The sequence below is a fragment of the Vulpes vulpes genome, chromosome 3, assembly GCF_048418805.1.
Source record: "Vulpes vulpes isolate BD-2025 chromosome 3, VulVul3, whole genome shotgun sequence".
In the NCBI taxonomy this organism is placed as follows: Eukaryota; Metazoa; Chordata; class Mammalia; order Carnivora; family Canidae; genus Vulpes; species Vulpes vulpes.
The window spans coordinates 112,701,072-112,756,119 of NC_132782.1; the positions used below are offsets into that span (position 1 = coordinate 112,701,072).

Below are 55,048 nucleotides of genomic sequence, written 5' to 3' on the forward strand. Positions count from 1 at the left end.
TATTTGAGAATAGTTGACACACAGTGTTACATTAGTTTCAGGTCTACAACATGATTCAGCCTCTCTATACCTAGGCTTTGCTCACTGCAAGTGTAACTACCATGTGTCATAACACTTCTTATTACAGTATCATTGATAATAGTCCCTATGCTATGCCTTTTATTTCCATGATTTAGTCATTCCATAACTGGAAGCCTGAATCTCCCACTCCCCTTCATGCATTTTACCCACTCTCCCACCCCCCTTCCATCTGGCAGCCATTATTTCTGTGTATTTAAAGGTCTGATTCTGCTTTCTGTATGTTAATTCATTTGTTTTCTTAGGTTCCACAAGAGTGAAATCATACAGCGTTTATCTTTCTCAATCTGACTTACTTCATTTACCATAATACCCTCCTAGTCCATCCATGTTGTGTCAGTTGACAAGAGCTAATCCTTTATTATGGTGGAGTAATATTTCATTGCATATGTTACCGTATCTTCCTTATCCATTTGTCTATCAATGGACATGTTGATTCCATATCTTGGCTACTGTAAATAATGCGTCAATAAATGGGCGCATGTATCTTTTCAGATTAGTGTTTAATTTTCTTTAGATAAATTCCTAATAGTGGAATTATTGGATCAAATGGGATTCCTATTTTTACTTTTTTTAAATAATAAATTTATTTTTTATTGGTGTTCAATTTGCCAACATACAGAATAACACCCAGTGCTCATCCCGTCAAGTGCCCCCCTCAGTGCCCGTCACTCATTCACCCCACCGCCCGCCCTCCTCCCCTTCCACCACCCCTAGTTCGTTTCCCAGAGTTAGGAGTCTTTATGTTCTGTCTCCCTTTCTGATATTTCCCACACATTTCTTCTCCCTTCCCTTATATTCCCTTTCACTATTTTTTATATTCCCCAAATGAATGAGAACATACAATGTTTGTCCTTCTCTGATTGACTTACTTCACTCAGCATAATACCCTCCAGTTCCATCCACGTTGAAGCAAATGGTGGGTATTTGTCATTTCTAATGGCTGAGTAGTATTCCGTTGTATACATAAACCACATCTTCTTTATCCATTCATCTTTCTTTTTTTAAATTTTTATTTATTTATGATAGTCACAGAGAGAGAGAGAGAGGGGGGCAGAAACATAGGCAGAGGGAGAAGCAGGCTCCATGCAGGAAGCCCGATGTGGGATTCGATCCCAGGTCTCCAGGATCGCGCCCTGGGACAAAGGCAGGCGCCAAACCGCTGCGCCACCCAGGGATCCCTATCCATTCATCTTTCGATAGTCACTGAGGCTCCTTCCACAGTTTGTCTATTGTGGACATTGCTGCTAGAAACATCGGGGTGCAGGTGTCCCGGCGTTTCATTGCATCTGTATCTTTGGGGTAAATCCCCAGCAGTGCAATTGCTGGGTCGTAGAGCAGGTCTATTTTTAACTCTTTGAGGAACCTCCACACAGTTTTCCAGAGTGGCTACACCATTTCACATTCCTACCAACAGTGCCAGAGGGTTCCCTTTTCTCTGCATCCTCTCCAACATTTGTGGTTTCCTGCCTTGTTAATTTTCCCCATTCTCACTGGTGTGAGGTGGTATCTCATTGTGGTTTGGATTCGTATTTCCCTGATGGCAAGTGATGCAGAGCATTTTCTCATGTGCGTGTTGGCCATGTCTATGTCTTCCTCTGTGAGATTTCTGTTCATGTCTTTTGCCCATTTCATGATTGGACTGTTTGTTTCCTTGGTGTTGAGTTTAATAAGTTCTTTATAGATCTTGGAAACGAGCCCTTTATCTGATACGTCGTTTGCAAATATCTTCTCCCATTCTGTAGGTTGTCTTTTAGTTTTGTTGACTGTATCCTTTGCTGTGCAAAAGCTTCTTATCTTGATGAAGTCCCAATAGTTCATTTTGTTTCTTTTGCCTCCGTGGATGTATCTTGCAAGAAGTTACTGTGGCCGAGTTCAAAAAGGGTGTCGTCTGTGTTCTCCTCTAGGATTTTGATGGACTCTTGTCTCACATTTAGATCTTTCATCCATTTTGAGTTTATCTTTGTGTATGGTGCAAGAGAGTGGTCTAGTTTCATTCTCTGCATGTGGATGTCCAATTTTCCCAGCACCATTTATTGAAGAGACTGTCTTTCTTCCAGTGGGTAGTCTTTCCTCCTCTATCGAATATTAGTTGACCATAAACTTGAGGGTCCACTTCTGGATTCTCTATTTTGTTCCATTGATCTATGTGTCTGTTTTTGTGCCAGCACCACACTGTCTTGATGACCACAGCTTTGTAGTAAAACCTGAAATCTGGCATTGTGATGCCCCCAGCTCTGGTTTTCTTTTTTAAAATTCCCCTGGCTATTCGGGGTCTTTTCTGATTCCACACAAATCTTAAAATAATTTGTTCTAACTCTGAAGAAAGTCCATGGTATTTTGATAGGGATTGCATTAAATGTGTAAATTGCCCTGGGTAACATTGACATTTTCACAATATTAATTCTGCCAATCCATGAGCATGGAATATTTTTCCATCTCTTTGTGTCTTCCTCAATTTCTTTCAGAAGTGTTCTATAGTTTTTAGGGTATAGATCCTTTACCTCTTTGGTTAGGTTTATTCCTGGGTATCTTATGCTTTTGGGTGCAATTGTAAATGGGATTGACTCCTTAATTTCTCTTTCTTCAGTCTCATTGTTAGTGTATAGAAATGCCACTGACTTCTGGGCATTGATTTTGTATCCTTCCATGCTACCAAACTGCTGTATGAGCTCTAGCAATCTTGGGGTGGAGGCTTTTGGGTTTTCTATGTAGAGTATCATGTCATCGGCAAAAAGGGAGAGTTTGACTTCTTTGCCAATTCGAATGCCTTTAATGTCTTTTTGTTGTCTGTCTGATTGCTGAGGCTAGGACGTCCAGTACTATGTTGAATAGCAGTGGTGAGAGTGGACATCCCTGTCTTGTTCCTGATCTTAGGGGAAAGGCTCCCAGTGCTTCCCCATTGAGAATGATATTTGCTGTGGGTTTTTTGTAGATGGCTTATAAGATGTTGAGGAATGTTCCCTCTATCCCTACACTCTGAAGAGTTTTGATCAGGAATGGATGCTTTCAGCATTTTGTCAAATGCTTTCTCTGCATCTATTGAGAGGATCATATGGTTCTTGGTTTTTCTCTTGCTGATATGATGAATCACATTGATTGTTTTATGAGTGTTGAACCAGCCTTGTGTCCCGGGAACAAATCCTATTTGGTCATAGTGAATAATTTTCTTAATGTACTGTTGGATCCTATTGGCTAGTATCTTCTTGAGAATTTTTGCATCTATGTTCATCAGGGATATTGGTCTATAATTCTCCTTTTTGGTGGGGTCTTTGTCTGGTTTTGGAATCAAGGTGATGCTGGCCTCATAGAACGAATTTGGAAGTACTCCATCTCTTTCTGTCTTTCCAAACAGCTTTAGTAGAATAGGTATGGTTTTTTCTTTAAACGTTTGATAGAATTCCCCTGGGAAGCCAACTGGCCCTGGACTTTTGTGTCTTGGGAGGTTTTTGATGACTGCTTCAATTTCCTCCCTGGTTATTGGCCTGTTCAGGTTTTCTATTTCTTCCTGTTCCAGTGTTGGTAGTTTGTGGCTTTCCAGAAGTGCGTCCATTTCTTCTAGATTGCCTAATTTATTGGTGTATAGCTGTTCATAATACGTTTTTAAAATCGTTTGTATTTCCTTGGTGTTGGTAGTGATCTCTCCTTTCTCATTCATGATTTTATTAATTTGAGTCTTCTTTCTCTTCTTTTTAATAAGGTTGGCTAATGGTTTATCTATCTTAATAATTCTTTCAAAGAACCAACTCCTGGTTTTGTTGATCTGTTCCACAGTTCTTCTGGTCTCGATTTCATTGAGTTCTGCTCGAATCTTTATTAACTCTCTTCTTCTGCTGGGTGTAGGATCTATTTGCTGTTTTTTCTCTAGCTCCTTTAGGTGTAAGGTTAGCTTTTGTATTTGAGTTCTTTCCAGTTTTTGGATGGATGCTTGTATTGCAATGTATTTCCCCCTCAGACTGCTTTTGCTGCATCCCAAAGATTTTGAACGGTTGTACCTTCATTCTCATTAGTTTCCATGAATCTTTTTAATTCTTCCTTAATTTCCTGGTTGACCCTTTCATCTTTTAGCAGGATGGTCCTTAACCTCCACGTGTTTGTGGTCCTTCCAAACTTCTTGTTGTGATTAAGTTCTAATTTCAAGGCATTATGGTCTGAGAATATTCAGGGGATGATCCCAATCTTCTGGTATTGGTTCAGACCCGATTTGTGACCCAGTATGTGGTCTATTCTGGAGAAAGTTCTATGTGCACTTGAGAAGAATGTGTATTCCGTTGAGTTTGGATGTAAAGTTCTGTAGATATCTGTGAAATCCATCTGGTCCAGTGTATCATTTAAAGCTCTCGCTTCTTTGTGTTTAGAAGACCTATGGAGTGTAGAAAGCGCTAGATTGAAGTCACCAAGTATAAGTGTATTATTATCTAAGTATGCCTTAGCTTTGGTTATTAATTGATTGATATATTTGGCAGCTCCCACTCGGGGCATATATATTGATGATTGGTAAGTCCTCTTGTTGGATAGATCCTTTAAGTATGATATAGTGTCCCTCTTCATCTCTCACTACAGTCTTTGGGGTAAATTTTAGTTTATCCGATATAAGGATGGCTACCCCTGCTTTCTTTTGAGGACCATTTGAATGGTAAAAGGTTCTCCAACCTTTTATTTTCAGGCTGTAGGTGTCCTTCTGTCTAAAATGAATCTCTTGTAGACAGCAAATAGATGGGTCCTGCTTTTTTATCCAGCCTGAACCCCTGCGCCTTTTGATGGGGTCATTAAGCCCATTCACGTTCAGAGTTACTATTGAAAGATATGTGTTTAGTGTCATCATGATACCTATTCAGTCCCTGCTTTTGTGGATTGTTCCATTGGACTTCTTCTTAAAGGGGAATTTTGAGAGTTCCCCTTAAAATTTCTTGCAGAGCTTGTTTGGAGGTCACATATTCTTTCAGTTCCTGCCTGTCTTGCAAGCTCTTTTTCTGTCCTTCCATTCTGAATGAGAGCCTTGCTAGATAAAGTATTCTTGGTTGCATGTTTTTCTCATTTAGGACCCTGAATATATCCTGCCAGCCCTTTCTGGCCATCCAGGTCTCTGTGGAGAGGTCTGCTGTTACCCTTATACTTCTCCCCAGAAAAGTCAGGGATTTCTCGTCTCTTGCTGCTTTAAGGATCTTCTCTTTATCTTTGGAATTGCAAGCTTAACTATTAAATGCCGAGGTGTTGAACAGTTTTTTCGATTTTAGGGAGGGGATCTCTCTATTTCCTGGTTCTGAATGCCTGTTTCCCTTCCCAGATTAGGAAAGTTTTCAGCTATGATTTGTTCAAATACATATTCTGGCCCTCTGTCCCTTTTGCCGCCCTCGGGAACCCCAATTAAACGTAGGTTTTTCTTCTTCAGGCTGTCATTTATTTCCCTTAATCTATCCTCATGGTCTTTTAATTGTTTGTCTCTTTTTTCCTCAGTTTCCCTCTTTGCCATAAACTTGTCTTCAATGTCACTCACTCGTTTTTCCACCTCGTTAACCCTTGTCATTAGGACTTCTAGTTTGGATTGCATCTCATTCAATTGATTTTTAATTTCTGCCTGATTAGATCTAAATTCTGTAGTCATAAAGTCTCTTGAGTCCTTTATGCTTTTTTCTAGAGCCACCAGTAGCTTTATAATAGCGCTTCTGAATTGGCTTTCTGACATTGAATTGTAATTCAGATTTTGTAACTCTGTGGGAGAGAGGACTGTTTCTGATTCTTTCTTTTGAGGTGAGGTTTTCCTTCTAGTCATTTTGCTCAGTGTAGAGTAGGCCTTGATGTTTTAAATGATGCATCCAGGTCACTGGGCTGGAGAATGACACAGCCAGGTGCAAAGTCATGCCTGTCTTAGCCTGGCACGAAGTCGACTCTTCCAGTTTAATGAGCTGCCTCAGATCTCACTACGGCCAAATCACTCCCAAGACAAGGTAGGTTCTTGGGGTTTGTCTAGCTGGCTCTGCCCTTATCTTGTCCAAGACAAATTTCTAGAGCCATTCTAGAGAGTGACATTTGGAGAGGGTTGTCTCATACTTCTGTTTCACTGGCAACTCAGGAATTGTGACCATACTGGCCACTTTTGTATATTGGCAGGTGACAGCTGCATTAAAAGATGGATTGCAACTGCACAAAAATATACAAAAGGAGAGAAAATATTTGCAAGTCTTATATATGATAAGGACTTGATTCCAGGATCTATAAAGGACTCTTACAATTTAACAATGAAAAAACAACCCAATTTTAAAAAGCAGAGGTTTTGAATAGCCATTTCTCTAAAGAAGATACACAAATGGCCAGTAAACATATGAAAAGATGCCCAATATCAACAAATGCAAACCAAGGGATGCCTGAGTGGCTCAGTGGTTGAGCATCTGCCTGTGGCTCAGGTCATGATCCTGGGATCCAGGATTGAGTCCCACACCGGGCTCCCCGCAGGTAGCCTGCTTCTCCCTCTGCCCGTGTCTCTGCCTCTGTCTCTGTGTCTCTCAGGAATAAATAAATACAATCTTAAAAAAAAACACAAACACCACAGTGAGACAGCACTTCATACAGACTAGCGTGGTTATAACCAGTTGATGATAGCAAGTGCTAACAAGGACGTGGAGAAACTGAGACCCTCATACAGTACAGGTGGGGAACTGGGGTGCAGACCCTGGCAGCTCCTCAGAAACGGCTCAACATAAAGTTACCATATGACCCAGCAATTCTACTCCTGGTATTTACCCAAGAGAAATGAAAATACATATTCAGGGAAAAACTCAAAATTTTTATTTTATTTGAGAGAGAGCAAGAGCAGGGAGGAGAGACGCAGGGAGAGGAAAAAGCAGACTCCCCATTGAGCAGGGAGGCCAATGCAGGGCTCAATCCCAGAACCCTGGGATCATGAGCCGAAGGCAGCTGCCTAACTGACTGACCCACACGGGTGCCCATTCACAGAAAAACTTGTAGACGCATTCATAGCAGCACTATTCACAGGAGCCCCAAAGTGGAAACAACCAAATGTCTATGGGATGAATAGATAAACAAAAGTGGTCCATCCACACAGTGGAATATTACTCAGTCACGGAAAGGATAGGGTACTAACACCTGCTACGACACAACAGAACCTTGAAGACATTGTGCTGAGTGAAGAGGGGGTTCAAGGGGGCACAGGGATGAGGAGTGATGCTAAGCATCATGGGGTTTCTTTTTTAGCTGTGAAAATGTTCTCAAATTAGATTGTGGTGACGGCTGCATAATTCTGTGACTATAATGTAATTACTGAACTATATAAAGGGATGAAGGTTACATGGGGAATGGACCTCAGTAAAGCTGTAAAAGTAGCATTTTTCTTTTGGAAACTTTGGAGATAATTTCAACAGCATGTATTAGATGGTATTTGGGAGTTGTTGTCAGAAGCAGTAAAGGTACTATGGGAAAGTTTTACAAGTCCTTATCTGCTGTAGATGGAAAATGCTTTTCAGGGATATCTGCAAGGTCCAGATTCCCCACTGTGCACAGATGCTTCCTTCTCCCCGTCTTGATGGAGGCTACCAGGAGACCAAATAACTTAGGTGGGAGTCATCCCCCTCCATGGTTAAACACAGACCAAACTCAGAAAATATGGTAACCTTACAGGTTGCTCATGGGTGAACAGAAAGTACTTTTTTTTAAATATATTTTTTAATTTATTTATGATAGTCACACAGAGAGCGAGGCAGAGACACAGGCAGAGGGAGAAGCAGGCTCCATGCACCGGGAGCCCGATGTGGGATTCGATCCCGGGTCTCCAGGATCGCGCCCTGGGCCAAAGGCAGGCGCCAAACCGCTGTGCCACCCAGGGATCCCCAGAAAGTACTTCTTATATGGAGTAGGTAATTGCAAGCCTGCAAGTAAGTAGTCTATGCTCAAGTTCTCTGGTGGAACCATGAGGGCAATGGGGACAGGGAGGATACTACATCTGAGGAACTGAGTACACCCTCAAATATGGCTGGGTGCCTTTCTCCAGCCTTCAGACTCTACTCACCTGGAGTTGAGCCTAATCTGCCAGAGGAAAACCAGCCTGGAAGAGCCAATGTAGCATCAGAGGCTTGAAAACTTTTTGGAATGAGTGATATTCATATTGGTAATTTTGTCATTTATTCAAGGACCACAGTTGAACAAATACCCAAAGACTTTAAGATTCAGCTGTTATTTTGTTCAGAAGAGCAAAAACACATACAGGTTCTTCAAAACATAGCAAACAAACAAAGCTTTCCTTTAAGGAAGAGGTCCTATTGCAACCCTCTTAATTAAGAGTGGAAATCTAAGTTCCTTTGCTTTTAGGTGAGATCATTGACCAACAAAGTTGATTTAACAGACAGGTGTGGTGGGCTGAATCTGGCCCCCCAAGTATGTCTACATCCTAATCCCTAAAACCTGTAAATGTTACCTTATATGGCAAAAGGGACTGTGCAGATGTGATTATGAAACTTGAGATGGGGGGGTTATCTTGGATTATCTGGGTGGGCCCAATATAATCATGATGGCCCTTTCAAGAGGGTGCTGGTGGGTCAGAGCAAGAGGACAAGGTGATGTGGTGACAGGTGGAGGCGTGCACTTTGAAGATGGAGGCCACAAGCCACAAAACACAAGCAGCCACTAGCTGAGAAAGTTGAGGAAACAGATTCAGCCTTGGACACCTGAATTTTGATTCTGTGAAACTGATTTTGGACTTCAAGATTTGCAACTCTAAGAGATTATATTTGTGTTGTTTGAAGCCACTAAGTTTGTGGTCATGTTATAGCGCCAACAGGAAACTGACACATGTAAACTATGATTAGGAGGGCCTTGTGACAGCAAAACTGTGCTGCAAAAAGATGGATGAGGTGGGAGCCAGTGAGGAATCAAGAGGCTCTACTGGTGAGAGGCTAGAGATGGGGGCAAGGTAAGGCGCAGGTGTAGTAATGAAGACAAGCTCCTCTAATATTTAACATGGTTGCCAGGAAGGGGACTGCAGCATAGTCTAAAAGCCACTGAGCTTCCATTAAGTCTCTCTCTGCCCAAAAGGCAAGAGGCTTTGTCAACTGCATTCAACACACTGTCACCAGGATCTCTGATTCAGGCAGGACAGGGCCCTGCTGAACAGCTATTTCTCTTGGCTGGGTGTGGGCTTAGTCTAAAACTAAAATGATAGAAAAATAAGGTTCTTGTCCTTAAAGAGCTTTTACTGTGTACGGTACAGTTCCCCAACTTTGGCACTACTGGGCCAGGAGACTGGACTGTGTTGTGGGGCTGTCCTGTCCACTGTGGGACATTTAGCTGCATCCCCGGTCTCTACCTATGAGAGGCCAGGAACTAGAACTACCCTCCCTCTCCCCGAGTCATAACAACCAACATTTCCACACATGACCAAATGTCCTCAGGGGGCGGGGGGCAAAACTGCTCCCAGGTTGACCACCACTGGTGTGCACAGTAGAGCAGGGAGTAACACAATAAAATCTGCCTGGAACCAGTCAGAGAAGGTTTTGCTGAGCAGGATGTTCCTGTGAGATGGGAGGTGGAGGAAGTAGTGGAGGGAGGTGCCAGGTCCTAAAATCAAAGGAGAAGCATGTGCAGAGGCCTAGGGGGTAAGGATGTAGCAAAGGACACAGCCCGGATGTGACTGAGAGTGACTAGAAGATACAGATGCTTTTACAAGAATGTCATCTACCTGTTTCCTGCTTGAGGCAGTGCACCACTCTACCACAGTCTTCTCTGAACTCAGAGGTCAGCTGGCTTGCTCTGGGTGACTAAACACTATACTGATTGGGTTTGGATTCTTTGGATTCTTACTTTGAGAGAATGAAAGGATGGAATTAGATCAATTCTCTGGCCTCATTCCAGAACTTTTACATTCCATACAAATATATTTTGTGTTTTTAGAAAATTCATTTAGATACAATATATCAAAAAAGTAATCAATTTTAATGGGTTTTAGTAAATGTGCTGAGATAATCCACTTATTTATAAATAACACTTCCTCACTCCAATCATTTTGTTATTCTTAAGGCTGCTGGCCTAAGTGAGGAAGGAGAACAGTAAGGGTTCCCTTTGGTATGTCCTTAGCTGTCTACACGCACTACGTGCTTCTTTCCTGTTGTAGCTTTCCCCTGTCACCTGGGTGGGGGCTATGGCAGCTGTGTAGATTTTTCCCAATCAAAGGTGCTTTCATATAAATGTGTGCGTGCACGTGTAAAAGCACTATTTACTTGGAAATCCTCTCCTCATACAAACGTGTTCAAAGTCTCACTCCATGTGCCCTTTGTTAAGAATAGCCAGGAATTTCAGTAAGAATATTAGGGGATTTATATTCCAATGAACTTTTGCCTTGAAATTCTAGTGGGTCACTAATCTTTATTAAAGAAGTGTGTATGTGATAAAGATTGTCTGGTATGACAGTACATTAACTATATGTGTGATTTACCCTTGAACGTATTTAGAGAATAAATAAAGGGACAGGGGCACCTGCAGGATCAGCCAGATTGTCTTAGCAGTTACTTTCTGCTGGAAAGCAGAGACCTCAGTTCTCTCTCACCTAACACCCAGACCTGACATCTCTTCACTCTGTCACTGACAGGGTCACATCCCCCTTGATGTCTTCTGGGACTCCTCAGCAGCCAAATACGCACTGGCATTCCTTGAGGACTTCTTGCTTTCCCTGTAAGTCACACACACAGTCTGTGATTTACATGCAAGTCAGGGGAAGGAGAAACACAGAAGCCTTATAGATGCTTTCCTTCTGAACAGGGAGAATGAGGCTTGCTCTCAGTCCCCGTGGTGGAGTCTGTGGTGCTGGTGGAGGTTTGAGCTCTGGCGAAAACTTTTCCCACACTGGCTGCACTGGTATGGCTTCTCTCCGGTGTGGATCCTCTGGTGCAGCTTTAGAGTAGACTGGCGCCCAAAGCAGTTCCCACACTCTCCGCATGTGTAGGGCCTCTCCCCTGTGTGTACGCGCTTGTGTCTTTTCAGCTCCGAATTCCATGTGAAGCTTTTCCCACAGTCATCACATTTGTACGGCTTCTTTGCTGAATGGGTTGGCTGGTGACCAAGACGTTGCAAACGACTGCTCAGGCTCCTTTTGCTTCCTTTGCTTTTCTTCAGCTCTCTCAGTGGGTGGCTTTTCAGTGGGCTGCTGATGTATTCCAGTTCCCTGCAATGTCTCTGGTAGTGAGCGAATGGCTTCTGAGCATTCGGGGGACTGACCTGCCTCCGTGACAACCGGGATTCATTCATATTCGCCCCTCTCGGTTCAGGACTCTGCAGACTATTCCCTTTGGATCTGCCAGGGGACACTGCACATGGCTTTCCTCCTTTAGCCCCTTCTGGCTGTGGATTTTCCTTGTTGTCACTTTTCATTCTGGGAGTCTCTATAATTAGAAAGAATATGTTTCATTTTCTGGGCTTTGAAGAAATCTCAGCAAAAGAGCTAATAAATATTCTCAAAGTGTGGTCCTCCACTGGCGACTTCCATTCAACTCATATGTGGCACTCGTTACACAAACAGGCTGCCCCTGCATCCCCGTGGCTGCTGAGTCAGAATCTCTGGGGGGTAGAGTGGGGGTTGGGACCTGGAAATCTACAGGAATAACAGGCTCCTGGGGTGATTGTTATTTATACCAAAGTTAAGAACGAAGTTCTCCAACCCCATCTCTCTTTCCTACCTTTAGGGAAACGTTAGGGAAAGAAGAAATATGGAAAAGCAAACCAATCAGACTTGAGCACCAATTAACAAATGAGAGAGTTGAACTTTCAAAACTGCAAATATACTCACGTGGACACTGAATGATCACCACTATCTCTTGAAATAATGGAAATCCAGCAAATGTGGAGTGTTTCTTCATTACAAAGTGACAGCATTAGGGTTAAGAACTGCAATACGGGTTAGACATGTATCCTAACTTCAGAAACTCTGCAATTTCTGACCATCAGGATTGAGGATCAGGATGGAACAAGCTGGAATGTCTGTGGGCAAGTTGGAGGATCTACAGCTGTGTTATCCCACAGAATTTCTGACAGATGGGAAGTATCTGTGTATGTGCACATGTGCACATGCTATTCAATATGGCAGCCACTAGCTACATGAGGCTACTGAGTCCTTGAAATGTAGCTAGCATGACTGAGAAACAGAATTTTTAATTTTAATCTAATTTTACCTAATTTTAATTCAAACTTAAATAAGCACCCTAAGCACCCTATGCAATTATGGTCAACTGCTTTTCTTTTCTTTTTTTTTTAAAAGATTTTATTTAAAAAAAAAAAAAAAGATTTTATTTATTCATGAGAGACAGAGAGAGAGAGAGAGAGAGAGAGAGAGAGAGAGAGAGGCAGAGACACAGGCAGAGGGAGAAGCAGGTTCCATGCAGGAAGCCCGACTGGGACTGGATCCCAGGTCTCCAGGATCCCACCCTGGACCAAAGGCGGCGCTAAACTGCAGAGCCACCGGGGCTGCCCCTCAACTGCTTTTCAACAAGGTTGTCATGGCAATTAATTGGGGAAAGAATAGTCTCTCAGTAAAGGGTGCTGGGGGGCAGCCCTGGTGGCGGTGGCGCAGCGGTTTAGCACCGCCTGCAGCCTGGGGCGTGATCCTGGAGATCCCGGATAGAGTCCCAAGTCAGGTTCCCTGCATGGAGCCCGCTTCTCCCTCTGCCTGTGTCCAAGCCATTCTCTCTCTCTCTCAATAAATAAAATCTAAATAAAAAAGAGAGAGGAAAGTTTAAAGGGGATCCCTGGGTGGCTCAGCGGTTTGGCGCCTGCCTTTGGCCCAGGGTGTGATCCTGGAGTCCTGGGATCGAGTCCCACGTCGGGCTCTGTGTGTGGAGCCTGCTTCTCCCTCTGCTTGTGTCTTTGCCTCTCTGCCTCTCTCTCTCTCTCTCTCATGAATAAATAAATAAAATCTTTAAAAAAAGGGGGGGGGTGCTGGGACAACTGGATTTTTCACATGCAAAAGAATGAGGTTGGACCCCTGCCTCACAACACACAAATAATAACTCAAAATGAATGAAAGACCTAAATAGAAGAGCTAACCAATGTTTCTTTGAGCAAAACATAGGTTTAAATCTTTGTAATTTCAGATTAGGCAATGGTATTTTAGATATGTCACCAAAAACACAAGCAAAGAAGAGAAAAACAGATAAATTGAAGTTGATCAAAATTAGAAACATCTGTGCTTCAAAGGATACTATCAAGGAAGTGAAATAACAACTCACATGGAGAGAAAACAGGTGTTGAGTATCCAGGGTATATAAAGATTTTTTTTTAAGATTATTTTTTTATTCACAAGAGACACAGACAAAGAGAGGCAGAGACATAGGCAGAGGGAGAAGCAGGCTCCCTGCGAGAAGCCCAATGCGGGACTCAATCCTGGACCCCAGATTACACCCTGAGCTGAAGAAGATGTTCAACCACTGAGCCACCCAAGCGCCCCTATAAAGAACTCTTACAACAACAAAATACTGACCCAATTAACAGATGGGCAAAGGGTCTGAATGGATATTTCTCCAAAGAAGATATACAATTGACCAATAAGCACATGAAAAGATGTTCAACATCATTTGCCATCAGGGAAGTAAAGCCTCCATGAGATACCGGTTTTTACCTAACAAGACTGCTGTAACAGAAACACGACAAGTGTTGACAAGGATGTGGAGAAATTAGAATTCTTACAGGGACTGCTGGCGGAAATGTAATATGGCACAGCTGCTTTGGAAAAGAGTCTGGCGTTTCCTCAAAAGATTAAACATAGAGCTACTATCTGACCCAGCAATTCCACTCCTAGGTACAAGAGAAATGAAAACAATGTCCACACAAAAACTCATCCACAAAAGTTCATAGCAGCACTATTCATGATAGCCAAAAAGTGAAAACACCTCCCAAATGACCATCAACTGATGAATAAACAAAACGTCCATATAATGGAATATTAGCCATAAAAACAAATGAAGTGGTGATGCATGTTACAACATGGATAACTTTGAAAACGTGCTCAGTGAAAGAAGCCAGTCACAGAAGAGCACAACATATATCATCCTGAAATATCCACAATAAGCAAATCCAGAGACAAAGGAGATGGTGGTTGCCAGGGGCTGGAGAGTGGGTGCTAGAAAGTGCCGAGGAGTCTGGGTTTCTTTTTGAGGTCATGAAAATTTTCAAGAATTGGATAAATGGGGATGGTCGCAAACGTGTATGAATGTACTAAACAACACTGAAATGCATACTTCAAAGGGGTGAATTTTATACTGTATCTTCTTAATAAAATTTACATAGTCACATATGGCTAGAGGCAACTTACTGAGCAGTGCAGCTCTGAAGGGAGGCATTACTGGATCTTGGAGGTGAGGAACATGATAATCCACCTTCGGGGATCAAATAAAAGGAGACAGGGCCCACAAGCGCACTGAGATGCCTGCAATGAGGCAGGAGAAGGCAATGTGTGCGCTCAGGGGCATGAAGCCCATAGGTTATAGGGCAGGACCTCAGCCAGGGTCACAGTTCTTTTCTGTTGGATGCCCCAGGTCTTCTTTATTCCTATGTTCCAAGAATAACCAATCCAAGGTGTCACTGCATGTAGCAAATCTTAGGGAACCAAGGTGATCCAACCTTTTGGAAACCTTCTTTAACCTGCTGACTGTCCCCTCTATTCACATCACTAAGACTGACCAAAGTGTCTCCGTAACTCAGTCTGAGATCACAGTACTGAGTACAGCAGGGCCAGCAATCACTGGCATTGTACCATGGACAGATAGGGAAATGGACACAAGGATTTAAAGCACAGACAATGTCACAGGAGGAGGAAGAGGCAGAAAATAATACGGACCAGGTCTTTTCCTCTAATGAGCACAACATTCTTTAGACCCCTTCTCAACATGGGACCATTTTAAGGGATGGAACTCGGCCACATTTGTATAGATGTTCATCAACGGTCATATGTGGATCTGTCTTCATTATAAGCAGCTCTGAAGGGGACAGAGTAGATAACCCTGTTGTGCACTGGACTGTCAAAGACTCATTAATAGAAAATAACAGAACCACACTTCTTATATATACTATCACTGCCATTCTCATCAATGAAATTCATTAGGGAATAAAGACCTACAGTAACATAAAACATTTGAAGAACCAAGGTGCGGTCTATGGGGTTTCAGAACCACAAGATGTTCTGATGGAGGTAAAGAATTTAGGAGAGGGAGAGAAGAAGCATGGAGTGTTTACCTGTCCCAGCCAATTTGGGGTCTGGTTCCTGAAGGGGCGGGGATTTTTCCCAATGATGAGAGCTCAGCTGATCCTGAGATGCCGCCTGGGAAGGCTCCTCCACAGAACTCTCTCTGGGATACCTCCTAGGAGTTTGCAGTTGAAAGTCTGGGAGTTCCTGTTCTCCAAGCTGAGATCCAGTCTTCTCCAAGAGCACCTTCTGCCCTTGCATACAAACGGCCACCTAGGAACAAGCCCTATGCATTAGAGCACAGCTCAAGGACTGACTGGGGGCAGCTTGACCTCTCACTGCTCTGTAATGATCCCTTTGCCCTGGGAATTCCCCATAACAGCCTGGAGGCCAACTTTGAGAGACTATGGAAACTCTCAAAGGTAGCAAAAGGAAAGACATGCAGAATGACTTGGGAGATTAATCCTAACCTGTGGAGGCTGCTTCAAACCAGCTGAGACTTCCTGAGTGGGTGCCCCTAAACGAGGGTCTTTCTTAGAGCCTCAAAGTCATAAGAGAAAGCACAGATAACAAGGTCAGTCATGACACTGGCACAGCAGTATCTCACCCTTTGTCCATCCGCCTCCTTACTTCTATTGAAAATAGGCCCCACTGGATCAGGAAGGAATATGATCAGGCCATTAAAAAAACTATCTAATAGGGATCCCTGGGTGGCGCAGCGGTTTGGCACCTGCCTTTGGCCCAGGGCGCGGTCCTGGAGACCTGGGATCAAATCCCACATCGGGCTCCTGGTGCATGGAGCCTGCTTCTCCCTCTGCCTCTCTCTCCTTCTCTTTCTGTGACTATCATAAATAAATAAAAATTAAAAAAAAAAAACTATCTAATAAATCGTCCTGCCCAAGGCTTCTCTAGTAAGGAGATCCCAGTAGTAGCAGGGCTCTGAGAGGACTACCCACCCTGTTTCTGACTGCCTCCATTCCTCAAAGCACGTGGTTGTTTGCTTTCTGCCTAGGCCCTGACTGGGGTCTGACTTGTAGATGGGGGTTGGAAGAAATACCCACCAAGTGAGCTGCAGCTTCCTGATCGGAAGGGAAGACACTTCACCAAAGCAAGGTCTACCATGAAGTTCCACCCAAGTCAAATTCCTACCCTACATGACCCTGCTGCTAAGAATCCTGACCCTAGGAAAACTTCAGAAGGAATGGGTGTGGGGAAATGTGTGGGCAACAATGCAAGGACCTTACTTGACCCCCTGCTTCCTCATTGGAGTGCCAGTGCCTGGGTTTTCTGAAAACCTGTTATTTTTCCCAGGGGGTGTTCCCAAATAGAGGTCAGAAGCCACATCTGAAGCCATTTCTGGACTCTGACTAGGGAGGGATCCAGAGAGCAGATACTATCCAGGTGACAAAGAAATCCTGGGACCATGAGAGAGGGCCCTCCTTACCCACTGCTTTGGTCTCTTGGCTGCTCTTTGAAAATCTTCCACGAGGGTCACAATCTCCTTGCTGCTCATTGGACATCGATGCCTGACCCGAGCCTGGATCTCTGGAGGCAGGATGTTCAGGAACTGCTCCAGCACCAGCAGCTCCAGAATCTGCTCCTTGGTGTGCAGCTCGGGCTGCAGCCACTGACGGCAGAGCTGCTGGAGCCTGGAGAGGGCCTCCTGGGGTCCGGACACCTCTTGGTAACAGAACCGTCGGAAGCTCTGGCGGGAGAGCTCAGGATCCGGGCGGTCTTTTTGCAGAGTGGGTTTCCGTTTGTCTTCCAGCTTTGCTATTATGTGTCTTTCTGGCTTGGAGGAAGTCTGAATGTGGGACTGCGAGCTGAGAGTGATCTCCATCTTGGCCGCCATCTTGGGGCGCCGGCGCCAGGCTCTCTCTCCTTGAAGCGGTTCAGGCCTTCGGGCTCATGGTTCCGTACAAATCTGCCCTAGTGTTAGCCAGGTGCTGGGGAGGGCGTGACAAGGCCAGGCCCCAAGCTCCTGAGTGCACCACAGGGCCTGAGGGTGGGGACAGTCTGTCCCCCTGGCACTTTCCTCAACTGCCTTGAAATAGAGGAAAGTCATAACGTCCTGCAGGGAACTGGGGGGAAATCCTTCTTTTATTTCATCGACAAGCGCGCAAGGTCTCAGAGGAATTGCGCAACGTGCCGTTACTGGCGGTCGGGAACCCCCAGGAAAAGTTGGGAGTTGTCACACAGGTGGCCTGCGCCACCTAACCGGCAGCCGGGCGGCGCGGGCCTCGAGCATCTCGCCGGGAGCTGGGGGGCAGGGGCGCGGAGGGCGCGGAGGGCGCCGCTCGCGGCAGGGCAGGCGGAGCGCCGCGTCTGCTGGCTCCCGACGGCCGGCAGGCCCTCCGCGCCGGCCTCCGAGGGCGCCCGGGCAGCCCCCGAGATGGGAGACGCTACGGCTCAACTTCGTGGCTGCGTGCGAGCCCGGGGTGGCGCCTGAGGCGACAGCGTCCCTGACTGCCTGCACCCCACGCCCACCCGCCGCGGACTCACCTCTCGGGGGACCAGGGATGCGAAACCCAGGAGCCAGGGCTGGGGCGGGGCCGAGGCCGCTCGACGCGGACACTCCCACTGGCTGAGGAGGAATGACGCGAGAAGTACTACGAAGGAGGGCCCGCCCCCTCCCCTGGGGGATTGGCTCCCAGAGGGCGACCTTTCGCGTCTATTTGCTGCTGAGTCTCTTCGAGCTAGCAAGGAACGGCGAACGGCCTTCGTAGGGCACGCCGGGAGCTGTAGTCCAATGGCTCTGCTCACGAACATGCGCAGCGGGTGGACGGGCGCCGGGGGATCCATGCATTGACTTTCGGACCCGCGGCTGAGCGACTTGGTGAGTGATTTGCTTGCTCGTGGCCGCGGGCTCAAAACGAGGTCCGACGTCAGCCTGCCAGCTGACGAGTGGCAGCTCGAGTGGCAGCCCCTCGCCACTGCGAGTCTTTTCAGGGCTGTGGGCACAGGCCCGGACAGCACCCCTCCCTCGAGCCGGCCAGCGGGACTCCCTGCGGGCTGTGACCTGAGGTGGCTTCTTCACGCCGCCTGTGAAGGCGTCTCCCGACCTCGCGCCCGGGACGATCAGGGCATTAACGCCGAGCGAGACGCGCACCAGGCGGCTCCCACCTCGTCCTGCTTTCCACCGAGGGCCCGGGTCTTCGCCAGAATGAAACACCAGAGCAGCGTTCTCAAACGAACTACAGACGACACGTTAGGGGTCAAGAGGAGCACAGGCTCCGTCTTCGCAGGGAATTACGATAGCATTTACTGAGTTAGTCATCAGGATAGGGTGCGGGACGGAGAAAATCTGCGGCATGGCAACATCTTCGGGGGCTGGGCTTGGCTGCCGAGGCGCTGTGCCTTGTGAGGCTCCTAAATGCTACTAGTAGCGCCTTCCATTTCTCTTATCTACAGCCTCTTGGGGCGCAGTATGTGTAAAAAAGATTATAAGTGAAGGCAGTTCAAGTTCTTTGGAAGAAGAGCAACCTTGATCCAGTTTTTTTAAAGTTTTTTTTTTTTTTTTCTTCCTGTGAACAGGTTCACTCCTTTGGTGGAGTACTGAAGTATTGAGTCACACAATTACATCGTCCAGATTCAGCAATTCCTAGGAAATTTGGAACTTCTCCCACTCCACCTGTAGGTAAAACCTCAGAGACTTTTGACAGGCTCAGTTGATGTCAGATGCCACTCCTGGGGTGGGGGTTGTGGGGGGAGGGGGGGGTCTTGTAATGAATAGTTGCACCGGAGCCACAGGAGTTTAGAGGGGCTAGATCACCAAGGAAGAAGATGCATTCAGAAGAAATACTGGAAACTAAAAGCATACATCAAGCCAGTCAATTCTCCTCCACACTATGTATCCTGGTGGTGGTAGGGAGGAGGGTGTAAATGATGAAGGGGTTAATCCAGAGGTACCTACCGGGAAGGTGGCTCCTGATTCTTGAGGGGAGGGAGGGCGAGGAACAAGACCCTGGCATATGGTGAACACGAGAAAGAACAGCTGGACTACACTATGAAAGTAGTTTGGGAAATTCATGAGCACACACCAGTCCGGGTATAGAGAAAGCTGTTTGGATATTTCCAGTGCTTTAGATCCTCAGATTGTAGAGGGAGCAAAGGAAGAGGACAGAAGGTACATCATGAGAAGCAGAGGGAAGGAATGGGAGATAACTTTATGCTTTTTCCATTTCCTGCAGCCTCCCTTCCAAGTCGAGTCTTTTCCAACTGTGATTGTGCACCACTAAGCTATTCTTATGTCTTTCTGATTCTAGAAAGACTTTCACCGGTGTCCAGGAGACTGGCTTCTCCATGATGTGAGAAGAAATGGAATCTGATCTCCAGGGTAGAAGTGGCTACCAGTCAGCCAGTTTGCTGAAGCAAATCATGGCTGCACCAAGGAGTCCCCAGGCATACTCATTCCCATGCAAGAACTGCTCACAAGGACAGAAATCAACCTTTCACGGCAACAACCCCGACCCTGAAGCTTCCCGCCAGCACTTCAGGCAGTTCTGCTACCAGGAGGGAGCTGGCCCCCATGAAGCTTTCAGCAAGCTCTGGGAACTCTGTTGTCAGTGGCTAAGGCCTAAGATACATTCAAAAGAGCAAATGCTGGAGCTGCTGGTTTTGGAGCAGTTTCTGACCATCTTGCCGGAGGAGATCGAGACCCGGGTAAAGGAGCAACATCCAGAAAATGGTGAATAAGCTGTGGCTCTGGTTGAGGATATACAGACTGGGTCTGGACAACAAGTGAAAAGAGACATTCAGAACCTGGTGAGTTCAGTAATGAAGAATTGAGTGAGAAACACAGGAATCTGGTTAGTGGAGAGAGCCCAGTGGAGAAATGCACAGTAGCCCTCCACCGCCCACCAGAAACTTTGCGTTACCTAGGGTGGTCCTGTGTTCTCTATCTATGGGGAGAATTTCTCATTCGCTGCAATAATGTAGACACTGATAAATTCAGTGAATGTTTAGGGTCCCTAATACAGATGTAAAAGCTCAGATAGCTCCAACAGAAGGCCAGGGAATGGCCAACTATCCCTCACTCAGGAGTAGGGGAATGAGTTGGTGAATTAAAACCCAGAGTCTCCTGCTGAGAGGTTCCATGAGTGCAGATGCCATGTGTTCAACAGTTAAGAAGTTGTATCAGAGCTGCTCCTGCTGCTGGGTTTCAGGGGTCAGTATGGGGCAGGTGATGCTTTCACAAAGTATGCACTTGTCAAAAAGAGACTAGGTCTGACATCCAGTCAGTGTAACCATATTGTCCTTTTAGGAGAAGGGAGGTGAGAAAGGCACAGAAGGACAAAAGGAACATGGCTTTGGTTGTGGGATTTGTGGGCAGAAGACAAGTGAGATCCCAGAGTCTGAGAGAGGCACAGAGTAATGAGGAGTGTGGGTCAGAGGGACTGTACAGGCTGTAGCCTGAGAGCCTCTGGTCACCAGGAAGCAGCTCGCTGGGTGCAGAGACTGCATGGCTGCAACGGGAGGTGCTGGCTTCCATCCTCAGGGACGAGGGAGACCTGTCCTTGGGCTGTGGGAGGAAGAGTCGTGCTGACATAATGTGGAGAAGGCAGAGCCGTGTGGTGGGGACACATTAGGGTCCGAACTGAGGAAGTTCATGAAGGATCCATGGGATTGGGATAGTTAGTAACACCTGGGAGGGAGGGGAGCCGGGCAAGCAGTAGCACATGTGTGGAGGCAGAGTTTGGAGAGGAGTGGGAGCCCCTGCATGCTGATAGTCATCCTGCTCCAGATCCCCTCGCCCTCTCTCTGTGGTGACGGTCTCTCCTGTGACACCCACATTTCACAGCCAAGCTGTTCATGGGAGCAAACGGTATAGGAATGTAAGGGTTAAAGAGTGACCTGAAATCTATCTGGGATGTGAAAGGCAGAGCATGAAACAGGTGAGCAAGAAGTGGAGGTGAGAGGGAGCAGGGGAGGTTGGCAGCAGTTGCCAGGACGCCAGCTGCCGCTGTGTACCACCCCTCAGTCACTTGAAGGACAGTTGTAAGCTTGGGACGTAAGGGATGCAGGTAGCTCTGAGGGACCCAGGGAGCGTTGAGGTACCTGCAGTGTGTCACGTATTGGGGATTTCCCAGTGAACAGGGCAGGCGTGGTCCCTGGCCCGCAGGAGCCCACACTCCATGGGGGAAAGGGACAACAAGCAAAGGAAGGCAGATACTTTCAGAGAAGTGCTCTATGGGACCGAGCCAGCTGCTGTGCTGGAGAATGACTGGGGGGGGGGGGGGGGGGTACGGCAGACAGGAGTGGGCGTGGCATCTCCGAGGGAACACTGGAGCTGAGCTGAGGGAAGGAGCAGCTGTCTCAGGAGCCTCAGGGGGCAGAGCATTTGGCACGCTTGGCAGGGAAGTGAGGGTTGGCTTTGGGATCCAGGAGAAGAGGTGTAGGGCAGAAGGCAATGTCAACAGGGACAGTATGAGCTGAGCTTTAACAAGACCTATTAGATTCTGTGTAGGCAGAGGGTGGATGACAGTCTAGCAGCAGAGTCCTGGAGCAGGCTGTGGGGTTCAGACAGGGCCCAGGGGAGGGCTTTCTCTTCTGCTGAGCCAACTGAGCAGATTTAGTGAGGCCCCGCATGTCGGGGGAGAGGCCCCACACGCAGTGGTGGCAGCAGTGTGCCATACAGGAGGCTGACGTGCTCACCTGCAGCAGATGTGCTCCCTGGTCAGCTCTTGGCCATGCCACTATTCTGCTTGGTGCTTTCAGGTAATGGTCTTAGTCACTAGAGACCAGGTGAATGAGACCAAATTCTATTCTTTATTATTATTCTTTTTTAAGTTACAAGGGCCCTGAGAGTATTTCTCTTCTGCTTCCTTATGTCCCATGTCATTTCCTAATGCCACTCATAAGGGCTTTACAGTCCATGAGGCAGGGATTTATAGTGACAGGTGATGGGTTCTGTTCTCAGGTCTTAGATTCTGAGGACTGGAAAGTGCTTAACGAAGAGACAACCCTGTTGGGAGCAGCTAGAGAGTCCCCGAGATCCCACCTGAAACAGGTTCATCCAGAGGAAAGCACCTTGGAAGGGTCATGGAGCTCACAACAAAGAGCAGGGGAACAGTCAGAAGGTAAGCAGAAGTCTCTGCCCTCATTGGGGGCTAGGGAGGAATGCAGGTCTAAGCTTGAGTAAGGTGCGGGGTTCTAGATTCAATGCTTTTAAAATAGTCACAAAACAAAATTTGAAATGCTACCTGAGGGTAATAGCACTTAGGGTGATTTCTTATGTGTCACCCTATTTCTCCTTCACTACAATTTAATTCTATTACTTCTAAACCAGGTATATTCACATCTGTACAATTACCCTCACACACACACACCAGCTTTTCATGTACTTGAGACAAAACCCCTTTCTCATCCAGCTTAATTTTTGGTGAGTCAGAGGGAGAAAGAGAATCGCAAGCGGTTTCCCAGCAAACACGGATGTGGGGCTTGATCCCAGGACCTTCAGATCATGACCAGAGCCAAAGACAGATACTTAACGGACGAAGCTACCCAGGCTCCTAGAAAAAAATTCAAAACATTTTTTAACTGGAGTGAAATTCATATAACAAAATTAACCATTTTCAAGTGAACAGTCCAGGAGCATTCAGCACACACGTTCACAAGGTGATACAATCACCACCTCTATCCAGTTCCAAAACATTTTCAGCCCCCCAAAAGGAAACCCTGGACCCATTGGGGAAGTTATTCTTTATTCTGTGGATTTTCTCGTTCTGAGATTTCTAAAAAGAGTATCCTACAACAAGTGACCTTCCCTGCCTGCTCTCCCTCACTGAGCAGATGTCAAGCCTGCATCACTACTTTGCTCATTTCAAGGCTGAATAATACTCCATTAGGGGGTCAGACCAAGGTTCTGTCTTTCTACATCTCTTCCAGTGAAGCACTGTGGTTGTACACGTTTCAAGACCATCCACAACCACTGCTGCCTTGTAAGCTTCCATTATAGGGTGATCAGTAACTTATTTTTAAAATTTTACTTATCTAAGTAATCTCTACACCCAACCTGGGGCTCAAACTCCAACTTCAAGATAGTCATATGCTCTTCTGACTGAGTCAGTCAGGCGGTATGCCTATTCAGTAAGTTTTCTTTACTTAATCCAAATCCTAGAGGAAAACATTACATATTCACACTGTTTGTGTTGCCTACCTTCTGTTTGTGAATTATCTACTTTCCGCTTATGAAATGGAAAAGTCTCTAACAGGTCTATTTGTTATAGTGTTTTCTAAGCAGATGAAACAATGAATATCAGTATAAATCCTAGCATTTTTTTTTTTTTTTAATTCTTGGAAACATTGCCACCCTCTGGTGTGTGGCTTCTGAGACTTTGGGGTTGAGTGTGAAGGGGGGCAGGACTAACAATGTGCCTGATTCCATTTCTGCTGCTCACCCTGCCTTCAGGCTGCTCAGATCCCAAGTATTGTAACCTCCTCAGGATCACATCTTGTGGTGTCCTCTGAGGCTCCATTAATAAGTCAACAAAAGAACCATTTCCTTACTAGATTCTTAAAGAGGGATTTCAAGAACAGAATATATATGCTAGCGTGAAAAAAATAAAAGGTTTGAGTTATTGTGCTATTTTGAGTACTATGGTCATCTCTGGGTGGTAGGGCTCAGAGCTCAAGCCCTTCATTTATTTTTTTTTCCTATAACCTGTATACACTGCTTTTTTTTTTTTTTTTTTACTGCTTTATTTTTTTAAAGATTTTATTTATTTATGAGAGACACCGACAGAGAGAGACAAAGACTTAAGCAGAGGAAGAGGCAGGCTCCATGCAGGAAGCCCAAGGTGGGACTCGAATCCCCGAACTCCAGGGTGATGCCTTGAGGCAAGGCAAACTCTCAACCACTGAGCCACCCAGGCATCCCATATACTGCTTTAGAATGAAAAACAAAAAATCTTTTTAAATAAACAGCTATTATACCAATGATCTGTTGAAAGGAGCCTTTCAACAGAGGGCACTGGCACTGGCAGTGGTCCTCAGACTTCATTATCCTCGTACTCACTTGGGGGGCATGCCTCCCGCCCCCTTGCCCAGAGCTTCAGATTCAGCGGGGGGAGGTGGAGCCAAGGAAGATGCCTTGTGACGGGTTCCCAGTGCTGCTGGACTGTGACTGCACTCAGAGCCCCTGCTCGTGGCAGTTGCCCTCCACCAGACGCTGTTTTCTCCCTAGCCTGGCTACTGGCACAGGCTCCCAGGAACCTGGCCCAGAAGAAGGGTTTTGAGACCAGGAGACAGGCACTGGCTTTGGGCAGCTGGGGGCCCAGGTGAGCTGTTCATGATGCATGATGTCTCCTGAGGTTCCCACTTCACTCTAAGCCAAAGCCCCTTCCTCCCCAAGATGTTAGAAAGATCATGAGGTCCACACACTGGCACACCTTTGCTTGCTGTCTATCCATCTGATGTCTCCACGTGGCCCTTTGCTCCCCAGGGAGGAAGCCTGTGGACCCATCTCTGCCCCATGCCAGGCTACAGCAGTGCTGTTTTATGGGTAGCAGCGGCCCCCCATGTTGTTACAGGGACCGGTCCCATGTGAGGACAGAGCGGGATCCCTCTGTCAGGAAGGACAGACGCACGTGGGCCTTGCACAGAGGGCCCTCTACAAGGGGGTGACATGGAAGAAGGACAGAAAGAACTCTCTGGGTAAGGAGGTCCCGTCCCACAGGTCCAGGCTGGCTGTGTTCATTTGCTAAGAGAGAGACATAGACCAGAAGATGCAAGAAAGAAGGCCACAGACAGGAGTGTGGAGACTGTTGGGGCGAGGGAAGCAGGAGACAAACAGGGAGAGTCTGAGCATAGGAAGGACACGCAGACTGTAAAGCTAGGCGCCAGAGGGGTGAGGACAGGGCGGACAGCACCTGTGACAGCGAGCGGGAACAAGGCGGGGGCAGGACGCAGGAAGCAATGGGGACTGAGTGCGGAGGTAAAGCCTGGGCCGTGTGTAGCTGGGAAGAATGAAGCACCATCTGAGGGACACCACAGCAACGCGAGTGAACGTGCGCTCACACACCTCGGAGAGCATTCCCGATGGGCAGGGGTGAGCCTGGCATGCACCTGAGCTGTGCTGCTGTGCTACTAGGCCCAGACCTTCAGGAGGCAGCCAGTCCTTGCAGGGTGTCACACCAGGAGAGCCACACGCCCTCAGGAATTACCCCAACTGTGGACATGGGCGAGCATCACAGGTCACACAGGTCACCTCATGAGAAATGGGGGGGGGGGGGGGATTCAGGAGAAAGAGAAACAAAAGGGCGGCTCTGGTAAATACTCCACAACCCCTTATCATCAGAGGATGGCCTTTCCATTCTGCTGAACGTCTGTGTTTCAGGAGAGGAGCCCACTGTGGTGGCTTCCCAGGGATGTCAGCGCACAGTCGTGGCAGAGCTGCACAAACCACGTGTCACCTCCTGGGCTGCTAACCTTACTTACCGTGTGGGATGCAGGCCCCTGTATGTCATCGTGTCCCCTGTCCTTGTACAGCAGGCGGGCCCTGTGGCGATGCACCCAAGCCAGTCTTGGCCATCGTCTGGAATGCTCAACATCATGAGGAACTCCAGACTCCTCAGCACAGCCAGCCCGACAGGGTGGTGACAGAACGACTCGGGGAGCACGGCCTTCTGCGGGCCCCAGGGCAGTCTCACACCAAGTTCAGTGGCCTGGGGTCGAGATACTGCAAGGGGAGGGGAGGCTGTGTGCCCGAGCCCTGTGTCCTTTCTGAGAAGTGCATGCCCTCTCAAGCTCCTGGGCCTCTGCACCCAAGGAGGCAAGCTGTGCTGTTCCTGGCCGGGAGGGAAGGGCAACGGAGGCTGGAGAGCTGAGCCAGCAGGAGGGCGAGCCCATGGAGGCTGGAGAAGGGGCCTGGACAGATGGTGCGGCCAGGGATGGAAAGACTTCCAGGATCCTGACCGGGAAGGAGGCCCCACCTGCCAGTCCTGTTCCCACACACATGGGTAGCACTGCTGGCTCTGACCGCCAAGGCACAGCTGGGAAGTCCACCCAGAGTCCCTCAGGCCAGCACTCGAGAGGGAGCTGCCTCTGCTGCTGCCATGCTCAGTGCCCTGCTGGCCGGCCCTTGTTCCTTTGCCCTCCAGTGACAGTTCACCTCCACCACATCTTCCACGGAGTACGTGGTGTTTTTCCTGTGCAGCTCCTTTCCTCGGTTTTCTCAGACTGCCACAGGCCTCCAGCCTGGACTCTGTCCCCTTCTCCTCCAGCATCACCCTCCTTTCTTGAGCTGAGTGTGGGCTGGCCGTGTCCTGGCAACACACTTTCTGCTCGATTCACCTGATCTCAGGCAGCCTGTTGTTACTGTGGTGCAGCTGTAAGGATTCCAGGTGGAGCCTGGCTGGCAGGCTGACAGACTGGCAGGTGACAGAGCTGACCTCTCTGCCTTGCATGTGTCACTGTGTTCGAACATCCAAAAAGACCACAGTGTGGGACAGTAGGTGGAATCTAGGGGTGTTTCCCCATGACCACAGGGTTTGGAGCTTGAAAATACTGCAGCTGGAAAAGAAACTAGGCTATCCCTTAGCAGAAGGCTGAATACTGTGAAGAATTCCATCTCGGGGGCCCCTGGGTGGCTCCATTGGTAAAGCACCTGCCTTCGTCAAAGGTCATGATCTCTGGGTCTTCAGATTGATCCCCGCTTCAAGTTTCCTCCATGGGGAGTCAGCTCCCTCCTCTCCTTCTTCCTCTCCTAGTCCCCACCTCGCCCTGCTCATACTGCCTCTCTCTTTCTCTCTCAAATAAACCAATAAAATCTTTGTATTAAAAAAAAAAAAGACTCAGGATCCCTGAATGGCTCAGCGCCTGCCTTTGTCCCAGGGCATGATTCTGGAGTCCTGGGATCGAGTCCCATGTCAGGCTCCCTGCATGGAGCCTGCTTCTCCCTCTGCCTATGACTCTGCCTATCTCTCTCTCTAATGAATGAATGAATGAATAAATAAATAAATAAAATCTTTTAAAAAAGACTCCTTTTAGGTATTTCCTTTATGCTGCTTTAACTCTAACTTTCCTCATTGCTCTGTTCCTTCTCCACAGTCCAGTGTCTTTTTTCCCTCAGGTCTTGAGATCAAGAACAAAACTAAAAAGGAGAACTGGAAATGGGATGATTTGGGGCAAGCAGAAGCGAAGAAGACCCTATGGAGAAAGTCTAGTGAGATGTTTTGGCGCCCTGAGCCCAAGAGAGGCCAGAAAGGCGAGCCTCTGCTAAGAGGGCATTGGAGACGCCCATCCCAGGAGAGGTGGAGTCAGCAGATACTCCGTGCTGGGGAGAAGGCCTGTGCCCATGTCCTGAGCCTGGGAGATGGCTCTCGGGGCTCTCCCTGTCTCCACCAGCCAGTCGCCCAAGTGGAGAAACCATCAAAGTGCCAGCAGTGTGGGAAAAGCTTTAGTCGAGGTTCTTACCTCATCCGGCACCAGAGAATCCACACAGGAGAGAAGTCTCACAGGTGCAGGGAATGTGGGAAAGGCTTCAGTGAGCACTCCAACCTCACTGCCCACCTAAGGATACACACAGGGGAGCGACCCTACCACTGTGGGGAGTGTGGGAAAAGCTTCAACCAGAGCTACAGTTTCATCGTACACCAGAGGACCCACACTGGGGAGAAGCCTTACCAGTGTACCACCTGTGGGAAGAGATTCAACAACAGCTCCCATTTCAGTGCTCACCAGCGAGGCCACACAGGGCAGGGCCCCCACCCATGTGCACAGTGTGGGAAAAGCTTCAAGAGCAGCTCCCGCGCCAGTGCCCAGCAGAAGACACACGCTGGGGAGAAGCCCTCCACGTGCTCTGGGTGTGAGAACAGCTTCCCCAAGAACCCTGTCCTCACCCGCCAGCAGGGGACACACAGAGAAGACACACTCACACCCCAAGAAGGGACACGGCTACGAGTGTGTAGGAAAGCCAACATATCAGTTCTGTAGTTTGAGTCTCTCCTGGAACTTCCATTGGTTTCTGGAGGCTTCTACGGACCAGTCTCTGACTCAGCAGGAGACTCACAAGTGGATCTCAAGAACCACAGCAGGAAAAGGAAATCAGGCAGAAGAGTGCTGAGCTCTCTCTAGGTCTGCCTGGGACCCACAGGTCTGTGTCATCGTGGACTAACATCTGTTTTGAGCCAAGATGGCTACAGGATCCAAGGTCCTGCCAGGAATGTAGAGTAAAATGTTCTGAAGAGACAATGGGTGCCTGGTGGCCTGGGAAGGGTTTCTGGGGCAGGTCAGAGAAGATGTGTGCCCTCTCGTGGGAAGCACACCTAGAAGTGGATGGGGCCTAGAAGCATCCTAAACCAAGGGTAGTGTGGGTGGCTCAGCGGTTTAGTGCCGCTTTCAGCTCAGGTTGTGATCCTGGGGTCCTGGGATCGAGTCCCGCGTTGGGCTCCTGGCATGGAGCCTGCTTTTCCCTCTACCTTCATCTCTGCCTCTCATGAATAAAGAAATAAAACCTTAAAAAAAAAAAAAAGAAGTATCCTAAGCCAATACAGACAACTAGCACCTGCCCTAGGTCCTTCTACCTCAGAAGAGGTCCTGCTTTGTATCCCAGCCACTCACAGAAGAGGAAAGCAGGAAGGATGGGTTAAGCCACAGAGGACGGCTACTCTAAGTGACTTACTCTCAGAGCAAGCATGGTATCTGGGTTCCTCTTTCTAAGATTTCTCATCTACATCACCCCCACCCAGGTTCCTGCTTCCTTGTCAGTTACATTTAATGGTTTCTACAGGTTTATATGCATTACTCTTTGTAATGAAAATAAAGGTGTTTCCTTCCCCCTCCACTCTCTTACCCTTTGGTGCTAATTTTCTCTGTTAGTAACTTTATCCTCAGGGCGCCTCAGTGGCTCAGTCAGTTGACTGACTTCAACTCAGGTTATCACCCCGGGGTCCTGGGATCGAGCCCTGCAACGGGCTCCCTGCTCAGCCAGGAGTCTGCTTCTCCCTCTCACTCTGCCTCTCCCACCACTTGTTCCCTTGAGCTCACTCCGAAATGAATTAAAAAAAAAAATTTTTTTTAATCCTCACATAGGGGCACAGAAGTCTTGAAAGGATCCAAGGGTAGAGTGTTCCTCAGCACAGTAGGATATGCAGAGAAGCAGCAGCTTTTTGGGGGTCGGTGGCTGTCCCATGCTGAGAGGGGACACCACAAGTGTAAGAAGACCCAAGAGAAAGGAAGGGGGTTGATGAGTACTAAGAAACAATCTATAACTCACTGATTCTGAAGAGACTTAGATATTTCCTTCTCTGAAATTCAGTGGATAAAACCTGGTAAAAGGTGGGCACATTGTTCTGGTTCCTGGCCTGTGCACCCCAGGTGTCAGTACCTTTTCCAGGTATGATGAGAGCAAGTGTCATGGTCTCTGCCTCAGTCTTTTTTTTGTTTGTTTGTTCAATTTGCCAACATATAGCATATCACCCAGTGCTCATCCCTTTAGGTGCCCCCCTCAGTGCCCATCAGTCACCCCAACCCCCCACCCACCTGCCTTGTTTCCACCCCTTGTTTCCCAGAGTTAGTAAGAGTCTCTCATGTCCTGTCTCCCTCTCTGATTATTTCCCACTCATTTTCTCTCCTTTCCCCTTTGTTCCCTTTCACTACTTTTTATATTCCCCAAATGAATGAGACCATATAATGTTTGTCCTTCTCCGATTGACTTATTTCACTCAGCATAATACCCTCCAGGTCCATCCATGTTGAAGCAAATGGTGGGTATTTGCCGTTTCTAATGGCTGAGTAATATTGCGTAGGGCAGTTCTATTTTTAACTCTTTGAGGAACCTCCTCACAGTTTTCCAGAATGGCCATACCAGTTCACATTCCAAACAGTGCAAGAGGGTTCCCCTTTCTCCACATCTCTTCAACATTTGTTGTTTCCTGTCTTGTTAATTTTTACCATTCTCATTGGTGTGAGGTGGTATCTCATTGTGGTTTTGGTTTGTATTTCTGTGCGTGTTGGCCATGTGTATGTCTTCCTCTGTGAAATTTCTGTTCATGTCTTTTTCCCATTTCATGATTGGATTGTTTCTTTCTTTGCTGTTGAGTTTAATAAGTTTTTTTTTTTTTTTTATAGATCTTGGAAACTAGCACTTTATCTGATACGTCATATGCAAATATCTTCTCCCATTCTGTAGGTTGTCTTTTAGTTTTGTTGACTCTTTCTTTTGGTGCGCAGAAGCTTTTTATCTTAAGTCCCAATAATTCATTTTTGCTCATTTCCCTTGCCTTCATGGATGTATTTTGCAAGAAGTTGCTGTGGCCAGGTTCAAAAAGGGTGTTGCCTGTGTTCTCGTCTAGGATTTTGATGGGTTCTTGTCTCACATTTAGATCTTTCATCCATTTTGAGTTTATCTTTGTGTATCGTGTAAGAGAATGGTCTAGTTTCATTCTTCTGCATGTGGCTGTCCAGTTTTCCCAGCACCGTTTATTGAAGACACTGTCCTTTTTCCAGTGGATAGTCTTTCCTCCTTTGTCGAATATTAGTTGACCATAGAGTTGGGCGCCCATTTCTGGATTCTCCATTTTGTTCCATTGATCTATGTTTCTGTTTTTGTCCCAGTACCACACTGTGTTGATGATCACAGCTTTGTAGTACAACCTGAAATCTGGCATTCTGATGCTCGCAGCTCTGGTTTACCTTTTTCTTTAAAAAATTTTATTTTTTTACTCATGAGAATAGACAGAAAGGAGAGAGAGAGAGAGAGAGAGAGAGAAAGAAAGAGAGACAGGCAGAGGGAGAAGCAGGCTCCATGCAGGGAGCCTGTACCTGGGTCTCCAGGATCAGGCCCTGGGCTGAAGGCGACCTAAACTGCTGAACCACCCAGGCTGTCGTGGTTTTCTTTTTTAATATTCCCCTGGCTATTTGGGGTCTTTTCTGATTCCACACAAATCTTAAGATGATTTGTTCCAACTCTCTGAAGAAAGTCCATGGTATTTTGACAGGGATTGCATTAAATGTGTAAATTGTCCTGGGTAGCATTGACAGTTTCGCAATATTAATTCTTCCAAACCATGAGCATGGAATATTTTTCCAGCCCTTTGTGTCTTCCTCAATTTCTTTCAGAAGTGTTCTGTAGTTTTTTGGATATAGATCCTTTACCTCTTTGGTTAGGTTTATTCCTAGGTATCTTATGCTTTTGGGTGCAATTGTAAATGGGATTGACTTCTTAATTTCTCTTTCTTCAGTCTCATTGTTAGTGTATAGAAATGCCACTGATTTCTGCCTCAGTCTTTTTGAGGATTTAATAAGAGCAAAGAACAATATTCTACTTCAATAGCCCCTTCCTCCCCCTCAAAAAATTTAATTTGGGGAAGGAAAGAGAAGAAAGCCAAGTCCTAGGAATGTATGTCAGTGTTTCCTACAGTAGAGCCTTGCCTGGGCCCCCCACATTTCCCTGCACATACTGTCCCCAGCACGGCCTTCACGACAGCCTCTTCAGCTCAGTTCCCAGAATCCCAGGCTTCATTCTGCTCTACACAGAGTGCTAAAAAGAGTATCTTTCCAGAGCCTGGGGGAAGGCAAACAGATGGGCTTCACTGAACATCATGGTGGGGAACAGAGAGACAGCCCAGAATGGATCAATTAGGGAAGGCTTTGGAGGCCTCCTCCAAGAGCTAGTTTTAGTTAATAACGGAACCACTGGAAGTCAATGGAAAGAACAAGGAATGCAGATGCCAATGAGGCTGCTCTAGAAGGCTCCTCCCACTCCCAGGGTATTGTGGGCAGGGAGTTGAGGGCAACTGCTGCCTGCCAACCTGTCGAAGGAGGGGGCTGCCCCCTCCACTCATTTCATGCTCCAGTCAGCTGTGCAGACAAGAGAAATCAGTACCAGAGATCCTAGCCCCTGCCTGTCAGCTGCCCCAAACAGTCTAGAGGAGACAGGTAGGAACTGGAGAACACATTCATTTACTCCCTCCTTCAGGAGGTATTTTTTTTTTTATTCCTGAGAGACACACAGAGAGAGGCAGAGACACAGGCAGAGGGAGAAGCAGGCTCCATGCAGGGAGCCCGACATGGGACTCGATCCTGGGTCTCCAGGATCATGCCCTGGGCCCAAGGCGGTGCTAAACCCCGGAGCCATGTGGGCTGCCCTCCTTCAGGAGGTATTTGATTGCACATAACATAACAGATTCTTTAGTAGCCAGTTATGAAGCTGTCAACGAAGCAGACACTCTCTATCTTGCAGAATCAGCTCATCAGACCACTTGAAGTACCAGCACCAGTCTGGCAGCATCACCAGCTCCAACACCCCCAAGATGTGACAGCTCTGCAGGGCCTCTCTCCCAAGTGACGATTAATCCAGCCTTTCCCTATGTTCCCCCAACCCCATGTGGAGTAGGTGCTTCCTCCACTTACTACATCTGATACCTTACTGCCTACCTCCCACTGACCCATACGGCCTGATCACTAGCCACTGGAGAATGAGACTGAAGTAGGTGTATAAAAGGTAACACCTCCAAAGCTTTAGATCTCATCTCAGGTGTAGATGACCCGCCTGGTTTGGTTCAGCCCTTCCCATGTAATCAAGTGTCTCCTGAAGGAGGGAGTAAATGAATGTGTTCTCCAGTTCCTACCTGTCTCCTGCAGACTGTTTGGGGCAGCTGACAGGAAAGGGTTGGGAGCTCTGGTACTGATTTCTCTTGTCTGCACAGCAGACTACAGCATGAAGCCATCTGGAGTGTGGGGACAGCCCCCACCTGGCAGCAGAGTAAGAGGTAGGTATTAGATATTAGATGTGGCACCTAAGTACCTTTCAGGGCCTCCAAGTGGAAAAGGCAAAAGGAGAGATCTCGTTTGTTCCAAGCATGCTCACACACTCCCCCTTACCATCGAGGTATTCTCCACTGGAGGGCATCCATGCTTAGCAACAAGCATTGTCTACTAAGCCCTAGTTGGATTGCGGTTAGAGTCAAGACTTTATCATCAGATACAGGACACAGAAGCAGTAAGCAGACAGTACGTACTGGATGTGGGCATCTAGGCTCAATGTGGTTTCTGGTGTTGGCGAAACATGATGGGACCTGATGCATTCACCCCAGTCTCTCTCTCACCTTGGCTTCCTAGCCTCTGCTGAAAGGTGAGGTCTGTATTGTTTCACCTGTATTTTCATGCTTTTCCACTGAGAGCCATCTGACAAGTCCATGGGGTCTTCTAAGTAGAGATGTCCCCCCACCGTGGGGGGAGTGTCTTCCGACAGATCACTCTGCCCAGGCCGAACTAGCTACCATATTCCTGCTCAGAGAACGTTCTTATCAGTCTAAAGTAAGGTCAGGCTCTCTTCCCTGGGTGACAGGTGGACACCACAAATGCCCCAAGACACAGACTGATTCATATGGGACCCTGCTCAGAGCTGTCCTGGAACCAGTCTACTCGAGAGCACCAGAGAGGACTGTGAAGCCCGCATGTGGAACTGAGCTGTTGCAACCTGACACCGGTACCCCGATTCCCTAGCTCTCTGTTCCCAATTCAGGTCATGACAATTACAAGGTCACATCTGCAACATCCCAGACACTGACAGCTCTCTTCCCAGATAATTCCCGCCTCCCAGCTTCAGCCTGAGATTCTGTATTTCACCATTTTCTTAAAATAGCTGGGTCCCCTTTGAAGGCCTTGTGGTCTGAATGTCAGTTCTGCCGCTTCTGGGAAAATCCCCGAGCAGGAGCTTTGTGGGCTCCACAGAAGCTTTGCAAGTCCTCACAGTACTGCAGAGTTGCTGGCTCTTCTTAGAGCACACACACCATCCCCTGGAAAGAACCCCTTTCCTGACACCTCTCCTCCTGCAGTGATATCATCCTGTGGGCCCAGGGAGGAAAGGCATAAGTATAGACAGTCCTGGAGAACTAGAGCTGAAAATGTAAATGAGGAGTGCAGCATGTGTAGCTGGGCAGAACAGAAGAGTTGGGACCCCACAGCAGAGAGAATTCTGGGTCCTGTCTGCACAGGGCAGGGCAGGGGGTCTGTGGCAGCCCCCACGCAGAGCCCTGAAACTCTGACACCTGGCAGCACTGCTCTCCACTCCCAGCGGGTCTCACTCTGCCCCTCTCCTGAGCAGAAAATCTGTTATATTTGACTGTTTCGGGGATGGGTGTGACCCAGACACCGAAGACACAGCCAAAGTTCTCCCAGCTGAGTGAGGAAAGCAATCCCTGCATCTCAGAGCAAGCATGTTTACAGGCAGAAGGTTCTCCTCACAGAGCTTGTTCAGGGGAATACACCTGCAGAGCAGACATGTAGGTTCAATTACAGGGGACAACTAGTACCCTTCCTTCATCCTTGGGAACAGGGACCTCCTGAGAACTCAGTGCCTCGATGGTGCCATCTCACTCTCCGCTGACCATCTTTCCTGCACAGGGAGAGACAGCCTGACCTCGTGGGAAAGCTAGCACCTCCATCCATCAGGAAAATAAACAAGCCCTTAAGAAGCAGCAGCAAACTCAGGTTTCTTCATCTACTTTAGCTGCCTGTATCCCCATCCAGGCCCTCCACAACCTGGTCTCACTTTCCCTTTACATACTCCCTTTCTCATCATACCTTGGTCTCCCAGGTTCTCACTCCAAATCCCTCAGAGAAGCTATTGCCTTCTTGGGGCTTTCTGGAGGACACGTCCTCACCCAAGCTTGGGTCTCCCTGTGCAGAATGGTCAGGAATTGCTTCAGCTCCAGATCTTCTCCTTCGATACACCTTAGGCTGCTGTCATCCACAGCAGGGCTCCCAGAGGTGACTGAAGGCCTCGTAAGGCCGAGCACTTGCTGCTAACTGTGGTCTGAAGAGCTGGCAGGACAGCTCCACCTGGCCAACCCCTGAGAGGCCAGATCTGCTATCAGCCGCCTGAGAGAATGTGAGCAACAAGGAGGTATTCACCCCCAGCACATGCTGAACAGTTCCTACAACTCTGAAGAATCACCTCCAGAAAAAAAAAAAATCACCTCCAGATAGATCTCTCTGATCAAAACTGCGCTCTGGAAAGAGAAAGGGATGAATGTGAGACTTCACGTCTACATAATTTTCCTAAGTGTAGGAGAAAAAGTACAAGTTTCTTCCCCAGTCCAAATCAGCTGTCATATGACCGAGTGTCACTTAATGAAAATAGCACTGCTTTTGACCACAGGTGGATCTCCTTTCCAGTCTCTGTATCACTCCACAGTAACCGATTAGGGGCAAATTACACATCTCTGAGCCTCTTTTTTGCATGTGAGGATGACAATACCTAAGCTCCAGGAATGAGAAAAGGATTAGAAATGCTCTTGGCAGAGGATCTACCTCTGTGCTTGGCAATTAGATGGTCCAGAAGAAATGATGTGTGGTAGTGAGGGAAACTTCATCTTACAGGAATTTCTCCATGGCGAATGTCACCAATTGAGTGTATTTAAAGAATCAACATCTGGCGTTTCCCTGCAGGAATGTAAGGCTCTTGGAGAGCAGGAATTGGTTTGGTCATGATGGAATCGTAGCGCCTTCAATACTGTTCGGTGCATATAACTATTTGCTAATTTAATGAATGGATGACAAAATGCAAGGAAAACGGGGAAATCAGACTTGATTGCCTGTCAGGTACTGAGGCATTGTGAAGAATACAAATAAGACAAAACTGGTCCGTTTGAGGTACGTCTGACATTTGTCTCCCCTCCATTTGCACTAAAGACATTGTAACAGGATTGCTGAACCTCAGCACTACTCACATCTTGGGCTAGACAGGTATTTATTGTGATGGGGGACATGTTCTTGCATTACAGGAGGCATAGCTGCATCCCTGGCCTCCACCCACTAGATGTCAGGAGCACTCCTGGGGTGCGACCACAAAATTGACTCCCTGGTTAGGGAAATCATTTTGGGGGGCAAAATTGTCCTTGGATGGGAACCCCTGTTGAGAACATGTCATTAGACCACCCTGGTGTAAGAGTCTTCATCTGCCCACCTGGTCTTCCTACAGAACATGTCTGGACTTTGACTTTTCAAGTACCAAGTCCAATCGTAGAACTAGTCTGTTCCAAAACCCTGGAGACATCCTGTTGCCACTGAAATAGCCAAGATCTCCAAGCTTAAGAAGGCTGTCCTCGGCATTCAAGGCCCAACTACACCTCCAGCGCACTCCCCTATGCATTCTCCTGCCAGAACAGGGGATCGTCCCAGGTCCTGGAACGAACAGGTCCTGAGCTTCCAAGCCTTAGTGCCTTGGCCAACTAAAGTTTCCCGGCCTGCACTACTCCTGTCATGCTCCGATTCACCAAAGACAACGAGGCTGCAGGTCTCCGTCCCCCCAACCAGGGGACGGAAAAGGAAGGAAACTTTCATGTCCTCAAAGGCAAGCACCACCACTGCCTTCTTGAAGCCTCCGAATGCTCAGAACTCCCCGGCCCCGCCTCTAACTCTCTCCCAAGGCGCCTGATCGAATCCACCTAATATCGGGATGTCCTGGCGGTTTTGTCTTTTCCACCCGCTGGGAGCTCTCTGAGGGTAAGGCGTGAGTCTGAGCGCTCTTCCGAGGCGACGGGGCCTCAGCGGACGAGTTCTTTATCGGCAAATATAAGGCGCAAGGGCAGAAGGCTGGGGCCTTTCACGGTCCCTCCAGGGGGAAATGCTGGACCGGTGCCCCGAGGGGAGACCGGGTGGTGCGCCGGCCACCTACTCCCTCTGGCTCCCCAGAGGGGCGAGGCCTGGCTTGCGGCCACTCGTGGTCTTTGAGTTCGGGACGGGAGGCCACAGTTGCAGGGGAGAAGGAGGAGCCACAGCGCTCGGGGCCTTCCCAACAGAAGTCAGCTTCACACAGTCCACTCACCAGCCGCGCCATCTTAGCCACCGCGCTGCACCGGAAGCGGCTGCGCGGCAGGCCGGAACGCTCGGAAAGCCCGGCGCATGCGCAGCAGAAAGGCCTCAAGGAGCTGAGCGGAGGACGCAGGCGCGAGCTAAGGAGCGTCAAGGTCGTCTGGTTCCCGCCCTTCCACTAACCAACCGCCATTCTTCCCGAGGAATCGGCGCGTGGTAGCCGCTGGCGTCCTGTCCTCAGCCAGTCAGACTGCGGGGGGAACTCGGGCGGCGCCCTTGGCGTTTGTCCGCTCCCTGTTGCTCACTGCTCTTCTGTTGGCCGGCGCTTCCGCTGCTTGGCTTCGGCGGGTTTTCCTTCACCTCAGGTACAGGCATCGCAGCGAACGATGTCCAAGGCCCTCACGCGTTGTTGGTGTCCGGGCGCAGTGCTAGCACAGTGGGGGCACGTTCACTCTACGTAATCCTCACCACGGTCCTGTGAAGTCAGTAGTATTGCCGTTTTCATCCTCCAGAAGAGGAAACGAAGACTTTCTCCGTGACTACCGTGACGAAAGTAAGCTTTCCAACCCGGCGTTTTCTTCCTCGTGTCGTTCTTAATACTCGTGAGTACTGCAAGCCCTTCTTAGGTGAAAAAGTCTCCCCATTCCTGATTTCCGAACCACAGTCTCTTGCCAGAGAAAATAACTGTTACTTGTCTGTATATCTTTCTGTACCTTCCTGTGCAGTTTTGCCAAATCTTGAAGGTTTTCTTTCTTTCTTTCTTTTTTTTTTTTTAAGGTTTTCTTTATTTATTCCTGAGAGATAGGGAGACAGAGAGAGGCAGAGACACAGGCAGAGGGAGAAGCAGGCCCCACGCAGGGAGCCCAACGTGGGACTCTCTCCGGGGTCTCCAGGACCACGCCCTGGGCTGAAGGCAGCGCTAAACCGCTGAGCCACCCGGGCTGCCCTCTTGAAGTTTTTCTATTTCAATATTACGACCACACCTTTTAACCTGAGGTTGTTTTGTGTAGTCATGTACCACAATATATCCAATCAATCATTTCCATTTTGGTGGACATTGAAATACTTTTCTAATTTTATGTGTCTGTCTCATCGTTGATTTGGGATATTCTGAATATATTTTGAAGAGGGAGCTGATAGATTGGGATGTGGAATTTGAGGGGCGTAAAAGTGGAGACTTCTCCGTGGTCTCTCTGCCCTTATCCTGGATTGTTCATTCATCCATCATTTATGAAGACACTGGTTGCCCAGTGAAGGAGTATACTGGATCAGGGTATAAATAGAGGGAGGTGGGAAGTGAAATAGACTAATTAACCTCCCTCCAAAAGCCTCCACTTTGATTATTATTATTTTTAAAAATTTTGGTTATTTATTCATGAGAGACGCAGAGAGAGAGGCAGAGACACAGTCAGATGGAGAAGCCGACTCCATGCAGGGAGCTCTATGGGGGACTCTATCCGGGAACTCGATCCCAGGACTCCAGGATCATGCCCTTGGTGGAGGCAGGCGCTAAACCTTGGAGCCACCCAGAGATCCCTTTCATCTTGGTTATATATAACACGGGAATAGTTTCCACAAAGCACTCCCCCACACATAACCTATGTGATTTTACAGTGTTCCTGCCTGGTATTCTGTTCACTTTACAAGTAATGAAAAGGAGGGCTGAAGAGCTCAGATCCACTAGTTACCATATCCCATTTTCTTCCAGAGTACTCAGAATGCCTCTTAGCTCCTCGTGCCATAAATTGTCTAAGTTCTCTGCTGTCTCCCTAGTCAGAGACCAGTGTAACCAGACAGCTACATGGACAGCTACATGGTTAGGGAAGAGAGAGAGTGTGTACGGGAGTGAGCAGAGAGTGATTGTAGAAGAAGTCCAGTATGTTTTACTGTGCCCCTAATGCCAAGTTAGATTTAAAGTATTCTGTGTTTCAATAGGGAGATCTTCATTACTGCAAAGTGTTTAAAGATTCCCTATTTTCCTCTTATTTCCTCCCCAGTTATTTATTAATGTAACTGGTTTGGCGAGATGATATGACTGGTCAGTCTCCTTGGTAGTTATATTTCTCATCAATGAATCCAGTGTCGTTCTCGTTTTATTTATTTGTATATTTTAAAAAGTTTTTATTAATTTATTCATGAGAGACAGACAGACAGGCAGAGACACAGGCAGAGGGAGAAGCAGGCTCCATGCAGGGAGCCTGATGTGGGACTCCACCCAGGTCTCCAGGACCATGCCCTGGAATGAAGGCGGTGCTAAACCGCTGAGCCACCAGGGCTGCCCTTGTTCTGGTTTCATATATTAACTTAGGAGCTTATTAGTCTTTGCAATCCTGCTGTCTGAGAACTTCATCTACTCTAAGTGTGCTGACCAATAAAAATTCTGAACCAGCAAGTCCATGGACTTTGATAAATGCACCAAGATAATGCCAGTACTTGGGTAGTCCTGGAAACACACTTGAAATATTACTGAGTGGAAAACTGAGAAAATAGGTCATGGCTCTGGTAGTAGGTGTGTATTCATTCCCATGGCAAGTCTAGTAACATGCTGTATCGCATATGGGCGTTCTGATTCCAATACCGGAGTTCCTCAAAGTGACTCATGGTGTGCTGGCTTACTTCCAGGAATGTTAAGCCTGAGAAAATAGATCTGGAGGCAGGGGACATCCTTTATGGATAGCTTATATGCTCTTAAACTTGCTTAAGGAATCTCAGAGCATCCCATAATTCAGTAATCATACTAATAATATATTCAAATGCTGGTAACAAATTTCATGGGTGGGACTTTGGAGGAGGTAAGTTAAATAAATAGTTTTGATTGAAAGGAAAATAAAATTCTTTTTTCTCGTTAAATAGTGGATGAAGCAGGAAGTGGCATGTAGACATAAAGGACAGGGTAAACAAGATGATAGAGGATAGGAAGTATGGGTAGACAGGCTGAAATACTGAGAAGAGACTGAGATGGAGAAAGGGAATGGAAAGGGTACAGAGATGAATTGTGTGATTTTCATTGGGGATTAATCATACCTGGTTTGATTTTCTGGAATAATAGCATCACTATATAAAGTTATTGCACACGGAACTGCTTTTTATTTTATCTTTTTTGTAATTATTTTTTAAATATTTTATCTATTTAATCACGATAGAGAGAGAGAGGCAGAGACACAGGCAGAGGGAGAAGCAGGGTCCGCACAGGGAGCCCAACGCAGGATTCGATCCTGGGTCTTCAGGATCACACCCTGGGCCAAAGGCAGGCGCCAAACCGCTGCGCCACGCAGGGATCCACAAGAACTGCTTTTTAAAGTACAGAATTCTCTAGAAATACGAAGACATGTAATACTTATTACACTAAATAAATAACGTGGACGACAAACGGTGCGTTGAATTAGGTTTGTACTAAGTCAACAGCCTCTGACCGTTGATCAGATACACTCTTATCTGTAGCCCACGGGATTTTTTGTAAATAGCATAGGATATTAGAAATAACGGGTAGCCCTGGTGGTGCAGCGGTTTAGCACCGTCTGCAGCCCGGGTTGTGATCCGGGAGTCCCAGGATCAAGACCCACATCGGGCGTCCTGCATGGAGCCTGCTTCTCCCTCTGCCTGTGTCTCTGCCTCTCTCTCGCTCTCTCTGAATGAATTAAAAAAAAAAAAAAAGAAAGAAAGAAATAACACTAGCCATGTCTTAAAAGTTAGGGTTGTTGGGAACATGTCTTGGGTTTATGAGGGTTGGTACTCCTCATGTTCATTTGGCCAGAGTGAGAATGAGTAAAAGTAGATGAGAATATAAGTGATGATGGAGTTTCCCTTCTCTCAGCCAAGTGATCTTCCCTTTCCCAGCAGCCTCCTTAGTGCTCCCTTTACCTCCCTATTTCTCAGAGTGTAGATGAGAGGGTTCACCGTTGGTGTGACCACAGAGTAGAAGAGGGAAATGAATTTTCCCTGGTCCTGGTTGCTGGTCTTAGCTGGAAGGAGATACCCATAGATAGCTGAGCCATAGAAGAGCAACACCACCACCAGATGTGAGAGGCACGTATTAAAGGCCTTTCTCTGTCCTTCGACTGAGTGGATCTTCAGCACTGCCTGAGCTATGTAGCAGTAGGAGATCAGGATGACACTTAGTGGGACAGCAGTGAAGAAGGTGCAGACACCATTGAGCACAACCTCATTGAGACTCGTGTCTCCACAGGCCAGTTTGATCATGGCAGGTACCTCACACAGGAAGTTGTCCACCCTCCGGTGCCCACATAAGGGGAGCTGCAGAGTGAACGTTGACTGGATCACAGAGTTGCTCAAGCCACCCAGCCATGCAATGGCAGCCAGCAGCCAGCAGAGCCGAGGGTTCATGATGGTGGTGTAGTGCAGGGGCCGGCAAACTGCCACATAGCGGTCAAACGCCATCACCACAAGCAGGATACACTCAGTGGCCCCTAGCCAGAGGAAAACATAGAGCTGGGTCACACAGCCACCATAGCTTATGGTCTTATCTGGTCCCCATAAGTTGATCAGCATTTGGGGGACTGAGCTAGTAGTAAAAGCAAGGTCCAGGGTGGAGAGGTTGCTGAGGAAGAAGTACATGGGAGTATGGAGCCGGGCATCCAGCCAGGAAAGCAGGATAATGGTTGCGTTCCCAAGCAGAGTCAGTAAGTAAGAGAAGAGAATGACCATGAAAAAGATTATCTCCAGCTGGGGATGGTCAGATATACCCATCAGAATGAAGCCCTCCAGGAAGCTGTCGTTGGCCTCTGGCATTCTGACTGTGCTCTTTCACTTGAAGAATCTGTCCAGGGAAAACCGCTGAGAAAAAGCAAGTAAGAAGAAGGTATTAGATAAGGCTGCTCTGCATCAGAGAGGGTCTGATAGTTTTCTGGGCATCATATTTAGGTACCAATTTAATGTTTGTGACTACAAATATTGACTGCAATCCCCGACCACTGTCTCACATGAGTGGAAACTTGACCCCTGGGGATCCCTGGGTGGCGCAGCGGTTTGGCGCCTGTCTTTGGCCCAGGGCGCGATCCTGGAGACCCGGGATCGAGTCCCACGTCGGGCTCCCGGTGCTTGGAGCCTGCTTCTCCCCTTGCCTGTGTCTCTGCCTCTCTCTCTCTCTCTCTCTCTCTCTCTCATGAATAAATTTTAAAAAAAATCTTTAAAAAAAAAAAAAAAGAAACTTGACCCCTTCCAGTGTGAACTGTGAACTGTTGCTGCAATGAAAGAAGTGCCTTATGAAGAACAAAAGGATTAGGGATCTTCAGTTCAGCAAAGTGGTTACGACAGGGTAGAGGGAGTTGACCATTGGAATTACATGTAGAAAGTCTTAAAGTACACATTTACCAAGCCAAAGTTTTGATATGTTCATGGGTGGAAGTAGACCCACTATATTTGGAAAAGCTCTCCAGAAGTTTCTGATAAACATTTCCCCATCTCTGCCAAATCCCTCCCCTCCCAGGTGAAAACTAGTGACCTACAAAGATGGAATTATGGAAGAATATGATGAGTCAATTAAATTATGGCAAAAAGTGAAAGGAGAATATATACTTATCAACTACAGAAGATACAAACATGTAAGTTAAGACGAGGTAAAAAAAAATAAGACGAGGTAAAATAAGGATAAATAAAACTTCACATAAACCTATTAAGTTTAGTTGGAACAGGCTAAAGAAATAAATAGCAGTTATCCAAAGGGGGTTAAAATGCTTAATGGGTACCGATTATTAGTAAAAGACTGGATGATTTCAGAGGGATCCTTGATGCTTTGAGTTATACGACCACCATCCCCAGTATAAACTGTAGAGTAATTCTAACATCTCACAAATATTAGATCTTGTTGATTAGGGCCAATAGCATCCTTCTATCAATCCAGGTCAGGGATGATAAGGATTTCACAGGATGTTTCAACCTTCCTTCAACCTCTACCTTATACCTCAAGTGGAATTAGCTTTATCCTTTTCATTTAAAACTTAATGGAGCTGAGGAACTGAGCTACCATCTGATAGTGAGACCATTTCAGTTCAGAAGGTTTTTCTGAAATCCATCTCATACCTCCAGTAGTAGAAGTGTTTTTCCTCTTGTATCCATGTAGGAGGAAGAAACAGGCAGACACTGCCCATCACCCTCCTTTTTTTTGTTTGTTTTATTTATTCATGAGAGACACAGAGAAGTCAGAGACATAGGCAGAGAGAGAAGCAGGCTCCATGGAGGGAGCCTGATGTGGGACTTGATCCTGGGAGTCCAGGATCACACCACCCATATTCTTCCATTAACTGTCTGGTAATTGGGTTCTTGATGCTTTGTGGCAGGTTAGGGATGCCAGAATGTCTTTCAGACGGTGCTCTATGCATATGGAATGGGTTTTACCCAGGAACAAACCAACCAAAACAGAAAAGGAAAAGCGGTACCCAGAGTGGGAAGCTATCAACTTTGGTCACCAGACGGTTCAGAAGGAAATGCCAGAACAGCCAGATTCTTGGCCTGAGCTTGACAAACTCCCCAAGGCAGCAGGACTGTAGCCTCAGGGTTATATTCAGCAACTCAGCTGCTCTTCAGGGTGTTTTCCTCCCTCAAAGGGTCTCTTCCCTTGGTTCTTACTTCTCCCATAATTTGGGAATGTTAAATTGATGCAGCACTACTTGCATTTTAAGAGGAACCTAGAGAGAATATGGAATGCAAAGGGCACGCCACTTATGGGGCAATTTTTCCAGGGGCATGCCGAGGTAGGGGCTGTTTGGTTACAGAATGAGTTTCGGGAATGGCTCATATGATGATGGGTAGATGGTTTCCATCTTGGCCTGGCTGTGAATTTGGTTTGAATGTTCAGGATATTGAGAAAAGCAGCCACGACTTGTGTCCCAATAAGAATCCCGAATATTGTAATTGTCCACCTTCACCCAGTTTTCTGCCTGCTTCTCCTCTCAATTTCGCAACTGTGAACTGACTACTCGTGGATTAGGTGTCACAGCTGGACTTGGGCTGGGCTGCCTCCTATCATCAAAATTGCCCCTGAGCTCCCAGTTCTCAGCATCCAAGCTTTGCTTTAATAATAGCCTGAGGAAATTAAAGGGGAAGGGAATCATCAAAAGCAAGGAAACAAGCCCAATTCTAAATTCCCAATCCTGGTAGAGAAGTTTTGAGATATGTTTTAAATATTTCATTTATCTGGGAGATGGTTGGCAGTGATATACTAGAGAGCTCAGTTTGTGCCGGACTCTGCACGGAAGTTCCAAGTTAATCTTTCTTGAGCTCATGGTCAGAATGGGAAATGGGGTTTTCGGTGGAGAGTAAGATTGAGGCAGTATGGCAGACGAGAACCACAACACAAACTGTGTAGATGAAAGAGTCTGAGGTGAAATACGGACAAAATCTCTCCAGTCGGAAAGTGTAAGGTATTTGATCAGGTGAACAGGAATTTTATCCCCAAAGCTCAGAATTCGAGATTTAGAGATAAACGAGTTTTAATCTTAAAAGAGGTAAAATAGGACCAGTAAACCAAACGGTAACATAGTTCAAACTAAAGTTTCGGAAATAGTTACACCAAAGAGGCATCACAGTTAAGAAAAAAATACTTAAATTTAAGAAACGCCTGGGTGGCTCAGCATTTGAGCGTTTGGCATTGGCTCAGGAGGTGATTCCAGGATTGAATCCTACATCGGGCTCCTTGTACAGAGTCTGCTTCTCCCTCTGCCTGTGTCTCTGCCTCTCTCTCTGTGTTTCATAAATAAATAAAATCTTTTTAAAACATTTAAGATAAACTTATAAAGAGAAATTAAGGGAATAAATGCTGTCTGGAGGGGACTTTAACTTTTGAAGTTAAAGTCAGGGAAGACAATCACACTCCCTTAAAATTTGTTTCTGATGCTACTATTAGAACAAAAATCCTGGCTGCATGGACCTGAGTGTGGCTCAAGTGGCAGCAGTTGTAATGAGCATAGGATCTCATCAAGGGCTAAATGTATGGTGGCATATCACATAGGTATACAAACTGAACACCACAAACTCAGAATGGAAATGGCTGGGTAGCATGGTATTCCAGGAGTAGCTCTCCAGGCTACATCTCTCTGCAAGCTGACAGCAGTTTGCCATGGGTGTCACCAAGGGAAAGCAGAGTGTTTGACATGAGGGCCAGGAGGGCCGCTCTCTGCCATGCAGTGCCCAGGCAGTTTCCTAGTGGAAAGTCTTACCTCATTTTCCTGATGGCTTAAGAGACATGGAGCATGTGCTGATTTTTACAGAGGAGGGAGCAGGATGAAATAGTTCCCATGGAGAATGGCCATACATTCCTTCTTTTAACAAGTGATTAAAGCAGGCGTGGTTTTGTTTTCTCTTCTCTTCCAGTTAAGGTCTTCACAATCCTGAGGGGATTTTATTTTTTTTTTAATATATATTTATTTATTTATTTATTTATTTATTTATTTATTTATTTATTTATTTATGATAGACACACATACAGAGAGAGAGAGAGAGAGAGAGGCAGAGACACAGGCAGAAGGAGAAGCAGGCTCCATGCTGGGAGCCTGACTACTGAGGGCATTTTAAAGATGTGTCCATGCACAGCAGGTGCTCTCTTTATTTGTGAAAAGCAAAATGGGTTTAAGTTAAAAGCAAGAGAAATTATGACTGCACATTTTGAGATTTCAGCACGATAAAACCCGGGTAACTGAGAGGAAGGTGTGCCTAGAAATTTGTGTGCCTGAGGGCTATACCCAAGTCTTCCCAGACCTCCTTCTGTTGAGGACACTGTTCCTAGGACTGGAGTGCATGCTAAAGAATTTTGTTTCTCTATTCTCATCAGACTAAGACCTTCCCAGCTCCTCTCCTGGATCATCACACAAATGACTTTGTTAAAGAGTCCGTCATTTGTAGCTTTACAATTTCTCTTCATGGTTCAAATAGATTTGCTTCCTGTCTCTTCTCACAGCTGATGGAGAAGGTCACAGATGGGCTTGGGGCTCTAAGGCCATGTCACCTCCAACCCTTCTGCGGGAAGATTGCAAAATCACCTCTAAAAAGCCATACATTTCACACTCTCTTTTCTCTCTCCTTTCCCCATGTTTGTTCCCCCTTTGCCTCTCATATACCTCAAGTCTCTATTAATGAAAGTGTTCAGATTGTTCAGGGAAATATACCTTTGGCTTCAGGAAGCTGCTGAATCCATCACACCATCCCTGGTGGACCACGAAGGAGAGAGAGAGGAATTAGTGAGGAGACTGAACTGTGCAGTGTCTCCTCAACCCACTAGTTGGGAGCACAGGCTTTTATCTCTGGGGCTGGCGCTGGCCATCTGAGGAGCACTGGATCTGCCTCCTGGAAGCCCGACTGGCTCTGGCTCATTCTACAGAGCCCAAGGGGTCACACTGGTTCCCCATAGATAATTGGCACAAAGCATTTGTGTGGCCACCACATGGGGAAAAGGCTGTCCCCGAAGAACCCACTCCATCTTTCACCTCAGTCCCGCCCCAAAGACACACTACTAATTGAATAGTAGTAAGAATAACCACATTCCTTAACTAATTACCAGTGATACATATTTTTATCCTGCTCAAGGTACATTCGTATGATCTAACTCAATTCTTAAATGCTTTCTGGGGCACCCGGCTGGCTCAGTTGGAGCATAGGACTCCTGATCTCAGGGTTGTGCGTTCAAGAGTCCCACTTTGGGTGTAGAGATTGCTTAAAAAGAAAATCTTTAAAACGCTTTCTATGGCAGTTGGAGCAGTGGTCTTATCCTCACTATGTAGTTGGGTAAATTGAGCATGAAGTGGTTATATGACATGCTTAGTGTTAAACAGCAGTCAGCCCAGTGTTTGTTTCCTCACTGGGCATAAATCAGCCACCCTGTGCAGAAGCAGTGAATATTTTTGACTCATCATCTGGGAGATGTCATCCTTGAGAGTTTTGCGGGAGGGAAGGAGGAGAAGGAATTCCCACTAACTCTGGCTGTAACATAAACCAGGAATGCGTGAGCCTTAGACACTGACACCATGCTGTGTGAAGAGCAATCACTTACAAATGCTACAAATAACTACATAAAAGGCGACTGGCAATGTCATCAGGCAATTATATGTTATGGAGATAAATTACCCCCCCCCCCCAAAAAAAAACTGCTGAGTTACAAACCTTGTCATTCAAAGGACTTGTTACTGAGGGGACATCGTGTGCCAGGTGGTGGTGGGGTCCGACCAGAAGCAATATCGGCATGGGCCCTGTTGACTGGGGCTCCCCTCCCTGTAGGTCTGTCTCTGTATATGTCTCATAGTCATTAGCTCTCCTTGCTGGCTTGTGCCGGACGCTGTGCCCAGCAGTTTACAAACATCACGATGACCTCATCAGGTAGGTATTATTCCTGCTGTACATGAAACTAAGGCTCGGAGTCATTACATAACTCGTCCAAGGCAAAGAGCTAGGATATGGTAGAAAAATCAAAGACTCTCAATGAACACAAATGGGGAATTCAGTAAATGATGGCACGTCTGTGGAACACTACCCAAGCTGTCTTTGGACTCTGTAATATTTCTCGTTTTGATTTAATTGAATCTTATTTTATTTACTTTTCCAGTTTATTCCCCATCCCCCCTCTCATTCTGCTCCACACCCATAGACACCTAGTGTGTCTCCTGTGGTTGACATGTTTAAGTGAGTGGGTCTAATTGTACCCTTGTAAAACATCATGTATCTTATACAGGTAAATGTTTTAAATTGACATCCATGGTATTTGCTGTAGACTTCATTATATTTACGTTTTAACCTCTCTTTTTTCAGGTGTTTCATTTATGTTGTACTTTTTATTATGTATGTATATTTTTAGATTTTATGTATTTATTCTGGAGAGACACAGAGAGAGGCAGAGACACAGAGGGAGAAGCAGGCTTCTTGAAGGGAATCCAACGTGAGACTCCATCTAGGGACTCTGGGATCACACCGTGAGCCAAAGGCAGATGCTCAACTACGGAGCCCACCCAGGCGTCCCTCGTTGATGTTTAGAAGGATAGGGAGCCTGGTTCTCCCTCTGCCTATGTCTCTTCCTCTCTCTCTGAGTCTCTCATGAATAAGTAAATAAAATCTTAAAAGAAAAAGATACAACCATGTTGCTATGTACCCACTTGCTTTAGTATTTTCTTTTTTTTTTTTTTGCTTTAGTATTTTCATACTGAATACACATCTATCATGTTTTTTCATTCATAGGGATGAATATATAGCCTGTCTTAGTTTCCCACTACCACAGACAATGCGGCAATGATCATTCGTGTAACATTTCCCCTTATGGACTGCATTAGTGTCTATCACAGATATGTATGTATGTATGAATGTAGATGTGTTCTAGCTGGAGATTTCTGGGCAAATGGGATATACATATGAGCACTCTCTGATTCTGCCAATGGGTTGATGCAATTTACAACTCCCAACAGCTAGAAATGAAGGTTTCTGATTTCCCCTCGTCCTAGCCCACACCTAGTATAATCACATCTTTTAACGTATGCCAATCTGATGGGTATAAAATGGTATCTCAGTGTGGTCTGCATTTTTGTGGTTACTAGTGAGGTTAAACATTTTCACAGATATATTGGCTTTTTAAAATTCTTATTCTGTAAGTTGTATTTTCATATCCTCTGCCTGCTTTTAGTTTTTCTGCATGTTGGTTTATTTGCAGTAGTTCTTAGTCTATTCTAGATAAACTAGACATTATAATATTTTAGACATTATAATATTTTCCCTGTAATCTATGCTGACTTCCTTTGAACAAAAATCCTTAATTCTGATATAATCCAATTAATACATTTTCTGCCTTAAGGTCGATTTATGCTTTTAAAAATTCTTCCAAACTCTAATATTACAAACATCCTCTTTTATTCTCTTCAGATAGCTTTATCTTTCACATTTAAGTTTTTAATTCTTTGGGATTTCATCATTATATGTGGTATGAGGTAGTAATCTAAATTATTGCATTTTTTAAAAGGAGGTTAATTTCCTTCACACAAAACAAATTCAGAGATAGACAATCAGGATCTAGTGTGGTATCAGGTCAACAATCACCAACTCCAGTTCCTTCTACCTTCCCACTCCACCATCCTCATCAGTGACTTCTCTCCTCCAGGCCATCTATAGTCTAAGATGGTGGCAGGTGCTCCAGTCATCTTTTCCACACTGCTACAAGGAAGGTGGAAGATGTTTTTGCTGCTGCTTTTTTTTTTTTTTTTTTTTTTTTTTTTTGCTTCTTTTGGGAAGCTGTCCTAGAAGTTCTATCAAATAGCTTCCCTTACATTTTATTGATGAGGATTTAGATATAAGAACATCTAATTGCACAGGAGGCTGGGAAATGTAGTCTTTATCTGGAAACAAACGTCACATTACCATCACATCATACTACATTAGGCAGTCTCAACAATGTAAGTTTTGTAATACTAAAAAATGGGGAGTGGATATTAAGTAGTCGAGTGGTAGTCCCTGCCACAAAAAGATTACTAACTTGCTCTCAAATGGCTTTCTCTATTGCTTGGATAAATACAACAAGAATGAATTCCTTTACAATTAAAAATATCCAAATAAAAAGGACTTTGAGTGTCTTTCAAGTTTTTACTGAGGTAAGATTCACAAGTTTAATCATCTTAAGGGTTAAATCCAGTGACTTTTATTATATTCACAGGTTTACAATCATTGCCTCTGTCTAGTTTCAGAATATTTTCATCATCCCAAAAGAGTATCCCAAAAGTAGTTATTCCCCATTCTACCTTCGTCCCCATCCTCTTCCATTCACTTATCTCCTTTCTATGTGGAATTTCTATCTCCTATTACAGATATTTTATATATAAGGAATTATATACTATATGTCCTTTTGAGTCTGGCTTCTTTGATTCAGCATAACGTTCATCCATGTTGTATGTATCAGTACTAAATTCCTTTTTATGGATTAATAATATTCCAATGTATAAATATACTGCATCTTGTTTATCCATTCATCAATTGCTGAACACTTGGGTGGGATATACCTTTTAGCTATTATAAATAGTGCTGTTATGGGCAGCCCTGGTGGCGCAGCGGTTTAGCGCTGCCTGCAGCCTGGGGTGTGATCCTGGAGACCCACATCAGGCTTCCTGCATGGAACCTGCTTCTCCCTCTGCCTGTGTTTCTGCCTCTCTCTCTCTCTCTGAATAAATAAATAAATCTTTAAAAAAATAAATAGTGCTGTTACGAACATTCATGTATGAGTTTTCGTTTGGAAACATGTTTCTAATTCCTTTAGGTATAACAGGGGTAGAATAATTGGCTCTTGTGGTAATTTCCATAGAGGTTGTACCTTTTTAGAGTCCAACCAGAAATGCGTCAGGATTCCAGTTTCTCCATATTTGGCCAATACTTGTTATTTTCCCTTAAAAAACATAGCAAATATAGTGGGTGAGGTGCGGTATTTCATTGTGGTTTTGATTTTCATTTCAACCATGTCTAATGATATGAAGGCATCAGTTCATGTTCTTATTGACCATACATGTATCTTCTTTGGAGAAATGTCTACTCAAGTCCTTTGTCTATTTTTAAAGTGGGTGGTGTTTTTGTGGTTGAGTTGTAAGAGTTCTTTTTTTTAAATAATTTATTTTTTATTGGTGTTCAATTTGCCAACATACAGAATAACACCCAATGCTCATCCCGTCAAGTGCCCTCCTCATTGCCCGTCACCCATTCACCCCCACCCCCCGCCCTCCTCCCCCTCCACCACCCCTAGTTCGTTTCCCAGAGGTAGGAGTCTTTGTGTTATGTTCCGTCTCCCTTTCTGATATTTCCTACCCATTTCTTCTCCCTTCCCCTCTATTCCCTTTCACTATTATTTATATTCCCCAAATGAATGAGACCATATAATGTTTGTCCTTCTCTGATTGACTTATTTCACTCAGCATAATACCCTCCAGTTCCATCCACGTTGAAGCAAATGGCAGGTATTTGTCGTTTCTAATGGCTGAGTAATATTCCATCGTATACATAAACCACATCTTCTTTATCCATTCATCTTTTGATGGACACTGAGGCTCCTTCCACAGTTTGGCTATTGTGGACATTGCTGCTAGAAACATAGGGGTGCAGGTGTCCCAGCGTTTCATTGCATCTGTATATTTGGGGTAAATCCCCAACAGTGCAATTGCTGGGCAGATCTGTTTTTAACATTTTGAGGAACCTCCACACAGTTTTCCAGAGTGGCTGCACCATTTCACATTCCCACCAACAGTGTAAGAGGGTTCCCTTTTCTCTGCATCCTCTCCAACATTTGTGGTTTCCTGCCTTGTTAATTTTCCGCATTCTCACTGGTGTGAGGTGATATCTCATTGTGGTTTGGATTCGTATTTCCCTGATGGCAAGTGATGCAGAGCATTTTCTCATGTGCGTGTTGGCCATGTCTATGTCTTCCTCTGTGAGATTTCTGTTCATGTCTTTTGCCCATTTCATGATTGGATTGTTTGTTTCTTTGGTGTTGAGTTTAATAAGTTCTTTATAGATCTTGGAAATGAGCCCTTTATCTGATACGTCATTTGCAAATATCTTCTCCCATTCTGTAGGCTGTCCTTTAGTTTTGTTGACTGTATCCTTTGCTGTGCAAAAGCTTCTTATCTTGATGAAGTCCCAATAGTTCATTTTTGCTTTTGTTTCTTTTGCCTTCGTGGATGTATCTTGCAAGAAGTTACTTGTGGCCGAGTTCAAAAAGGGTGTCGTCTGTGTTCTCCTCTAGGATTTTGATGGACTCTTGTCTCACATTTAGAGCTTTCATCCATTTTGAGTTTATCTTTGTGTATGGTGCAAGGGAGTGGTCAGTTTCATTCTTCTGCATGTGGATGTCCAATTTTCCCAGCACCATTTATTGAAGAGACTGTCTTTCTTCCAATGGATAGTCTTTCCTCTGTTACCGAATATTAGTTGACCATAAACTTGAGGGTCCACTTCTGGATTCTCTATTCTGTTCCATTGATCTATGTGTCTGATTTTGTGCCAGTACCACACTGTCTTGATGACCACAGCTTTTTAGTACAACCTGAAATCTGGCATTGTGATGCCCCCAGCTGTGGTTTTCTTTTTTAAAATTCCCCTGGCTATTCAGGGTCTTTTCTGATTCCACAAATCTTAAAATAATTTGTTCTATCTCTGAAGAAAGTCCATGTTTTTTTTTTTAAACCCAATGTTTCCTTTTTTTTCTTTCTTCTTTTTAAAATATTTTATTTATGATGAGAGAGAGAGAGAGAGAGAGAGAGAGAGAGAGGCAGAGACATAGGCAGAGGGAGAAGCAGGCTCCATGCACCAGGAGTCCGATGTGGGATTCGATCCCGGGTCGCGCCCTGGGCCAAAGGCAGGCGCTAAACCGCTGCGCCACCCAGGCATCCCTAATCCATGGTATTTTGATAGGGATTGCATTAAACGTTTAAATTGCCCTGGGTAACATTGACATTTTCACAATATTAATTCTGCCAATCCATGAGCATGGAGTGTTTTTCCATCTCTTTGTGTCTTCCTCAATTTCTTTCAGAAGTATTCTATAGTTTTTAGGGTATAGATCCTTTACCTCTTTGGTTAGGTTTATTCCTGGGTATCTTATGCTTTTGGGTGCAATTGTAAATGGGATTGACTCCTTAATTTCTCTTTCTTCAGTCTCATTGTTAGTGTATGGAAATGCCACTGACTTCTGGGCATTGATTTTGTATCCTGCCACGCTGCCAAACTGCTGTATGAGCTCTAGCAATCTTGGGGTGGAGGCTTTTGGGTTTTCTATGTAGAGTATCATGTCATCGGCGAAGAGGGAGAGTTTGACTTCTTCTTTGCCAATTCGAATGCCTTTAATGTCTTTTTGTTGTCTGTCTGATTGCTGAGGCTAGGACTTCCATTACTATGTTGAATAGCAGTGGTGAGAGTGGACATCCCTGTCTTGGTCCTGATCTTCGGAGAAAGGCTCCCAGTGCTTCCCCATTGAGAATGATATTTGCTGTGGGCTTTTTGTAGATGGCTTTTAAGATGTTGAGGAATGTTCCCTCTATCCCTACACTCTGAGTTTTGATCAGGAATGGATGCTGTATTTTGTCAAACGCTTTCTCTGCATCCAATGAGTGGATCATATGGTTCTTGGTTTTTCTCTTGCTGATATGATGAATCACATTGATTGAGTTTGGATGTAAAGTTCTGTAGATATCTGTAGATATCTGTGAAATCCATCTGGTCCAGTGTATCATTTAAAGCTCTCGTTTTTTTGGAGATGTTGTGTTTAGAAGACCTATGGAGTGTAGAAAGCGCTAGATTGAATTCACCAAGTATAAGTGTATTATTATCTAAGTACTTCTTCACTTTGGTTATTAATGGATTGATATATTTGGCAGCTCCCACATTCGGGGCATATATATTGATGATTGTTAAGTCCTCTTGTTGGATAGATCCTTAAGTATGATATAGTGTCCCTCTTCATCTCTCACTACAGTCTTTGGGGTAAATTTTAGTTTATCTGATATAGGGATGGCTACCCCTGCTTTCTCTTGAGGACCATTTGAATGGTAAAAGGTTCTCCAACCTTTTATTTTCAGGCTGTAGGTGTCCTTCTGTCTAAAATGAGTCTCTTGTAGACAGCAAATAGATGGGTCCTGCTTTTTTATCCAGTCTGAAACCCTGCGTGTAAGAGTTCTTTATATGTTTTGGACACTAGATCCTTATCACACATATGATTCAGCGAAATTTTCTCTCATTTTGTGGATTTCTTTTTTTTTCATTTTGTGGGTTTCATTTCACTTCTTAAATAGTGTCCTTTGAAGCGCAAGAGATTTTATTTTGATAAATTCAATTTATTTTTTTCTTTTGCTGCCTTCGGTTTTGGTTTCATATCTAAGAATCCATTGCCAAATCCAAGGTCATGAAGACTTACCCTCATATTTTAAGAGTTGTATAGAGCCAGCTCTTATATTTAGGTCTCTTACTCAGTTTGAGTTAATTTTTGTATATAGTGTGAAGTACACAGTCTGACTGTCATGTCCACGTACTGTTTTCTCAGGACCATTTGTTGACAGTGCTATTCTTTCTCCATTGAATGGTCTTGGCACAGTTGTCAAAAATCAATTCACCATAGGTGTATAGCATATTCCTGGACTCTCATTTTACTCTCAACTGATACATGTATGTTTATTTTCGTGCCAGTACCACAATGTTTTCGTTAGTATACCTTTGTAGTCATTTTTGAAACTGAAAGTAGTGAGTCCTCCAACTGTGTTCTTTTTTGAGATCGTTTCAGCCACTCACGGTCCTTTGCAATTCCATATTAATTTTAGGATGCACTTTTCCATTTCTATAAAGAGGCAGTTGGTATTTTGACAGGGATTGCGTTAAATCTGTCAATTGCTTTGGGGAGTATGGTCACTTTAAAAACATTAAGTCTTACGTTCCATGAACGTAGGATGTCCTTCTGTTTATCTTGGTCTTCTTTAACTGCTTTTAGCCATATTTTACCTTGTTAGTGTATAACTGTTGCATCATCTTGGTGAAATTTTTCTCTGAATATTTTCTTTTTGAAATATTATAAATGGAATTGTTTTCCTCATTTCCTTTTCAGATTGTTCATTGCTAAGATATAGAAACACAGCTGATTTTGTACCTTGATCTTACATCCTGCAACATTTTTTAAAGATTTTATTTATTTATTCACGAGAGACAGAGAGAGAGAGGCAGAGACATAGGCAGAGGGAGTAGCAGGCTCCCTGTGGGGAGTCTGATGGGGGACTGGATCCTAGGACCCTTGTATCACGCCCTGAGCCAAAGGCAGACGCTCAGCCACTGAGCCACCCAGGGGTCCCCACGTCCTGCAACTTTGTTGAATTGTTTATTAACTTTAATAGTTGCCTCTTTGTAGCGATTCTTTAGAATTTTCTCTATATAAGATCATGTCATCTGTGAATAAGAGATTGGTTTGCATCTTCCTTTCCAATTGGGAAATGAACAAAACTAATTAAAGAAAAATTCTATGGTAGGACAATATTTACATAAAACTTAAATATGCAAAATAATGCTGTATATCGTTTATTGATACTTGCATGCAGT

The 55,048-nt window shown here is 45.8% G+C and overlaps 3 protein-coding genes across 3 annotated transcripts; 1 reads left to right on the forward strand and 2 right to left on the reverse strand.

The window, feature by feature from the left end:
• Positions 1 to 8,197: 8,197 nt before the first annotated feature.
• Positions 8,198 to 17,839, reverse strand: ZNF174 (zinc finger protein 174). Its single transcript, XM_026002988.2, has 3 exons — positions 16,698 to 17,839; positions 15,304 to 15,526; positions 8,198 to 11,462 (listed from the first exon to the last, which is right to left on the reverse strand). The coding sequence occupies exons 1-3, from the start codon at positions 17,103 to 17,105 to the stop codon at positions 10,861 to 10,863; spliced, it is 1,233 nt and encodes a 410-aa protein (XP_025858773.1). The 5' UTR covers positions 17,106 to 17,839; the 3' UTR covers positions 8,198 to 10,860.
• A 4,337-nt stretch (positions 17,840 to 22,176) lies between these two features.
• Positions 22,177 to 28,724, forward strand: ZSCAN32 (zinc finger and SCAN domain containing 32). Its single transcript, XM_026002986.2, has 2 exons — positions 22,177 to 22,332; positions 27,324 to 28,724. Exon 2 carries the CDS (start codon positions 27,422 to 27,424, stop codon positions 28,184 to 28,186), a length of 765 nt encoding a protein of 254 aa, XP_025858771.1. The 5' UTR covers positions 22,177 to 22,332; positions 27,324 to 27,421; the 3' UTR covers positions 28,187 to 28,724.
• Positions 28,725 to 40,822: 12,098 nt separating this feature from the next.
• Positions 40,823 to 41,869, reverse strand: OR2C1 (olfactory receptor family 2 subfamily C member 1). Its single transcript, XM_025984981.2, has one exon. It carries the CDS (start codon positions 41,759 to 41,761, stop codon positions 40,823 to 40,825), a length of 939 nt encoding a protein of 312 aa, XP_025840766.1. The 5' UTR covers positions 41,762 to 41,869.
• Positions 41,870 to 55,048: the final 13,179 nt, after the last annotated feature.

What these genes read in the sequence shown, in the direction of transcription:
- ZNF174 (XM_026002988.2), bottom strand. Translation starts at nt 17,105, where the DNA reads ATGGCGGCCAAGATGGAGATCACTCTCAGCTCGCAGTCCCACATTCAG. An exon ending in CCAAGAGACCAAAGCAGTGG is followed by an intron (nt 15,527 to 16,697) that starts GTAAGGAGGGCC and finishes GCTTGTTCCTAG; the next exon opens with GTGGCCGTTTGTATGCAAGG. An exon ending in CCCCAAATTGGCTGGGACAG is followed by an intron (nt 11,463 to 15,303) that starts GTAAACACTCCA and finishes TTCTAATTATAG; the next exon opens with AGACTCCCAGAATGAAAAGT.
- ZSCAN32 (XM_026002986.2), top strand. Translation starts at nt 27,422, where the DNA reads ATGTTTTGGCGCCCTGAGCCCAAGAGAGGCCAGAAAGGCGAGCCTCTG.
- OR2C1 (XM_025984981.2), bottom strand. Translation starts at nt 41,761, where the DNA reads ATGCCAGAGGCCAACGACAGCTTCCTGGAGGGCTTCATTCTGATGGGT.